Source organism: Aquila chrysaetos, chromosome Z, assembly GCF_900496995.4.
Source record: "Aquila chrysaetos chrysaetos chromosome Z, bAquChr1.4, whole genome shotgun sequence".
Lineage (NCBI taxonomy): Eukaryota > Metazoa > Chordata > Aves > Accipitriformes > Accipitridae > Aquila > Aquila chrysaetos.
In genome coordinates this window covers 68,410,596-68,482,684 of record NC_044030.1, presented here as the reverse complement: position 1 = coordinate 68,482,684, position 72,089 = coordinate 68,410,596, and the positions used below count along the sequence as shown (strand labels likewise).

The following is a 72,089-nucleotide window of genomic DNA, read 5'->3' as shown; positions in this document are numbered from 1 at the left end:
TTAACCAAAACAACTATGCAGAAAGTTTGGATAATGTTATTACACAAGCAAATTCAAACAGCAAACATTTCTGTGGCAGGAAGCTGGAGCTAAACAAATGTGCGTGATAGATGAGGAACCTTTTGTTTTTTAGCATTCTGGATGGTAAGTGTCTGGAGGAAATTGTCAGGAATGGTGATCTAATCAAATGAAATTACGTGCCCTGTCAGTTCCCTGACTCAGTTTCCTCACAGTAAGACAGGAATACTCATTGTCTACTTTCACATCCTACAGGATCTACTAGATCTTCCTAGTCCCTGAGCATGATGGCAGCAGGCAGCCCTTATGGCAAGATTTGGCTGTAAGGGTCAGCCAGCATTGATTTCTTTGTAGGACAGGGCCACAACATTTGCAAAGCATTCAGCCAACACCCTGACCCTACAAAATTTCTCATGTGGGTAAGAGCCACAGAATTAGAGGTACAAGATGACAAGAGACCATACCAGAGGAGAGGGATATCCTGGAAGAGTTCTCAAGCAGAAACCACAAGCAGGGTCCACAGCCTCTCAGGTGCCTGGGCTGCGTCCTGGGACAGAGCCAGCCTGTGCTGCACTGTGTTTCACTGCGCAGAGTCTGCCACTTGAACAAGCACTGCTGGCCTCACCGCATCCCCAGCCTCACCGCATCCCCAGCCTCACTGCATCCCCAGCCTCACCACATCCCCGGGCTTGCTTCCTCTGATTGCTGAGGAGGACAGCAGCAGAGCCTCCTAGCCGGACATTCAACTGAGCCCTGGGTGGGAATCCCACCTGAACTGCTTGAGAGCTGCCAATGGCTTAGGAGGCAGCTGTAGGCCTTCCTTGTTCCAGCAGAAGGGCTTCCTATATTCGCGGCTCAGTAGCAGAAATAAAAATAAATGTTTATCTCAGACATTAAAAAGAGCAGATCCTGGGTTCATTGGGTCATAAATAGAGCAAAACCCAGGAAGATGCACAGGTTAATGTGCAATGTGAACCAGATTTCCTTTCAGATTATATCTTCTTTGCATGGTCTCAGCTTTTAAGGTCATCTCCATCTGGGACACTGGATAATTCCATTAGAAGATTCACTTTGACTCAAGACCTTATTTGTCTTTTGGAAGTAGTAGCTTGTGAGCTGCAGTACAAGACAGCTTCTCTGCCCTCCACCTTGCTCACTGATAAGACTGACAAGAGAACATCTTCTGCAAGATCTAGAGTTGGTCTTTGTTCCCCTAGCAGTCTGGCTCCAGGAGTGTAAGCAAGAGTGAAGCAACTGAAACAGAAATAACACCAAGTAGGAAACAAGTCATTTCCACGCTATTGGAAATGCATGTGCAGAGAGCGACCATGTGTAGCATGAAATTATGTTGGTGAATAAATATTCCAGTTACCGTTCTTAGTCTGAGTTTGTTGCTGGCAGTGGTCCTGTGCTGAACAGTGGTGTTATTGAAGCTGAGCTTAGTATTCAAGCTCAGTCGAAAAATGACAGCAGTGCACATTTTCTGCCAATTTTAATATGAGCTCAGCAGTTGAGTGTGGCACTCTCTACACACATTACATTTTGGGGGTGGAGGGATTGTTTTGCAGAGCCGGTCAGGCAAGCAGCATTAGCCAGCAAGGCATCTTTATCATAGAATCATTGAATCATAGCATGGTTTGGATTGGAAGGGACCTTAAAGATCATCTAGTTCCAACCCCCCTGCCATGGGCAGGGACACCTTCCACTAGACCAGGTTGCTCAAAGCCCCATCCAACCTGGCCTTGGACACTTCCAGGGATGGGGCAGCCACAACTTCTCTGGGCAACCTGTTCCAGTGTCCCACCACCCTCACAGTAAAGAATTTCTTCCTAATATCTAAACCAAATCCACCCTCTTTCAGTTTAAAGCCACTACCCCTTGTCCTATCGCTACACGCCCTTGTAAAAAAGTCCCTCTCCAGACTTCTTGTAGGCTCCCATTAAGTACTGGAAGGCCACGACAAGGTCTCCCTGGAGCCCTCTCTTCTCCAGGCTGAACAACCCCAACTCTCTCAGCCTGTCCTCATAGGAGAGGTACTCCAGCTCCCTGATCATGTTCATGGCCCTTCTCACAGCAAACACATCTTCTCTTACAGGGACTCCCCAAGGGACAACCTACCTGAATTTATGGGTTTGGGAACTTCTGTGTCTGCATTGTCTTGCCACGTCCAGGACTACCTGCTATGAGGGTGGCAAAGAATTCAACATACATTTAGACAAAGATGGCAAAGAATTCAACATGCATTTAGACAAATATAGCGCGATCCAATAAATAATATCCTGAAGGGACTCCGATTACTGAAAATATAGAAGAGCTATATAGACTGGGACTGGAAAGAGCAAAATGAGAAGACATATTATAGACATTGATAAGCTTGTGAATACCATGAAGAGATTCAGGATTAGACTGTTTTCTTTTCCAATATCTGAACAAATTATTTTTAAGTTACAGATTCTCACATCACAGGAACTTATGTATGCAAAAAAATTACATATGTTTAAGAACAAATAAACAAAATCATAATAGAGAAAGCCACCATGGGCCGTTGAGTAAAAAAGCACTCCTTTGCTTCTGAAAATCTGTAGATTGATGGATAGTAGGAGCATATGAACAAATATTATGTATGCATCCTGTCTTGATTTATGTTTTGGGTACGTACCCAATATTGGCACTGGTGGACACAGGATGATGGGGTAGATGGACCTTTGCACCAGTATGGTGCTTGTTACATATCTATCTTCTCAAATTGCTACTGGAATTATCCCATTCTTCATAGGTATGTATGCACCTGGTGTGAAACAGGGCATCTTAATAAATTGGTGCTAACATGGAAGAAATGGCAGTATTTTTTATGCTACCAGTGTGTCCCTGTTTAACCCCAGCCAGCAACTAAGCACCATGCAGCCGCTCACTCACTCCCTCCCCCACCCAGTGGGATGGGGGAGAAAGTCGGGAAAAGAGGTAAAACTCGTGTGCTGAGGTAAGAACGGTTTAATAGAACAGAAAAGAAGAAACTAATGATGATAATGATAACACTAATAAAATGACAACAGTAATAATAAAAGGATTGGAATGTACAAATGATGCGCAGTGCAATTGCTCACCACCCGCCGATTGACACCCAGTTAGTCCCCGAGCGGCGATCCCCCACACCCACTCCCCCCACTTCCTATACTAGACGGGATGTCACACGGTATGGAATACCCTGATGGCCAGTCTGGGTCAGGTGCCCTGGCTCTGTCCTGTGCCAACTTCTTGTGCGCCTCCAGCTTTCTCGCTGGCTGGGCATGAGAAGCTGAAAAATCTTTGACTTTAGTCTAAACACACCTTAGCAACAACTGAAAACATCAGTGTTATCAACATTCTTCTCATACTGAACTCAAAACATAGCACTGTACCGGCTACTAGGAAGACAATTAACTCTGTCCCAGCTGAAACCAGGACAGAGTGGGAGCTACACACCCAAATGTCTTAAAACTGTCACCCAAGTGAGAATTTTTTAAAACATGCTACATCTTTGCCATGTACAACACATTTTTCTATAAATGAGTCTGTCTACTCAGAAGGAAACAGGTCTAGACTAAGAAAGGCCTTGTGGACCTTAGAAATAATGTGACTTCAGGGAAGTAGTTACATTCAAATGGCACATTCTGCTTTGTCAATCCTGTAATGCTTCAAAATTGATATGTCACTTTGTCTTGATAAAGGCTAAGTGCAGATAATGGATTAATTGACTTATTGGGCTGTAATGAAAATGGTCCCAGGAGAGCACAGATGCACAAAGATGCATGCAAGATTTGGGATTACCCAGCAATAACTGAAAATACTTTTACTTTTGACATGCAGATCATGATCTGACTTTTTAATGTTTACGGTTTGCATACAGTTTACAGTGGAGTTTTGAAGGGATAATCACTATTGGTTTGTTATTTTCTTGAATCCCAAGGAAGATACATAACTTCTCCCAGTATCATTCAGTGTATTAATATTCCAGCCTTCCTGGATTAGCATCTTAGCTTTACTGGTGGCAGGTATGTCACAGTAAGCACTCTTTTCCTCATTTTAAGTAATTCAGACATTGTATCCTGCAGATGAAATGAGAGCAGTCATTTAAAAGCATTTTCCAATGCTGTTTCCTGGTTTACTGTTTTTAATTTATGATCTGTGGACTATTTCTATGAAATTCACAAGCAGCAACAGAAAAGCAAGCAAACTGTCAGCATGCTTAAATTCCCTCTAAATGAACTGCATGTTCATGAACTGCACTGGAAAGGACCAGGGAAATCTGCAAATCAAAAAATCATATGGGATCAATTTGTGCCATCTCAGATAGAACTTTTTAAACACTTAATTTTCTCAAAAAACAGCCCCTGTTTTATAAAAGGGGCCAAGGAAGAGATTTACCAATTAATTCATACTACTGTAACTGCAGAGAAGCAGGAAAGGGTGCACTGTGCTTTTGTTAAATATTGCTCAATATAGGCAACTGCATACGGAAATTGATGCCTTCCCTATATTTTAGCTGTTAATGCATAAAACAGCACAAATGTTCATGACCTAACGTCTGGACGAGGAACTTCAGTGCTCTCTTACTTCTTTCTTTCAGTTTGTAACTTGTGGGGTTTTTTTGTTCATGCTACCTCAAAATATCATAACAAAGAGAAGAAGGAAGAAAAATGAATTTAGGCAGCTAGTAATATAAAAGATCTTTTTTTCACACCTTTTGACATACCAAAAGTATGCAGGGCCAAATTTTAAGCCTTGTTAAATGTGAAGGCAGGTTGAATAATAATTTTAATTAAAAAAAAGAATTATTTACATGCAGAGAAATTCCCACATTGGACAGATGAATTACTCATAATAAATAATTCATCCAGCTTCATTAAATAACTTTAAATCATTGAAACCTCTATGCCAGGCTGCCCAGATATCTCTTCTAAGATCCTGATCACTCTAAAATGATGTGATCGTCTGCAATACTAGTTCTGAATACTTAAAACATACTTTTAAAATTCTGTCCTTATTTAAGAACAGAATAGGCCAGTATGGAATCAGGAACTGCATGTATATAAACCAGGCTCTTTCTGCTGAGGTGAAATCATCTGAATTCTCCAAGAAGTGAATAACTGTCTTAGATTCTTCATTTTTAAATATGGGTCCTCATTTGTATCACCAGCACTGCTAGATCATAATACAGAAGTATTTGGTCATTCAGTTCAGTTGTGTGCAGCTGAAAGATCAACCTTTCTTTGTTTCTTCAGGGTGTCACCTTATGTATTCTCTTCTACCTGAGCAAAATTACCCTGGGAAAAGTATTTAATACTCTGTCTTGCATGTTAAGGGGCACTTTGCCTAGAGGATGAATTTAGTGTAGGCAGCCTCAGCAGCACTTGTGATGTGTGGCAACTGGTAGGATCAGGCCTTTTTTTTGGTCAGGAGACCAACTAACCCCAAGAATTACGACATTTCATTTAAAAATATATCAGAGCTAAGCCATTAGAATAGTAAACAGTTCCTGTTTGCTGGCAAAGAAGTCTTTTCAAACTTACTCAGCGTTTTGTGTCAGATGCTGAATGTCTGTGGTCATAATCTCAAATTCCTGTTTATTTTCAGTGAGTCAACTGTTTTTTCTTTTTTTTTGCAAAAAACCCAAGTAGTTTCACAGGACTCGGTTTCCCAAGACGTCATGCTTCTCACGAGCAACAGGGCATAAGTCACTTCTTGCCTTCCTCAATGCTGAGGTCATGAAAACCGCTCTGATCATTCATTTCTCTCCTGTTTCCTTCATGCTGAATGTCCTTTAGAGCATACCTGACTATTAATGGCTTACTTCACAAATGTAAAAAGTGCAAAAGCCATTCCCTTCTTGTGCAGAAGAATTCAGTGTTGAAGGAAATCAGGAAGCCAAACAGTACATGGGAACACAGGTATTTTTGAAAGGTTGGCTAGCATAACTCATTGAAGTAAGCTCTGTATGACTGTGAAGCCACTGGTATTATATATTCTATCATCCTCTATCAGTTTTAGCATTTTGTCTCTGTATTTTGCTGGTGTGAACAGTCTTTTCTCTTTTCTGACAATGAACAGAGTCCCAGCTTGATTTTATATGAGGAAATCTCTCTGGGGACTTTGCAGACTCACAGAACATGGGGCTATTGTTCACTGGGACATGACAATACCAGACCAGTGGAATATAGAGCTGCGAGCCACAGGGCCTGCTGTTCTGTGTTGTAATTTCCTCCAGTGGACTCTTCCAGTGCGCAGGGGAAAAATCTCTCTTTTCAAAGAAGCTTAAGTCTTAGGAGCTTATGTACTTACTTAAACATCAGGTCTAAGAACTCAAACGTTGCCAAAAAAGTTATGTGACATGGTCCTGTCTTATGCTATACCAGCTGTGTACTGAGGGTTAGCCTGGCACTGAAGTATGAGTCTTACAGATTGTGCGAGATAGACCAGTGCCAATGAATTAAATAATGCTGTGGGATGTGCCTAGACAGTGGCACTCCATGCTGTTAGGTCATTAGAATCGTCCTCAGCAAGGTTTTGATCCAAGACAACAAATAGTCTCCCAAAATTTCCTAGACAAGAGCATTTCCAGTTGTGTCCATCATGTTTGTGAAGGCAAGTGGGGTTAATAGGCTGTGGGCTCTCCCAAGAGGATTAGGCCTCTGTGCCGGAAAAAGATCTCTGTTATGCTTAATTTTCCAGCATAGATGTATTCACCAAGTTGAACTCTTATCTCAATGATTTCTGTAATTGTGATCTTCAGATTCTACATTTACAATAGCTGGTATCTACAAATGATGCTCTTGCTTTTAAATCTGCTCCAGAGGATGCACAGCACAGCAGGTTAGAACCCATTACTGTAATGCCTTGCTGTCTGCAAGTCTCTTGACTTAACACTGGGTTAAATCCAATTTTTCCATCTTCCTTCTGAGATTGACGCAAATGATGTGAGACCTTCTCTCTCCACCAGCACCTTCCAGTGGAACACCAGAACTGATAAGTGCACAGGCGGGACTTGGGAGCCCCAGCACACAGCTTTCTGGACAGCTAACATAGGAAAATGGAACTTCCCTTTGGAAAAAAATAAAAGCACTGACAAGTTCTTGTGCTTTTGGAATGAAATTTAAAACTCTTTTTTCCTGGATGGTAAGAGAGAACAAATACAGTCAACAGCAGCTCAATCCAAAGAAGCCAACAGGAGTTTTGTTGTTGATATTTTTATTAGCAGACTGCATATATGAAGTGAACCTCTGTTATAAAAATTGGTTGGATGGTTGCTTTTTTCAAGTTTTACTCTTCAGATACAATTGAGGCAAACACTCTTCTAACAATCTGTCTTATGTCAGAATACAGCAAACAGGTGCAAGTTTCAGAAAAAGTGAATAGCATGTAGGCAGTCATCTTTAGTCATTGCATCATTCATACCTAAATCAACAAAGTTCCTATACAATAAATAAATTTAAGGAAAAAAAAAAATAGAAAAGGACTACCTTAATCTTTTCTGCACTTTGAGAGTGCCTTGTTATTTCAGCACTTGGGCAATGATCTTTTCCTGATGTTTTTCCAAGCTCGATTTTTCCCGCTGTGTTTCCCTTCCATTCTTTAACCCTATATCAGACCATGGAAAAATAAAATTGAAAAGAAGAGGTGCCTGTGGAACAAAAGGGAAAACAAAACAACATGGGTGTGGAGAACGTAGGGAATCTGCAACAGCGGATCCAGCTGTAATTTAGTGCAGTTTGTAGCCTCATTTTTCCAGACTGCCCAGCGAGAGACCACATTGCCCAACTCGTCATGTTTCGATGAAAGAGAAACCCATGACTATTGCAGCCAGGAAATGTTGACATAAAGGAGTTACTAAGAAAACCTGAATGTTAGTCATTCTGCATGTTAGACACATTGCAGGCAAGGTCGCACAAGCTTTATTCACATTAATACCACTGCTTTTTTGTCTTGACAGGGTCTATGACAATCAGGCAAAATGGGTTTTTTTTTTGTCAGTGCACAAAATGAAACAGCATTTTCCACAAACACTTTGAAAAGAAACATGGTTGTATCCTGTGAATAGAGAATGGGTTTATTGCAAGGAAGGGGGCATTGCAGAGAATTGCCAGAAGGACAGATTCATACACATGTGGGTATCTTCCTCCTCCAGTTGCTATTATTATTATGCTTCTAATGCCCACAGTAATCCTGTATTCAAGAATTCTCTCTTAGCATTGAAAAATCTGCACAATGAACTGTCTATGAGACTCCATCAAGACTACACCACACTTTGAAAAAGTCATTACTGGAAGTAGGAGTAGCTGGATATATGGAAGATTGAACCAGCTAAATTCAATTAAGGGGAGTTACTATAGTAGGCGAGGGCTCTGCGGCATGAACCAAGGAGGAGAAAGGCAGAGTTAGCTGTATAATTTGAGCAGGATGAACAAGGCAAGGAGAGGGATGGAAAAAGGCATGAGCAGGTGTGGGACCCCATATGGTTGGGGTGGTATGGGTGGGTTCTTCCCCCTGCGGTGGGAAAGGAGGGGGTGGGTGCCACTGCAGACCACAGGACCATCTGCCTGCTGCACACCCGGGCAGTTTGCATGAGAGGCAGTGAGAATGCGAGTTCCAACAGCAGTAAAGCTGAGCCTGTGCACCTGCCTTTGCAACCCAGTCTGCTATAAGACCCTTGCAGGGACCTTTGCTTTCAGACCAGTTTCTATTCTCACTCTTATGTTCCCCTATTAGCAGAAATTCACTTTCCACCATCTCCCACTTTCCGAAGACTAGAATATGGCTGTATTCCATTGCTTTATTCAAAATAAAGAACTCCAAAATCCTTTTAAAAACATGAATATATAAATCTTTGTGTCAGTTCAGTGAAGATGAAGATTATTGCTCAGAGTCAAGACATTTGGGGCAAACAGAAGATAAGGCATAGGTGTTTATTTAGCCATTGGTTTTTGATACCTTCATCTTTAGGCCCTGAATATGTGTGCAAATGGTCCCCCCTCTAAAGCACTTCACCTGAAGACGTTGACTAAATCAGTGCCAGTTAGGATTAGAAGCCAGGATTTCTAAAATCTTGATCTCCATATTTAGCTACCTCTTATTATCTATTTCCTCCTTTTCAGAGCAAGTGATCACAGAGGAACCATATATCTACACATTTTCCAAATGATGTTAAAATCATGAAAATACTTGGGGTTGAACTGATATGTGAGGACTGTATGGACAAAATTTGAGTTGCTTCCCTTATCATTCCTGCACACTGCTAAGCTTGAATCCTTGAATCCTCTGCTCTCTTAGTTTATACTAGAATACAAAATGTCCCTTTTGTTTAAAAAGTGATTAGTACACCAACTTCAACTGAAGTAAGCATGAATGAAACAGAAGCTTATATTCTTCTGTGAAAGCAAGTGACCATCTGTAGTTTCTGGGTAATGAAAGGGGTAGGTTTCATGACAGAGATATTAGGCAGAACTAACCATGAGTATGTGTCATTCATCATTCACTGTGAATTTGAGAGAGGAAAGCTAGTCTTCCTTTAAAATTTGAAAGCTAGAGGTCACATTCAAAACATTTTCAAGTTATCAGTAAAATTAATGTTCTTACATCTGCTATAACCCCCTAAATATATAAATACTCTGCTTTGAATATGTACAGTTCTTGCCATTAGCAATGTAATCTGAGTATTTCAGGGTGTTGAAAAACACCCCATTTGGAGTTGCTTATCTTTCTAATTGAACTGCAGATAGTTTTCTGCTGGGATGGTATTATCATCTAATGACTCTAAAAAGTATAAAACTACTGAATTACTGAACCTAAGTTAAATTCCACTCAGAGAAAAGTAGAAAACCCACTGCAAGTCTGCTCTTGCTTAAAATAATTTCTTATTGTCAATTTGTGATTTAAAATAATTTTCTGAAACCTGATTTTATTTTGCTGACATATCATGCTTATTAAGATACTGCATATTTTTATCCTGGGAAAGGCTCATCTTTTTTATTTCTTAGGCTGCAACCTAACAGTGTTCTTCCCCTGTTATTTTCCCTATTGCAATAATTTGCATTGTTTTCACCCTAACAGTTTAGCTATCACAATTCAAAATAGCAGTGTTGAAAGATATGTGAGCTTTTTTAAAAGGAATCAGCTTGGGCTTTTTTGTATTTTACCTCATTTAATTTGACAAGTGCATTTATTTTGAGACTAGGAATCTCAGGACAGGCATACAGCACCAATCATGTGGATCTGAATATTAGAAATACAGCAATAAAGGAAACTTGACATTAGGGAATCTCACAACACTTTTGTCTGAAAAAAAAGAAAACAAACAACAACCAGAAACCCTCCACTGTTTAATGGTTTAAAAAATTAAGTCCATTCATTATGGAAAGGTTACTTAGACTGCATATGCCCCAGAGATTCTGGCTTCTTTACCAATTACTCTGATAATTTCCAATGATATGGACACCCATTCTCTGGATACACAGTTCAGACTATTTCTTTATTTAATTGAGGACACTAAACAGCAGCCAGATGGCTGCTTATTACAAGCCTTTTAGGAATTTGAGCCCAAAGTGAGAAACAGAGTATGCTTTTCTCCATTTTCCAAGAGCATGAGCTGCATACATACTGTGAAAACGCAGGACAAAACAGCTATAACATTTTCCTCCAGTGTCATAGACATTTCTTTGCTTTACTCTTTAAGGTAAGGAAATGTATTTTGAAAAGCAATATTAATTTCTTCTGTTTAGAAATGGGCAAGCACCTAAAGTGCCTCCACATCAGGCCATAGAACTGTGCTCTTGGAGCATGGCACTGTGAGGACCACCCTTGCTGGGCTTTGCGCAGGCAACCGGCTGCAGCCAGATGGTGACTTGGCTCTTCTAATAAAAGTATTACTTAACAAAAGCCTAAGGAAGTATAAGGCAACCCTTCCTGCTCTGCTTTTTCCTTCCAACTCTTCAACTCCCATCCCAAACCAAAGCCTCACTAGACTTTGAGAAAAACATCTGCATTTTGGGTGCACTGGGGCCAACATCTAAAATCTAAGGTATTTTCCATTACACTCCAAAATGCCTAGCAGAATACTTATATAATAGCCTAATTCAATGAAGTAAAGAGCATACTACAGCTCTTTTGTTATTTTAGGAGAACTTTAGGCACCAGCCTGCCTGTCAGGTGCGAGTAAGGCAAGAGCCTAATGATCATCCCACCACCTCAGAAGTCCACGTATTCATGCAGGCAGTGCCCGCCACTCCTGGAGCCAGAGACCGGAGATTGTTGGGATGGGAAGAAGTAGAGGCCAGGAAGGAAAGGCTCGATGTGCTGTTCCCAGAAGGATGCGCTTGGGCATCAAGATAGGCCAGCCCATTCATTTTCTTTTCCCTGAGAAAATGAGGTGGGTAGGATCTCTTTGTTTAGCTGCTGGCATTTCTTTTCTACCTCATTCTTTCACCAGGGCACTTCTGCTTAACAAGGCTTGACTCAATCCTTGAGTTCATAAATTTTCAGCTTTAAGCCTGTTTAGGCCTATTAATGTGTTTGGGTTGCAATACATATTTAAGAAAGACTTTCAGGCTTAGTTTGAAGACTTCCAAATAGACAAAAGCACGATGATGTTCCCAAGTATGTTTTTTGCAATAGTTAAGCTGGGCACTCAGAAATGTTTCCTGTTATTTCTAAATTTCTTCACAGTCAGCATCAAACTTCACTCTGCCTTTTTTGTTGCCTATGTTACCTGTTAACCTTCCATAGGCCATCATTAAGCCAGATCTTGGTCATTCTTTTGTAAAGGAAAATAATTGTGGCTTATTAGTCTTCTCATAAGATGGAAAGGTTTGATTTCCTCAAATATTCCCCCTCACTAAATCACTCTGGTTTAAGTTCCTTTCCTACTTCAACTACTTTTCTAAACGTGGACATCAGCACTGAGAAATCTGCTCCTTTTTGCTCCCATCCATGCAGTACCAAGATAATACTTCTTCCTTAAGCCAGTAGAGCCAAGGATTATCCTCTTTGATGTAAAGCACTGGACTGCAGATCAGAGTGAACTGGTTTTCTACAGTCATCGGTAGTCATCTGTAGTTCCTGTTCAGTGTCACTGCTTTCTAGGAGGAGGCAAACTCCACTTTGACTTACAGTCCTTTCCTTGAGATATAGTTGTTTGTGAACGTGGTTGGAGGTTTTTCAGAAGCCTGGTCTCCCTTTACAACTGAAGCACAGCAAAGAAAAAAGGGGGTCAAAGGAAAAAATAAAAAAAAAAACAACAAAAGAATGACTAAGAGGACCACAGGGAAGAGGAGAGGGAGGAGAAACTGTAGCAGGGTGGTAATAGCATCTTTGACAATCACAGAACATGTTTTAAAACCTAATTCCTCATTCTTCAGTTATCTACAAAACATCGTTTTACCTAATTGCTTCCTTGTAGCTGGTTTGCCCATTTCAGTCTTTCAATATATGCAACTCTGAAATTTCCTTGAACTCTGAATTGTTCTTCTTCCTTTCTAGCCTGGTTTTATAAGGGAACAACCCCTATGCAACTATGCCATCTGCCTGTCTGCCTCCCAACTCCAGTTTCAGTGCAACAGGCAACTTAAGCAAACTTTGAAAGAGGTGCAAAGTTCTCAAAGATGCTAAGTTCTTACAAGTTCATCAAAAATTGGCAGCGAAAAAGAGGAAAGAAGCCCAATTAAATATCTTATGGCGAGTGAAAGACAGACCCAACTTAGCATCTTCTCTATTTGAAGGGGCAGCAGCCATCTGGCCAGTGTACAGTCGCAGTTTGGCTGGTTTGTCAGGACACACATAGTTCTGAATCAGCCACAGGATGCACTGGAGCTTTTCTGTGTAAGATATGTGAGAAGGAGCTGAAGGTGAACCTGAGGTAGGGCAGGACGAGGGCCTAGAAAACACACATGCAAGGGAAGCTAGATTTCATTCATCTTGCTGCTCCGCATCTTCCAGTGATTCCTTTTAAAGAAATGACCACCTTGTTAATGAGGACAAGGAAAGGAGAACCACTGATAACTTTTAGGCTCAGTGCCAGATCATCAGAGGTTTTAGTTAGATATTTTACAAAAACAAGGAGTATCAGCACAGCTGAGACACTAGGAAATTCCATGAGATTCCACAAAATTCAATGAAGAGATGACAGCATTATACTAATACACCTTCTGTGCCACCTTGTCCCTTGACTAAACTGACTTGAATTCATAGTCATCACCTCACACCATCTTTACCTTATGTAAAAGATGACAATGCAGACTGCATGAAATATTTGAGCTGGTTAAATTTTATACCAGCTTCCTATTAAATATCGTTCTCATTTATTTATGATGAGGGGCCTTTCTCTGTGCTTAGCAATATTGTCCCTAACTTATTTGTAGCTTAGATATGTGCAGCTGTTTGTATCACTTTCAGATGAACACAGAACCAGGTTTTGAAATGCCCTGACCTGAGAAACCTGATGGCAAATCACAAGGGATTTTGAAGTTGAAATCTGCACCCTTATATTATTACTCCTACACTCTTAAAAGCAGCATTTAATAAAAGTAAGTTCTGCAGCAAGTTTGGGCAGTGTTCTTTGAAGACTGTCTCCTGCATTTTTATAAACAAGCCAAAATACCTTCTTGTAAAGTTGTTCCAGAACAGCATGGGTTATAAGAAAGAGTGTGATTTTGTGTTGTACACATCTGAGAAAGACACTCTACCGTGGTAGATTCACATCTGCTGCCAGTTGAGCTTTTTTATTGGATGTTAGAATAACAGTAGAAGCTGGAGCGTCAACAGGGAAACAACTTGTCAAGACAGGGCAGACGGAGATGAATATAACTCATCAAAACTTGAAAACTAAGTAAGCATTGTTGCAAAAGCAATGGGAAAATGTGTCTGTTGGGTAACTGCTATGTGACAGTAAAATGTCAGAAAATTTGCTTTGCCTGAGACTGCAGAGAAAGGCATGATATGATTTCTGTGGGACTGTTTATCTGAGAACTGAAAACAAAAAAAATAAAAAGTTGTAAAACAATAGGAAAAAAACCCCTTGTCATTAACATCTAAGGGCAGTTCTCTGGAGAAGAAAATTTATGCAATGCCTTTGTCCTAGAGGATTTGAGTGCTTAGACAACACCACGCTGGGAGTCAGTGCCTTTGTATAAAAAAAAAAATTAAAAATAAAAATTGCAAGCTAATGAGTGGGACACACAAACTCATCCACACAGTATGAAGGAGTGTTAGATATCTGAAAAAGTTTTCATGGTAGCTAGTGAAATGTGCCTGGAGCTGCCTGAGCCAACCAGAAGGAAGGAACAAGGTCTGAATCACGAAAGCGAGGTTGGTTCCCAGCTGCAGGACAGAGCCAGTCTCCACTCAGCATGGTCTCCCAGCACTCCTCGGTCAGTGACTCAGGTAACAGCTAAACCAGCTCAGCTGTTTTCCCCAGAAAGCCTGGAAGGTTTCCCTGTAGGGGAACATACTTTTCCCTTGCTCTATGCACACAGTAGTGGAAAGGGCAGAGCACTTGCCTGACTTACCGTAGTGTTGAGGCTAGTTCTCTGGAGAGCACCCTAAATGATGGTTTAGTCTCTGTCTCCTTGTTCATTCGGTATTTTCACAAAGAGTACCTATGGCTCACAGCTTTGGGGTCTCTCCTGGGAGTGGAGGAGGACACCTCTCTCAGTCACAGAGGAGGAAAGTTTAAACCTGGATTTCCCCAGTATTACATAAATGCCCCAATCACCATCCCTACCTGCCACCACCAACTCTCCCAGAGCGTGTGGGGTTTGCAAACACAGTGGCAAGGAAACATGTAGTTTAGTTTATTAACCCAGTCAAGGTGCCAACAGTGTTTGCTCCCATTACACCTCCTGTGAGAGATCCCTCTGAGCTAGGTTTGAAGGAGCAAATTGGCACAGGGAAGGCACTTCCAACCAGCCAGGCTACAGTTCCACTGTGCAACCATCTGTGTTTCCAACACTTGTGTTGTTTTCAAAGGATGTAGGATTACTGTGTGTCTCCCCCAAAAGCAAGAGAGGCCGTGCCATTTCCTGAGCCTGGGGAATCTTCAAAGGCAGATTGCAGAGACTTTGAGTCAGGCATCTCCTTCTCTCGGAGTCACATGTTTGTGTGGAAGCTATCAGTCGCTTGTGTCATCCATTCTAGCACGGGACAAAAAGTTGAGCTCAGTGGAGTACTTTATAAATATAAGTATCTTCTAATAGGAAAACAACAATTTCCATTCCTCTATGGAAACTGTAAACAAAAAAATAAAATACCTTTTTGAGATACTTGCTAGATACACCTTTGGTATTTATTTAGCATGTGCTGTGAGTGTAACCAGTTGGATGATTTCCCCATACGCATCCAAAACACATTTCCAGCTACAGCTGCTCTTCACTTGCTAGAGAAAGGCAGTCTTGGTCTCAGTGGACTCTGTACTGGCCACACAAACAACCAGCCTCATCATTTTTGCCATCTTTTATTTATAATATCAACAGCTAAGAAAGAAACAGATCCATGCCTCACATCATCAGAAAAGAGTGTGAAGAAGGTAGGGCAAAATATATTTTGCTATTTATTTTAAACTATTCTACAGAGTTACCCATATGTGGCAGGGTTGGGTTTTTTTTTCCCAAAGCAATAAAAGTTGGAGAAGTTGCCAACAGCAGCCATGCTATTGCTTGAAATACACTTACCAGCTCCAAGAGCTCTGGAGTTACAAAGACTTTCAACCATTTGAAGTAAAACAAAGTTTCTGTTCCAAAACCTGTGTACTGGAACAGCTTCTCATTGAACTTTCCCATAAACTAAAGAATTGGTGACTTGTGACCAGTGAGCACTAAACCATGTAACAGGTCCATAACAGAGACAAGTAAATCTCCTAGGCAGTCAGACTTGTTTGAAGAAAATGACATCCACAACTGACAACACCATAAACTGTCACTGAGGTAATAGGCAAAACTGGGTTCAGGTATGTAAATCCAGCCTATAAAGATTGTAGCTCTAACACCTGGGAGGTGATGCACTGTTTACAGCTAAACTTCTACAATTGCTCAGGGCAGAGGCTCTGATTTGTGTACATGCTTATATATTCTTGTTCTGGATTTATGTTTCTCAAAGAAGAAAGATTTTGGGGTTTGTTTGTTTGTTTTTAAAAAAGGAAGTTAAAACTCTAAAGCAGAACGTGGGTATGTCTAGGTTTCTTAGGAAAGTACTGCCCTCTGCTCACAGCTGCCAGCCTGAGAATTTCCCAGCAGGGTGGAAGTGGGGAAACCGTGAAACCAGAGGAGAGCTCCGCTACCCGACAGCCCCTGAGAGCAACTCCTTCTTCTCCAGCTGCACTCATAAGGATGAAAAAGAGGACCTCTCCCTGACAGCTGAAGCAGTGCAGAGCCTGGGCAGAGTGAAGGCTCTTGCCCTCTGCCTGTGAAACAGCCTGGTATGACACGAAATAGGCTGCCAAATGGCCAAGGTCTGCCAGGCACAGCGCGTGCTGTAGCTGAGCTGGGTGTTGGGGGAAGAAGGAGCTACTTCCCGACCTGTGCCATCACTGAGGGGCATCATGAATCCGCCAGTTTAGAAACTTTCAGGCTTTCTGGGGAATCAGTGAAATGGAAGTGGGTATAGTGTGTCTTTCAGTGTAATGTGTGGGTGCAGATTAGAGTAGGCCACAACACAGATCAGTGGTGACCAACCATTACCACCCCATTGGCTCTTGAGCAGTACACACAGAAGTACTGGCCTTCTGAGGGCAGATCCCATACTAGGAACCAAGGAGCGCCCAAGAGACATCTCAGAATCCCAGAAATTAGCAGAACAGGGAAGACTAAATGAACCCAAGTCCTACAACCAGGAGCAAGGTGATTTAGGGAAGGAAAATGGGCACCTTGTCTCGCTGATGGTTACACTGCAGCATTCCTAGCAGTGTATAGGACCTGGGACGGACAATACAGATTGACTAAGAGATGCTATGAAGTATGCAGTTGTTTGCTCTTCTAGCAGATTCATCCCACTTCTGCTTACTTCTACACCTGATCTAATCTTAGTCATAGAGCTGCTCTTCAACAGTATTCAACAGTATAGGACCTGGGACGGACAATACAGATTGACTAAGAGATGCTATGAAGTATGCAGTTGTTTGCTCTTCTAGCAGATTCATCCCACTTCTGCTTACTTCTACACCTGATCTAATCTTAGTCATAGAGCTGCTCTTCAACAGTATTCGGTGCAGCCATGTATAAGTGAGATCAGTCCTCAAACTACTTTCATTTCTTTTAAGAACTAAGCTCAGGTCCGTCTTTATCTGCATTAGTTATCTCAGTGCTCAAAATCAAGACTTCTGTTGCCTTAGTTATAAATACCTTTCAGTGTCTACAGATAACCAGATTTACCATTAATCATTAATTGTGATTACAATCAGTCAAAACCTCAGGCAAGTTCACCTTGTTTCTTTCTGCACTTTGACCAAGGCGTTAGGAACATTGCAGCTCTATTTTTAAGGCAATATTCATGCCACCAGGCTTTAACATCTGAGTTACACCCTAGGCAACTCGGCTCAGCCAGACTGGGCAATGGTTATATAAGGAAGGATTTTAGTGATCTGATCTGATGAATCCCCACAACTGGACTTCTTGACAGGCAGCCACCTTTGTAACTCAACTTTCAAAATGTTCATGCTATAGGAGATTTATTTACTCCTACTAGATCTCCTGCCAGCTGCAGAGGGAAGCAGAAGAAAAAGCAAACTGAGCTTCTAAGTTTTGCCACCTCCCACAAGCACAACTCTCCCCTCGAATGGGAAGAAAACTCATCATGTTGATTCTTGCTTTTCCCTTTCTTGGGGAGGTGAGCTCCCCAAGCAGCGTGGTGGATCATAGCCCGCTTCCCAGAGGCACAGCCCAGCACGTCACCCCTGCCTTTCAAACAAGGCCATAGGCCTGCTTCCAAATGACCTTCCCTGTTTAGAAACTCCATCTAACCCCAGAGAACTTGTCTCTCTCCCATCCTCCTACCTTCCCCTGCCTCTCTAACCAGCCTCTTCTTCAGCACCCCTTGATAGCAAAGCAGCTTCCCTGGTGGCTTTGCATGTCTCAAACCAACTTCCTACATGCCTCTCCTGTATGGATTCAATTTCATTTTGTATTGGGTTTGTGCGGCAAGATTTTGGTAGTGGGGGGGAGTTACAGGGGTGGCTTCTGTGAGAAGCTGCTAGAAGCTTCCCCCTATGCCCGACAGAGCCAATGCCAGCTGGCTCCAAGTCAGACCTGCTGCCGGCCAAGGCCAAGGCCATCAGTGATGGTGGTAGTGCCCCTGCGATAACATATTTAAGAAGGGAAAAAAGTTGCTGTGGACAGAAACAGCAGCCAGAGAGAGGAGTGAGAGCATGTGAAAGAAACAACCCTGCAGACACCAAGGTCAGTGAAGAAGGAGGGGGAGGAGGTGCTCCAGGCGCCGGAGCAGAGATTCCCCTGCAGCCCGTGGGGAAGACCACGGTGAGGCAGGCTGTCCCCCTGCAGCCCAGGGACGTCCACGGTGGAGCAGATATCCACCTGCAGCCCGTGGATGACCCCATGCTGGAGCAGGTGGATGCCCAAAGGAGGCTGTGACCCCGGGAGAAGCCCGCGCTGGAGCAGGTTTTCTGGCAGGACTTGTGACCCTGCGGGGACCCACGCTGGAGCAGTCTGTGCCTGAAGGACTGCAGCCCATGGAAAGGACCCGTGCTGGAGAAGTTTGAGGAGGACTGTCTCCTGTTTGAGGGACCCCACGGTGGAGCAGGGGAAGAGTGTGATGAGTCCTGCCCCTGAGGAGGATGAAGCAGCAGAGACAACATGTGATGAACTGACCGTAAACCCCATTCCCTCTGCCGCTGGGGGGGTTAGGTAGAGAATCTGGGAGTGAAGCTGTGCCCGGGAAGAAGGGAGGGGTGGAGGGCAGGTGTTTTGAGATTTGGTTTTATTTTTCATTACCCTACTCTAGTTAATTGGCAACAAATAAAGTTAATTTTCCCCAAGTTGAGTCTGTTTTGCCCGTGACGGTAATTGGTTGAGTGATCTCTCCCTGTCCTTATCTCAACCCATGAGCCTTTTGTTATATTTTCTCTCCCCTGTCCAGCTGAGGGGGGGAGGGGGTTATAGAACACCTTTGGTGGGCACCTGGCGCCAGCCAGGGTTAACCCCCCTCACATTTATATGTACTTGTATATGAAATACAAACTTTTGAGTCCTCCAATTATTTTTTTTTCTCTCAAGAATTTCCTCATCAATGTGCTTTCATGCACCATACATAAGTTGCTATGCAAGATGAAGTTGTACAGTGTATTAGCTGGAGCAAATCACAGTGATCAGTCACACACTATAAATTGCATGTATTTATTCTTATCTATTGCCTTTGTTCTTGCAGGAAGTTTTGATGCTCGGTACCATCCAACAAATTTATGAGACCTGATGCCTCTCTCACTGTGATGCCATGCAAAGGTTTTGCAGGTAAAACCTCAGTCTGTGAACAACTTCGTATCTAAGTAGTGCTTAACAGCATGTATAAAGCATTACGACAAAAATAACCAAGCAGCAAGACTGGAAATGAGGAAATGATCACGTAAAGCAAGCATTTCACCATACAGGGTCTCCCTACGAACAGATGTGAAACTACAAATTTCACCAGTTGCAATGAAAGAACATTTTGTTCTGAGACTGCATTTGGGATATGCAAGCTCTGGCAGGAATTATTAGCTTGAAACAAGTGAAGATAAGTTAATAGTTTCCATTAAATATGCCAGGACAATTATTTTCAGCCCATTTTAAAATATTCAGAGAATGTACTTCAACATACATCACAAGGACTGACTTGAAAAAAATGGTGCAAGCAGGACTGAGGCCTGTAGCTCAGGGCACGTAAGTAGATTCACTGCTGAGTTTGGCCTTGCAGGTGGTAACAAGCTACTAAAGCGAAAGTTGTAGCTGGCCCTTACTAATACTTTAATAAAAACATAAAAGGTTTATGACCATTTCTGTCCTATCTTCTTCCCAAACCAACATTTTCTGAGTTGTAGGAGGGCTGGGGGAGTGGGACACGAGCCCAAGCCCAAGCACCACTACTGCTGACACAGATTTCTGCGCTCAGGTCACCGAGTCACAGCACGGGGGAAGCTGCTCCCCTGGGAACCAGCATTTCTGACGTTTCAAGAAAAAAGTTCCTTTTCTCAAGTTACAGGAACAACTACAAACCAGCTAGGTTCTGATTAATGAAAAATCAAAATCAGGTCAAATAATGCATTTGGTGGGAGGCTGGGGCGAGTGTGTATTTTTGATTAAGATGAAAATCAAAGACAGAACAGCATTAATGTATTAACATTTAAGAATTTGGTATTTCAAAATCTTCTGAGCGTGTCCAGTTAAATAATACAAAAACTTACTGAAACAAACCCAGAGCAGTCCTGTTTGAGCAAGTTCAAATCAATGCCTTTATTCTGACGTTACATTTGTACAAGTGCTGAACACGGCCAGGTAGATGCATGATGAGACGTCTTCTCTTTTTCCAGCCACATGCATTAAGTTAGAAGCACAACCCTGGGCACTGCACAACAGTGATCTCAGCACATGTGCAATTTAAAAAATAAATATCAGAAAACTTGGAAGAATGCTGTTAGTGGCAATGGGATCCTGTTGTGTTTCTGCACCAACTGCAGTACTTTACAGGTCTTCAAAGAAAGCACAAAAACATAAGTGTGTGAATTATAAACAAAACAGTTTATTGGTTTTATATATGTTTTCAAGGTACTTTCATGCTGCAGTTTAGAACTCCATTTCGTAAGAAAGTGAACCTTCATAAACCCCATCTTCACTAAATAAAACACACAACTTCAAGGTTAAATGAAACAACCAAAAAATTCAAACCAGATCCTGACCATAAACTATGTACACTCCTGGAATCATAAAAAGAATCCAGAAGTACAAAACGTTTTTCTTGGGAATTTTCTAGATTGACTGTTATTTAGGAAACCCATGATGAGATTCATCCCAGTGAGTTTTTACCATCTCAAAGCTTGACTTCTAGCCAAGCCAGTGACCTCAGCTCATCCAGAGTTGACTCCTCTCACCTATATTAAATATCTATGTAAGAACAAGATGAACTGTCCTCTGCCAAAGACTGTTCTGTTGTCCACAGGGAAAGCTTACATTAATGCAATGAGATTTTTTTTTTTTTTTTTTTTTTAACTAGGGATTCAGGGTAGGATATTAAAGCAAATCCATATGTAGTTATCAGTTACAGTAGTACCTCTGCATTTTGTATGAAACCCAGTAATCATTGATACAATATACTTATATCCATATAAAGTTCTCGTCAAAACATTCCATAATATGGCAGGTATTTTGGCACAGTTGTCTCACCATAGCACCAACTGAACAAGAAAACTGAATGCTGGCACACTTCACTGATTAATTAGGAATTTAGGCTGGTTTTATTTAAAAAAAAACAACAAACAAAAAAACAAACCTCAATGCTTTAAAAATTGAGCCCAATGCTCAAAATACAATTCCATAATGCCTGATCCATTTGAAATTAACATCCGCCGTCAGCCAAAAGCATTCTGGAAACAGAGAAAAAGACTTCAGCCCATTATGCTGAAGACAAAAAAAGCCAGCACAAATCCTACCACCTTTTCTGTATTTTTCGTGTATCATTTCTTGCTCAGAGCATGCAAATGCGAAACTCAAGAATGCCCATTCAATTCTGGAATTCTAATTGCATTGCTGCTTTTTTGACTCAGTTGCTATTATATTGTGGTCTCATTTTTTACCTTTGCCAGCACTACAGCAGCCCTGTGTTCTACCTCCACTGCACACTGAGCACAACTTTAGGCACACCTGTCTTTACAATACATTTAGCAAAATCTCATTAAGCACCCACTTCACTTTCGTATTTCTGTTCAGCCTGTCACAGGTCCACAGTGTGGATTCTGTCACCAGACTCCAGGAGCTTTCAGCACTGCACTATTTTGGTACCAAATTCGAGGTGTATCACTTGGTCTCCTGGTGGGTACTGGAGTATGACACCTCTTTTGCTGTTGACAGGAAGGTCTCAGTGGTAGAGAAATGTGAGATGGGCTTCTTTAAGCATCAGGGAAGTGCTGGGATTATAACTCTTTACTCCTCCTTGGACTGAGGCCTTGGAGGAGGTGTAAAGCGATCAGGTTCCTGCTATCAGCTAGAAGGCATCACAGGCAGGCTGTAGCTGACAGCTGGGATCTGGAGGAAGCTGTTGTCTGCTTGGCATTAGTAGAAGAGGTCTCAGGAAATGGCAAAAGGAAGTGATACAGCTGCACCTCCACAAAGGATGCTGGGTTGTCCCTGTGATGGCTGGCAGCACCACCCCTCTGGCTGAGAGCTTCTAAGAACAGTCCCAAAGATTTTCTTTGGAAAAGCAGAAAAGGTCTACAATGCAGGTTTGTAGCGGTCCACCTGGGACACCTGAACACCCCAGCCTTTTACACTGATGGCACTGCTTGAATTCAAACCTGCTCACACTGGCATCAGGTAAAAATGGTAATGACAGAGAAATAAAACCTGTGCATCAGGTTTCAAATACATTTTAGTTTGAGCATATAAAGGGTTCATATCTTTAGTCTCTAGTGCTCCACTAACCTGACTAGCTGAAGATGTGGCTTGCGTATTTTCCACTGACATGGATTACTCTCCTTGAAGTAGGCTCTGAAAAATGCATTGCTTCAAAATGCACCACAATCATGGCTGACCATGGCAGAGGTGGTAAAGATGAGAAAGACTGCCCCCACTGCTCCCATGTTTAATTCCCAGAACACAGCAGTAAGCAGAGACTTAGTCTGGCCCTCCTCAAGGGTGAAAATTTCTCATAATTGAAATACATAAATGACAGAAACACAGCTAAAAATCAACAACAAAAAAACCCGATCCAAAACAGTGTGAAATGAATAGCACCAAGGATGTGGAGGCCCACACATCTGTTCTATAAAAGCGAAAACTGCAGTACCTAGACTCAAAAATGATATTCTAGTGTTAACTGAGTGCAGTGCTGAGACTTCATCCTGATACTGAGCACAGTGGCTTTACAGAGAAGCTCACTGGAAACTGTAACAATACAGAAGTACAAAAATAGATGAGAAGTTCAGTGGTTAGTAAGAGACTGGTTATGATCACAGCACCATTCCCCTGAATCAGTTTGTTCTCTAAAGTCAACAAGAATTTTGCTGTTGTCCCCAGCAGAAGAAAGATTGCACCTTAACTGGAGACTGCACGTCACTATTGAGCTTGGATTTCCAAAAATACAAAAATACTCCCAAAAAAGACAGGGAAATTATTGCACATTTTACTACCAGAGCAAACTTAGAGTAGGTAGCACTTGTCATAGTGTTTAAGGCACATGTGTTCGGTGTTCTGGGAGATGAAGTGTAAATTGTCAAACTTCAGAAGGGGATATGTACTTCCTTGCAGGATTGTTTCTGTCAGTAGCTCCACAACACACGACATTATGCAGCAGAGGACTTAATTCTATTGCCATCTGCTTGAACGCGCAGACTCTAGAGAGAGTTGTGTTTGCATCACTGAAGGCAGAATTTAGCCCTTTGTCAGGAGCAGGAAATTTTGATATGCTTGCACTTCCAGACATAACCTAAGCCTACAGGTAATTCAGCAGACAGGCTGAATGGCAGATACACAGTTTTTGCCATGTGGATTAGAGGTCATGGATGCATTTTACCAGTCTGCAGACATTAAAGGCTAGAGTTCAGTATCAAATGATGAAAAAGAAAAACAAAAGAACAAACAACATCTCGCAGTAAAGTATTTTACCAGAATCCTTATATACTGTCACTGCTGTATTATTGTTGCCAAGTTGAATTCTAGATTTCCAGTTCAGCTACTCGGATGAACACCTGCCAAAATAATCACAGCTTGCTTTGTTTAGTACTGGCCTCTGAACAGCCTTTGGGTCAAAATGACATTATGGAGATTAGCACCTTGGCAACTACTTACAGAAAAAGTTGAAAGTCTTTCAAATAGAAAGAATACCTTTATATCAAACCTGATTCTTCAAAAAAAGTAATTATATTAAAAATATATAATCCATGACAGAACATTCTATTTTACCCCTGTCACGAGAAATAAAAATATTGCATACACAGGGTGCACTCAAAATCTATGGGGCCAAATTCTGCACTGAATTAAGTGGAAATTTTGCTAAAGTACAAACCGGAAATCTTATTTTATGGCCATTGTAATCAGTAAGATTTTATTATTATTATTATTTCACAGGTATTTGGATTTCATCTAACAAACAGTGCATCATTTGACCTGTAATAAATATAAATAAAGAACAAATTACATATCAACAACATATACTCTCTTTTCCGTACTATCTCAATTAGCATGACCAAAACTGGCCATAACTACACCCAGTATTGATTGTGCTTCAAAGTTGGGTTTGTCTTTCGACAATACTGGATCATTTCAGGATCGAGGTTTAACCAGCTGTTTTGCAGAGACTGTTCTACCGTTGGAGAAACCACTGCGGGGAGCAGCTGTTCATGTCTTACTGCCATGAATGCTGAGGCTGTACTCCTCTCAACCCCCTTCAGGAGAGGAGTCACTGTAACACTGGGTACAGTCAAGCTCCGTTCCAGACACCAATCCGGACTACTGAGGACTGCATCTGTCTGACTTTTGACAAGTGGTTTTGTCTTCTCTTTCTTCTGACACATTAGCAAAACACACACAGAAATAACAGCAATGATAAGTAGCACAGACACTAGGACCAGGGGGATAATGATGTACCAAGGGTTTCTGCTTTCACCTCCCTGTTCTCTGGGACTCCTGGCATTAACCTGAGTTGTGGTCTTAGTCCCTGCAGATCCACTTGTTCCCATCGCCAGATTTAGCAACAGACCTTCCTCACATAGATTTCCCCAGTGATTCTGCCCTGGCCACAGGGTTGGTTCAGTCTTCTGTGGTGCTACTGTAGGCTCTTCATTCTGAGAGGAGGCTGGTGCCTCGTCCTTTGAGGTAGTGTGAATTTTTAAGGTGGTCATGCTGGTTATGGAAGGCACTTCAGTTGTAAAACCCTGCACAAGTGGAGGACTGTATGGCACAATGGAATACTGAAAATAGCCAACAGCAGGCTGCACAGCATCTGCCCTGAGTATAAATGTGAATGAGTCATTTAACAGATCAATGCCTGTCATATTGGTATCTATGTCTAGAAGCACAACACCACTATCAATGTCAGCCTGCGTGAATGTCTGAATATCTTCGAACACTGCATCGTTCACGAACCTTTTCTTCACAATCCTTCCATGAGACGGGGGTACTATCACTTCAAATCTAGGATTGCTATTTGTCAAATTAGCTAGCTCAGAAGCATCCAGGTCACTGTTTCTGAACTTATAAGCTGCTTGATTTGAAATCTGCATGTCAGGTACAACTTGTACTAAAGGCTTCACTGTGATGTTCAGCACTTGTCCTGTTAGATTGCCTTCTGCAGTGAAGAGCGTAAACTCCAGTACTTCTTTGGATGCAGTGAGATTTGTCAGGTGGTAAGACAGCCTTCCTGAGTACAAATCTGCTTGCTCAAATTTAGTAACCTGCTCATTTCCAATCATCAGATGCCCATATTTGAGCGGCTGAGTTATTTCATACAAAATATTAGTGCTTTTTCCATTTGTGACAGCTGAAAGCTGCACATTAGTAATAGTGACAGATGTCTGGCCCTGTGGAAGTGCAACATTGGTAAGGTTGACCAGGACAAGAGCGATTGGTATGACTTCAAGACTGAATAGTTTGTATAAAGGGCGATGTTTACCATCAGTCACACTGAAATAAAACACCCCAGAAGATGAACTTCCATCCTGTACAAACCAAACTTTACCACTGTCAACATCAGCTTGTGTGAAATCCTTTATAGAGACACTGAGATTGCTTTTCATTGCTAAATAACCATTATTGGGGTTGCTAACAATGGTGTATTTGAGCTCGGCTGGGGGATTATCTAGGTCTTCAACTTTCAGATTCTCTGATCCCAGCACTGACACATCTCCCTGCAGGACTTTCAAGTGCAGCCTTTTAGTCTTCAATTCTGGAGCTTGGTCATTCACTGGAACAACAGTGATATTAAACATCTCCTCTAAAACTTCGCTATGGGGCTTTGTTGCAGACTTGCTCTTTAGGTTTAACCAAACAGCAAAAGTGAAATTGTCGTTAAGCGATTCAGAATTATCATGTATGTACACAATTCCAAATTTGTTCAGTATGTATTGGGAGAAGTTAGGCTTTTCTTTGGTAACATTTCTTTCTCCAACAACAATCATGCCATGTTGGGGTAAAGATACAACTTGATACCAGACTTCATACATGGAGCGCTGTACCTCAGGTAGCTTAACCAATAGATTCGAAGCATCTAAATTTGTTTTGTTGATTAATACTCTACCTCCTTCCTGGACTATGGCACCTAGCAAAACGGAAAAGACAATCTTAATAATTGACTATTTTATAGCTGCAATGTATCAGAAATTAGATATCAAACACTGATGACGCTCAGAAAAGTTTCTCCTTCATGGTATCCTTGATTTCCATATGTCAGGCTAAAAATATATTACCACTATTTTTAAAATACAGTCACATGTAAGAGGCAAGATTTTCTACTGATGCATACATTAAGATTAAAGAAATATCAGTTATCTCACAGCTTCTGTGTGTTTCCACCTACCATTACAGCAAAATGGAGAATACCCCCTACAGCAGTAGGAAGGAATAAACATAGGTAGTTAATCTCATTTTTAAAGATGCAGTGATGCAGTTTTCCAAACTACTATCTACACTACACACAGAAAAGCATTCTGGTCATTTGTTATTGAAGAGAAAGTAGCCTTTGTTTTTTCACATTTGTTCACTGGAACCCTGAGAGATCCAAAACAATTTAGAGCCCAAACAGTACAGCATCTTTACCTGTATTTGCCAGAAGGTGACTGTTCCGATCATGCCTGGTAATTTCATAAGAAATGACAATATGGAACACCTGTAGGTCCAGAGCTGATGGTGGAGAGGAGACAGTAAAGGTAAAGAAATCTTCTGCACTCCAGCCAACTGACTCGTCATGTAAGTGCTCATACATGACCACACCTTCATCCACCTGTTCCGTGTAAAGAAAAGCCATAGGTATAAGAGGAGAATAACTTTAAACACAGAAGTTTAAGGAAAGAAAAAAAAAAATTTAAGATCATTGTTCAAGAGAGGCCTTTGTACCTTAGTCCACGCACAGTGTATATGGAATCATAGAACTGTTTAGGTTGGAAAAGACCTGTAAGAGAATTCAGTCCAACCATTAACCTAGCACTGCCAAGTCCACCACTAAACCATGTCCTTAAGTGCCACATCTATGCATCTTTTAAATACCTCCAGGGATGGTGACTCCACCACTTCTCTGGGCAGCCTGTTCCAATGCCTGACAACCCTTCCAGTGACGAAATTTTTCCTAATATCCAATCTAAACCTCCCCTGGCGCAACTTGAGGCCATTTCCTCTCATCCTATCACTAGTTACTTGATAGAAGAGACCAGCACCCACCTCACTACAACCTCCTTTCAGGTAGTTGTAGAGAGCGATAAGGTCTCCCCTCAGCCTCCTTTTCTCCAGGCTAAACAACCCCAGTTCCCTCAGCCACTCCTCATAAGACTTGTGCTCCAGGCCCTTCACCAGCTTTGTTGCCCTTCTCTGGACACGCTCCACCACCTCCATGTCTTTCCTTGTAGTGAGGGGCCCAAAACTGAACACAGTACTCGAGGTGCGGCCTCACCAGTGCCGAGTACAGGGGAACAATCACCTCCCTGCTCCTGCTGGCCACACTATTTCTGATACAGGCCAGGATGCCGTTGGCCTTCTTGGCCACCTGGGCACACTGCTGGCTCATATTCAGCTGGCCGTCAGCCAGTACTCCCAGGTCCTTTTCCACCAAGCAGCTTTCCAGCCACTCTTCCCCAAGCCTGTAGTGCTGCATGGGGTTGCTGTGACTGAAGTGCAGCACTTCGCCTTGTTGAACCTCATACGATTGGCCTCGGCCCATCGATGCAGCCTGTATGTAACTTACATTGAGATTATCTTGCATTTCTACGTTTCTTAAGATGGACTCTGTTGCCAGACAAGCTTACTTGAAGGTAGGTGAAACGTTACTGGGCATGAATGCTTCATAAAGGCCTTATGTGAAGAACAGAGATATAAAACATTGAGAAACTTATCTCAAACTAGCAATGGTAACGGTGAACAGGAGCTCAGCTGGACTGTATATTTAGTGAATTGGAGTATCATACGTCTAGGGTTTTTTCTTTATAAGGATACTACCGGGGCTGGACTCATTGTCCTGAAAAAGCATATGAAAGACTGAAGGCTTGAAAGGGACTTTGATGCAGGTATTTCATGGTGAATAGCAAGAGATACTTGGTAAGAGACTACAGAAAGCAGTAGGAGGTGCAATTACCATCAAAATACACTCTCGTTTATAACCAAAGAGCTGATGGTATTACTTAGTGGAAAATTTCTACATCACAACAAGAAGGGGATTCCTAAGAGACAGGAAGGAACCTGTCCTGTCCTGTACCTGCCTTCACTGAACTTGCAGATCATCATACTCAAGAGAATCCTATCAGTTCCACCGTGAGGATTTAAGCCTCAAAGAACTGCAAAATACTGCAGTAAATCTTCAGAGAAACACATATTTATACAAGATACAACCATTTACCTCTTTAGGCCCCAAAGCAAAAGGCAGTATTTTCAGACGAGGATTCTCATCAGCTGGAACTACACCTGAACTTTAAGATCAATACCATAAAACACTGAAACTGCAATAGGATTCCTAATAACCACAAGACTAGAACACTTACTAAATCTCATCCAGTCGATTCAGTGTCTTGTCTGCTTGATAATTCATTCACTGACCCAAAGAGAACACAGCTATACCTATTAAATCGTTGGCAGCTTCCCAGGCAACTACTGACCTGTCTTGCATGTGTTAGTTTATAATTGCCAGAGATATCCCTGTCTGAGATGGTGCTGGTTCTAACTTTACTACTTGTAACATACTCTACACAGCTTGCAAACACCTTGAAGGAACTCATTAGCACATATTCCTATCACATATGCTTGAAAGGTGTGAAAAAAGAAAACAAAAAAAGCCCTGCTGCTATCACAGATGAAGCACTTAGCAGTATAGAATCTCAGCTGTGACTACAGAGAGAGCTAATCCTGAAATTACTGCAATAGCCCCCACTGAGATCACTAGAGAAACAGGGCTTTCAGCGCCAGTTTTCTCAGCAGCCTCAAAACCATCCCATCTTACTGTCTAAAAAATTCAGACTGATGTGATAAAATACTATATGCACATCTCCAAGATTATGCCTTCCCTATACTGATTTAATTCTTAATGGCTATCATAGGACAAAACAAATAAAATTTATATTAAAAGGATATGTTGGTTCAGGATAACTTTCCAAAACATGTCTCTAGGACTTCAAGTTGGAGAAAGCAAATTTTTATACCAAGAACAGGCACAATATGCATCCTTTAAATTCAGCAGTGTTTAGTATCAATAGGGTTATTTTTTTTCAACTGCAAGCCCATGCTAATATCTGGGCTAAGAAGAGAATGGAATTAGTGAAGATTTCTGTGTTTATCTCTGTAATGACTTTAAATATCATGAAGAAATGACTTTAAATATAATGAAGAAACTGTGGCTTGCTGCAAGATGAAAATACGTCTAAGATACTATAGAAAGTACTGACAGAGAAAAAAACCCAAACATCATGTCAAAAACTACTGTGTTATTCAAGTGCATTTAACACAAAATTAATTTTCTTATATTAGCTGAACAACAACTGTCCATGAAAAAACTTCTTGGAATGCAATAGTGATTTAAATTCTTTTTTTTTTTCTTTTCTTTGGCAGCAAAGCAATAAACCACAGGGCATAGGAAGAGTTCAGCACCATAGCAAAAGTGCTAACTAAGCTAGCTTAGTGCTAAATAAGCTAGCTGCATAGTACTTTTCAGAAGTGAAATTTCAAGCTCCACAATACAGAAGGAAGTCAATGAAAACCCAGAGAACTAAATTAACACAAAATATTTTCAATTCAAATCAAATTTACAGGCTTCCTATTACCAAACAGAAATTGAATGTTTTATTCTCCATTACACGAAGAATATACAATATTTTGTAATATCAATGTCATTTTCTCACTGATATTTAACTTCATGTGGCTACAACATGCTAGACAGTGAAAGTTTATTTAGGATCTCTTTTCTCTCCCTTATACCTCATTCTCTACCAGAATAAATAGCAAGCTGGTTAGGATACCTTAATTCTACCTGCAGTAAGTCACTTAGCTCTATTTGTTTGAAGTGAAGATGGCCAATACAAATACCTCCAACAGAGAAGAAAAGCATACACATTATTACACCTCAAATCCTTACACAATTTAGAAAGTTCAAAGGAAAGTTAGCTATACATTAGTAAGAACTAAAGCTCTAGAGAATAAGTGGAATGTTCTGACATGGCACTGTCTGATAAACATATCTAAAGATCATATCCATAGGCAAAAACAGTAAAACTTCAAAACTTTAGCTGCAAGATTTTCTGTCTGACATGCTTAACTGTTTCATCTAATGCTCATAAAAATCACACATTTCAGGAACAGAATCATAGAATCACAGAATCATAGAATGGTTTGGGTTGGAAAGGACCTTAAAGATCATCTAGTTCCAACCCCTCTGCCATGGGCAGGGACACCTTCCACTAGACCAGGTTGCTCAAAGCCCCATCTAACCTGGCCTTGGACACTTCCAGGGATGGGACATCCACAGCCTTTCTGAGCAACCTGTTCCGGTGTCTCATCACCCTCTCACAGTGAAGAATTTCTTCCTTACATCTAATCTAAATCTACCCTCTTTCATTTTAAAGCCATTACCCCTTGTCCTATCACTACATGTCCTTGTAAAATGAAGGGAACAGTGTCATTGTACAGTTCATCTCCCTCATAACGTAAGACAAAACTCAGCAACTATTGCAACAAGACCAGTAACATAATGGAATTAGAACATAGTTTTAAGAGAAACATACCGTGTTCATTTTGATTTATAAAGTTCAAGTGGAGATTCATTCCACCAGAGTCCTTGGTCAGGTTGTTTCAAAGTTTGATGATAACTAATAAAAATACCAACCTTTTTTCCAGGTCCTACTGGTCAAGTTTCAATTTCTGGCCACTAGATTTTCTCATTCCTTCATATACTAAATCAAACAGCCACTTTTAAAATCTGTAAACGTACATTAAGACCAAATTATCTCTTAATTTTGCCTCCAGCAAAGTCAGAAGATTGAGCTCCTTTTATCTCCCCCACTTAGATTTTCTGAGAATAACTTAACTGCACGCAGAGCACACAGTTATATTCAGATTCTGCACACAGACATTTCTTTTCAGTTGCAAAAGAATGTTTTCCATCAAGTTACATGAGCTGCCACACTTTACTCATTCAAGTATGAGACCCTGTATCACAGTTAAGATTCTTTAAACACTTAATATCACAGCCAATCAAGTCAACAGAAGTCCTCTTGGGAACACCCATGAGGACTGTGTACAGCTGAAATGAATCTGATACTTGGACTTTTCACAGAGCAAAAGGCTACTCCTTCTGCCAAAAACTAAAGGCTTCCAACCTTGGACTGCTGGTTAATGGCGCCAGAACAGATCTTCTTGAAAAATACTGCTACAAGCAAAACAGTGGAAATTGCCAAGACCCTGCTAGTATCCAAGCAGAGGGGAACAAAGGCTCCTCTTGCCTTCATTACTAGATGCCAAATACTTAATGACATAGCAAATCTGGGTGATTGCACTGATGGGTCACATACGCCTGGTTACTTAACAGATATAAATGGATCAGACAAAGAACAAGCAACTGAGATGCCCTTTGAAGTAACAATCTACCTATGAACTACTTATTATAAAGTAAATGCTTACCATAGACTGTGTAAAACTGAGGATTTCCTGAGTGGTATTATCAGAATTTATTCTTATCAGCCTTCCAAGTTTTGGGGAAGTTATAATCATAAAAGTTATAGTTCTGTTCCCTGCATTGGTCACGTCATTGGTTACAGCTTTCAGATCATGTCGTGAAATAGGTTTTCTGGAACCTAAAAAATGTCAATTACAAGGAACACAGATTTGCAACAGCAATTTTTCCAAAAGGGTAAGTTTTGTATGCACAAGTCACCCTCTCATCTAGGTATTCTACTTAGCATTTTAATATCATTTTATACAATCAGCAGGTTTGCCCTTTTTCTAGTTACCTTCTAGTAACTCTTCCACAGCTTTTTCAATCAAAAAGCCCATCAGTAAGATGTACCTTTGTTTTACAAATGAAAACTGCAGTTCTCTTCAGCATATGTAATTGCTGAACACTAGCTTCTGTAAAAACAACCCAAAGTAAGGAATAGAGCTGAATTCAAACTCCAGCTGAAGTCACCATTGCCCACAGAAGGCAGGGTGATTTGGCAGGGAGATGCCTTAACACAGCAAACTTTCTAGTGAAAACACAAACCAAAATCGATTATTACCAGAAGCTTGAACCACAATTTATGGATATGAAAGATGATTTTCATTAAATGAAAATAAAAAATAAATAGTGAATTAAACAAATTAGGAAGAACATCACATAACAGAAATAACGGCCTGAACTGAAATAATGTATTATTAAGATGGATGGAGACTGACAGGTAACAAAATCCTTTTAATACATAGCACCACACTAACCAGTACCTTCTGGCTTAAATATTATAAAGATTATAAAGAACTTCCTGGCATTTAGTCAAACCAAGACAATTTTTGCCATAGCTGTGACAAAACCAAACCTAGTAATTTCCTAAAAGAAAAAAGAAGTTTTATTTGGCTTCTTTTTGATGCACTGTTTCATGGTACACACTCAGCAAACTAAATCTCATGTTTCATGATACTTTTGGAGGAGCAATAGATTCCCATAATCCTATTCTCCCTGCCCCACTTCTGCTTCCATTTTTACATTTTCTCTTCTTTTCTTGAGCAACAAGCTTTCATAGGTATCAATACATAATTTCAGATACTAGCAGTATATATCCTTGAAGTCCAAATTATCAATCCATCTTCAATAAAGCATAATGTTTATACAGGAATAACACAAAATAACATGTTCCTGCTATAATATTCAGAAGAAAAAATAAGGTAAGCAAACTGAAAAATGGGGATGTTTTGCAAGCCATTAGTAATGTGAAGATTCTGCCTGTTTACATGTAGTTGTGCCCTGGTTCAAACCACATCTACTTTGAAATAGAGTTGTTACAATGAAACGAGAACTTCTGGCTCTGCCTGTTTTCCCCTTTTTACCCTTCCATGCCTCTCTGTGTCCATACTGCTTTGAAAAGCGAAGCAATCCCTCAGGTCTAGAAAAATTCTCCCACACTGTATCTAATTCAAGGACTCTCCCTCCTCTTACTCTCTCTTCTTTTCCCTTTTTTGCGTGACAAGCAGAGAGGGAAGCACAACCTTGTGTTGTATGTAGAGCAGATGTGGTCAGGAATGTGCAACCGAGAGCAACAGTAAATCAGACCATGTGTATCTGCAAATACAGTTATTTCACAATAACCTCCTACTTATGCAAATCAGGCCTCATTGCCTTAACAGAGTAAGACAGAGTAATTCTCAAACATAGTCACACCGTAGTGACGGAAGTTACTGCTCCAATTTTTCATAACTGTATCAGGTTATCACACCACCACCATCACAGTGCACGGACATGGGGACAGAGGATGTGTGCCACAAAGCCCCCGTTTGTTCCTAATAGACCTGATCTCAATCACTGCACAGCACAGGCTGAAATACAGTGTAGGGCCCCAGACAATAAAGTCTCTCACACTTTCCTGTAAAATGGGATCCTCCCCCAGACATAACCTTCTCCTTCACCCACTTCTGTCCTGAGACTTGAGAACCTTTTACAGCACCCACAGTAGTTCTGCTCTGGTCTCACATCTCAACAGGGAGAGGAAGATTATTTGCCAGCCAAACAACTGGGTGAAGGAAAGGGAACTGAGAATACTGTCTACTTGTTCCCAAACACGGGAGCAGAGAGGTCACAAAACCAACCCCACCCAAACGCAGGGGAAAGGAACAGAGGGGAGGAAGACACACAAGAAGGATGGGTGACTGTCCTGGTTTCAGCTGGGACAGAGTTAATTGTCTTCCTAGTAGCTGGTACGGTGCTATGTTTTTGAGTTAGGTAGGAGAAGAATGTTGATAACACTGATGTTTTCAGTTGTTGCTAAGTAATGTTTAGTCTAAAGTCAAGGATTTTTCAGCTTCTGATGCCCAGCCAACAAGAAGGCTGGAGGGGCACAAGAAGTTGGGAAGGGACACAGCCAGGGCAGCTGACCCAAACCGGCCAATGGGGTATTCCATACCGTGTGGTGTCATGCCCAGTATATAAACTGGGGGTGTTGGCAGGGAGGGGCAGATCACTGCTCAGGAACTAACTGGGCATCGGTCGGCAAGTGGCGAGCAATTGCACTGTGCATTATTTGTATATTCCAATCCTTTTATTATTACTGTTGTCATTTTATTAGTGTTGTCATTATCATTATTAGTTTCTTGTTTTCTGTTCTATTAAACGATTCTTATCTCAACCTACAAGTTTTACTTCTTTTCCTGATTTTCTCCCCCATCCCACTGGGTGGTGGTGGGGGAGTGAGTGAGCAGCTGCATGGTGCTTAGTTGCTGGCTGGGGTAAAACCACAACAGTGACGAAGAGTAGGGCCAAGCTAATGCGTATGAGTAAAATGCAACAGCATAAGGCCATCATCGGTACCTAATAATCTTGGTATCCATTTTTACTGCCTACATTTAAGATTTGAAAAGGGCTTTGGCATGAGCATTCTGCCTATCACTGCTAAGCAGTTACAAATCATCTCATCTACAGACTGCTTAGACAGCTCTGCTTCCAAATACCTACAAGTCAGGCTGCATCTCCTTCTCAAAGAGCAACTCAGCTCCTTCATTCTTTGAGCAATTGCTTCCCTGAAGAGGGCAAATTCTCACATTGTAGATATCTAGCATACGTAAGAAAAAACTCATGTATCTAGCAATCAATTTATTGAGCACACTGAATAAAACAAGCTTCTGATGAAGAAAAAAAAAAATCCATAAAGTGTATAAACAAATCTGGTATATCTAACACAAAAGAAGACAGCAGTACATACTCTTATGAAATTGCAGAACAATATTCTCTTGAGAGAATAGATTACACCCAGTCATGAAGACATGGCAAATTCCTCACGATATATTCAATTTTTACTTCCCCAAAGAGAAGATTCTTCAAGTTGTCTCAAAACTCACTTTTTCTGCAGTGCTACGAACTATAGCAGGACACTGGCTATTGTTTTTAAATCTGTTAACCATTTGGCACCATCATTGTTGTAATAGTAATTTCATGATGAGCAAGTACAGCTGAAACCCATACAGCTCCAGAATGTCTTTTAAAAGTATCATAAAGAGAACAGGTGAAAAAGCTAGTAATACTTTTTAACACCAAAAAGGAATTTTGCTAAGCCAAAGTAAGTGAGAATTCAGGAAAAAACGGTAGGCTTAGATGAATACAGCTTGCAGTGCTGAAAGAAATAGTGTATTTTGCAAACTGGAGAACTGATTGACAGTCTAGAGACTTTGCCTCCTATGGATGTATCATGCATACTTTTCTTACAATTATCTTTGGCTTAAGATAGAATTCCTATAAATCCCTGTGCCTGAGGCAACCTTACACACCAAAATCGCAGATTAGTAAGCTTTGTAAGTGGATTTATGTGAATCCCATTTATACCGTCTGAATTAGAAGATCATGCTGCTACAATCTCATTTTTTGTTGCCTGTGTTTGAGGGGGTTTTGTTGCAAGCCTTTTTTTTTAGACAGCTTATATTCAGGAAGTTTAAGAACCTAACATGCTCCTCTTCTGTATCAAATTAATAAATCAAGGTACAGATAAATACCTGTAGAGCTTTACCAATTCTCAATCTCTCTCTCTGGCTGTACAGATCATGTTCACAGCAAAAAGAAGGTAGCAAAAGCAAAAGTGTGACACAAGACATTGCTGAGAGAAGACTAATATTCATTTCTCCTTTAGTCCTCCAATTAATGTTAGATTACTAACCCAATGAGGGATTACTCTTCTCAATGCAAAGCAGTAAATGGCTTTGGCAAGACTCTCTTAACACATCAACTCCTGCAGGAGTAGGATTTCATTAAAAAAAATACTCAGTTGCTGATCCAACTAGTTCCAAATGCACAAATACGAATCAAAGTTTTTAGTCCTCCTGATTCATCAGTGAGTCTGTGCTGCTCTCCATAACTCAGCTTAAACAATAAGAAAGCGAACTAGCAATCTGACGAGCTTACGTGTGCTATTCAGAATTCCACAGACACAAGCTTCACTCTGCTTTTACCAGGCAAAATCACAACTAGCTAAGACACCTCTAAATATGTGAATATAATATAGACCTTTTAAACAAATCTGAATGGGGAATGTTCAGAACTTAGGCAGACACCGTTATTGTCACACTGTGCTTATATATTTCACTGGCAATTTCCATGACTCCAAGCACATGCGCATATCAAAAAGTTAAAGACTGTAAAACAATAAAGCAATATGTAGTTTGAGAAAACATAACTGTTCTTTTAAAAATCAGACAGATAGATGTTCCCAGGTACAGTTTTCTATAGTTCAGCCAGCTAGCTATCTAACAAATAACTGTATATTATGCAATGTTTTCAAGTGGACGAAATCATGGTAATCTTTAAAAACGGACCTGGAAAGACTCCGAGTCCTTTGTTCACTTCAAGGCTAATGACTAGCATCCGAGCTGTGATGCTAAAAATCTGCCGAGGTGCAAAGTTCAAACCATCTGTTACCTGAAAGCTGAAGCCTCCAGACATTGCTCCTGTAGAAAACAAAAATATTAATTTATTCTTGTATTATTCTGTTTGTCATCCAAAACATACAAACATACACTGGACACCTTCTGCTCTTAGCTACAGTGAAATATATCCAAAGTCATCCTGAAGCAATTTTTGATCAGTACCTTTGTATCTTAATTAGAATTAAATAAATTAATAATGCAGAGAACACCTTCTGAAGGAAGAACTACTGGCTGTTGTTTACACTGAAGGCCAGACGTCCCTTAGATGTAAATCAGCAGAGTGCCCCTTCCTTCCTTTCTTCACTGACCCCAGTGGAGCTGAAACCAAGTTAAACTTGGGGAGACAATGACTCCCAGATTTCCTGCTCCTTTTGTATCTTAGGAGGGACCAAAGCCCTTAAACAGTCACATTTTAGCAAAGAAGGAATTTGGGGAGAGAAACAACTAGAATGTTCTTTCATTTTGATTTACATTTAAAGGATGGAATCAACTCTCAGGTTGTTTCCTTTGCCTCTTCACTCTGCTTCAGCTTTCCTGAAGAGCGTATGTTGTCACAGCTTAAACTATTTCAGAGGTTATGTGTACTCATAATAACACACATTTTTTTCTTTAATCTTAGGACCTGTATGTACTTTGGCACAAGCTATAGCAAAATACCTCCTGGAGTCTGAGTGGATTCCTATAAAAATACATCTCTCGGAACTGACTTACTGCTTTAAGTAGAGGCTCCCCAGATTGTTTAATTAGGCAGAAAGAGAAAATGAAAAATTGAAACATTAACTGTTGCAAACCATTACCATTGCTCTTCTACTTGCTGTGCCCATTTTAGCCATGAGATACTGCTAGATGAATATATACCCTGAAAGTGAGAGAGTGCCATGTACTTTCACATAAAGATCAGCACTCCTTGCCTAACTATAAATTAACATATCAGAAGAATCAAATATGGGTTCTGAGATTATAGTTAACAACTCCCCTAGGCAATGCTCTTATATCCAGCCAGGCACTGAAGCACCTCTGGGACATTATATTGTTTTTATTTTAAAAGTTTTTATTCTCTGATGTTTTCTCTTGATAAAAATGCACAAGTAGGTGTACATTTAAAAAGGCATTGAGGAGTCTCCTCTTTGCCTCAGGTTGGAAAAAAAAGGCTTACTTAGCCTCACCTCCTTTTTTGGCTAGTGCAGGTCAACTGCTCGATTGACACAGACATTTTGTCATTGGCAGAGTCAGGAACAGAACTAAATCCTGAAGTGCTGCTTGGGTGGAGCATGTATTATTTTATCGCAATTAATTTTTAAAGGCATATCTGATCAGGGGTGATAAAAAGGACACCAGGAGGATTATAAAAATTGCACTGAAAAGACACTGAGACTTCAGAACCAACAAGACTTCAATTCAGTACTGCCCTAAGGAAAACATTGGCAGGGTTTAAGGGCAGACCCCATACTGTGAAAACAGGATGGGAGCACCCTGGAGTGAAGCAAGGGTGGAAAAGGGAAGGAATTCTCGCACTGAAAGAGGAGTACAGAAAAGAAAAGATATGTTCTGCTTCTGCATTTTCACTGGTGACAGAACAATCAGGCATTATAGAGGAAACAAACACAAAATTTAAGGGAAAAACATGAGAACAAAGAGTGAGATTTGCAACTCGCAGCACAGAATAAGCAGCATAATGCAACTCACAAGACTGAGCAAAGATGAAGGGAAAATTTTATGAGGTCTAATGTTAGAGGCATAAAAGCGAAGTATGGTAATACTTCCTTTGGCAGTACAAAAGACCCTGAGGATGGGGAGTCACTGCCATGTACAGATGTAAAAGATCTGTGGTGCCATGAGGAACAGCCAGGGGATGGAAGAGCTGGCTCAGCCAAGAAGATGCTGCTTTTCCCCTTGAAAAGGGCAAGAGTGAGCAGGAAGAGTATACGCCAGGCTGTAGAAAACATGAAGTGGGGGTACTTCCCAGGAGGAGCCAAAGAAGCTAGCACACACTAGAAGACTGAAGACGAGGGACAGGGCAGCTGAAGAGAAAAGGGGTAAAAAGCTGAATGACAGTAACCAGATAAGGAAAGGCCCCAGGACAAGGCTGGAGCAAGAAGGTGAGAGTAACAAGTACATTTCTAGCAACAGCCCAAAATGAAGGAGGAAAGAAAATCACAGAGTGAGAAAGGAAAAGAAACAAAATGTCCAAAGTACTTTCTGAAACACTGGAGGCCGTGAGGCTTAGCAGATGGCAGAGTCAGAGCAGCTGCAAGAGCTGACACATGACCTGGGCAATTTTACATTTCAAATTCACTGTACAACCCACACTCCCACTGACTGGAGAATGAAATTTGCTGTTCTTTTTACTTTTATTAATCAAGATTCACTTCCGAAGACTACAGATGTGCATTTGCCCTTTCTGGAACACAGAGTGGATTCATTTCCTCACGCTGAGACTACCACCGTCCTGCCACCATAGGGGTTTTCACAAGTCAAAGCCTCCCTTGGAAAAATTTCAACAGCTTGGCTCACTTTTGCCACGCTCTTGACCTTTCATTTCCTGTGCAAATTATTTGAGCGGGATACTTACAGCTCACCAGCAGCTGCTTCTAAAGCAATTTCAGCAATACATATGCACCCTACAAGACAGTGCATCGGAAGTCAGAGTACATTAACCTGCACCAAGCCTCATGAAGACACAGCAAAGATCTAGAATGACTGCTGCAGCCAAGGGAGCTCTAGAAATAATTCCAGCCTGCCTCGGGGCTGGCAAGGGAGTGCTGCACCTCTCCCATCTCCTTCCCCAAAACTGGTTTATTCCTTCTTTAGCATTTCCTTTCTTCTTTTAGCTGAGGTAACACAAAAATACAGCTAGAGCAGCAGAACAGCAGCTATTGCCCTGTAAAAGCCCCACCTCTTCCTCTGCCTGGAACCCCGCTGGGATGTTCATTCCTGCAGCTTCCCAGCACTGCCACTCAAGGATCTGTGAAGCTGCCCTGACTTCTTTTTTAACTGCCCACACATTCTGTCCGTAGCAGCAGCACAAATAACCCAATCTCTAGCTCTGGCCACTGGCAGAAAAAAGAGACAATGGTTACAGCTGAATTCCTTCACAGCCTGAAAGGGAGGTTGACATCACGCAGATGAACCATAACTTCATTGCCCAAAGCTGCTCAGGAACACAAATACACTGTGGCAGGTATCTGAGAGACTGTTGGTCCATGAATAGCTCTACACTGTAGCAAGACAGAAAGACTTCAGGACATTCTCAATGACAACGGTCAAAAAAATAGATTTCTTTCCTCTGAAAGCTGCATGGCAATGTTCCCCTACTGCAGACCTGTATTCAGAAAGAAGTACTCGTCAGACCCTCTCCTGTTTAGTTTGTGACATGATGTATCACATAACTGGTGCTCTGAGATTTTTGTGACATTACAAGATCTTCAAAGGATTACAAACACAAATATACTGAATAGGAGCAGTATTTTGGTAACAAAAGTGGTATTTTTGAAACCACATACCATCATGTACAAATACCAGCTGTCCTTCAATTATATGAGCCTGGGTAAAACTAAGGATGCTCTTGTTTGGAGAAGACTTCAGAGCCAAGTGCCCATTGCTAGGTGGAGTAATGGAATATATCAGTTCTGATGGTGAGGAGTCCTTGTCTTCCGCACAGAGGTCATCAATAGTTATTTCTGTGACTGAACCCACCCAGACCTAGAAAAGCAAAAATAAAAAAATTATAGTATTAAAGAAAATGCATACAAAAAAAAAAACCTCAGGGGAAAAAAGCAAACTAAAAAAAAAAAAAAGAAGGAAGAAAGATTTGTGCTGTGCAACACTAGCAGCTATGAGAAGTTTCCTTACTATACATCCAAATCTCTAATGGACTGGAACAGTTCATGCTGGCAAATGGTTTTCAAAAAACAAGACCACAAAATAATACAAGCAAACACACCCTACACCAGTTTGAGTTTTAGAGAGCTGCAGCATGAGTGCTCTATTTGTCAGGCACTATCCAAACTCTTACAAACATAACAAAATTGTATTATGATAACTGAGTCAAGGAGCTCCTTTCCAACAAATACACATGAATATTAGTGTCATGTACTTCACAGCAGGCAAGGCATTCAATATGCTCTACTTTCACCAGCAAAAAAGAAAAAAGAAAACAGCCCAGGGACAGCACACTCTCTAATAGAAATGGAACACTTCTTGTAGCTGGATCATTTCCTTCTAACAACATGCACTAAAGGCCCTTTTTTAGTGCACCAAACAACCCACAGAGGTGCTCAGTCCAGTGGGAGATGAAGGACTCAACACCTCCAACAGCTGCTTAGCACTTTGCAAGGTCATGCTTCTGGACAAAATAGCTAACTAGTTTTTAGAAAGATTGTATAAAACCCATTACTTAACACTAGTAAATCTAAATGTGTCTTTTTTTTTTTTTTTTAGCTTAAGATATGCACAAACTACAAGATCCTTCTTTCAAGAAGAAAGGACTGCTGCGTGAGCTTCATCCATATCTTACTGGATAATTTGTTTGGAAAGGATGAGCAACAGCCCATTTTACTCTTCATCTTTATTGTATCTACTTGGAATTACAGACAAAAGTACTAAGACTAACAAACAACAATACATATTTATCTCAACATAAAATGGAAATTCCCAAATATTCAATACGATGACACCAATTCTTCCCATGCAGAATTTATATCATAGCATACAATCTTAAGAGCCTGAGCCTTTAAAAACCTCCGCTTGAGCTTCAAAACACATACTGCATCATCCCTTCCTGCCTTCCTAGGATCTTAGTACACTTAACAAGTATCTGGTAGTAACATCACACCAAATGGTTGAAGAGAGAACACAATCCTTGAAAAAGGGCATTTTACCTCTGCTAAAACCAAAAATCAGCAATCACAGATTTTTCCCTAAGTATTAATTTTACTTTTTAATAAAAACAATGGAAGAAAACCTTTTCAAGCCACTGGGATTTTTGCCACAACACTTCAATAGAGGAAAGATTTCAGACTACATTGTGTCACAAAATATGTGCCATGGAAAAAGAGATACTAAAATGAAATTATATCATAGAATCATAGAATGGTTTGGGTTGGAAGGGACCTTAAAGATAGATCATCTAGTTCCAACCCCCCTGCCATGGGCAGGGACACCTTCCACTAGACCAGGTTGCTCAAAGCCCCATCCAACCTGGCCTTGGACACTTCCAGGGATGGGGCAGCCACAACTTCTCTGGGCAACCTGTTCCAGTGTCCCACCACCCTCACAGTAAAGAATTTCTTCCTAATATCTAATCTAAATCCACCCTCTTTCAGTTTAAAACCATTACCCCTCGTCCTACCACTACACTCCCTGATAAAAAGTCCCTTCCCATCTTTCCTGTAGGCCCCCTTTAAGCACTGGAAGGACGCTATATAGTCTCCCCAGAGCCTGCTTTTCTGAGGCTGAACAACCCCAACTCTCTCAGCCTGTCTTCACAGCAGAGGTGCTCCAGCCCTCTGATCATTTTTGTGGCCCTCCTCCGGACTCCCTCTAACAGGTCCACATCCTCCTTATGTTGGGGGGCCCAGAACTGAATGCAGTACTGCAGGTAGGGTCTCATGAGAAAGGAGTAAAGGGGGACAATCATCTCCCTTGACCTGCTGATTACACTTCTTTTGATGTAGCCCAGAATACAGTTGGCTTTCTGGGCTGTGAGCACACATTGCTGGCTCATACTCAGTTTTTCATCCACTAGTATCCCCAAGTCCTTCTCCGCAGGGCTGCTCTCAATCCACTCATTGCCCAGCCTCTATTTGTGCTTGGGATTGCCCCGACCCATGTGCAGGACCTTGCACTTGGCGCTGTTGAACTTCAAGAGGTTCACATGGGCCCACCTCTCAAGCCTGTCAAGGTCCCTCTGGATGGCATCCCTTCCCTCCAGCGTGTCGACCACACCACACAGCTTGGTGTCATCAGCAACTTGCTGAGGTGCACTCAATCCTACCGTCCATGTCAACGACACAGATGTTGAACAGCACCGGTCCCAAAACCGACCCCTGAGGAACACCACTCGTCACTGCTCTCCGCTCAGATATCGAGCTGTTGACCACAACTCTTTGAGTGCGACCATCCAGCCAATTCCTTATCCACAGAGTGGTCCATCCGTCAAATCCATGTCTCTCCAATTTAGAGACAAGGGATGTCATGTGGGACACTGTCAAATGCTTTGCACAAGTCCAGGTAGATGACGTCCGTTGCTCTTCCCTTATCCACTAACACAGCAACCCCATCGCAGAAGACCACCAAATTTGTCAGGCACAATTTGCCCTGAGTGAAGCCATGTTGGCTGTCACCAATCACCTTCTTATTTTCTATGTGCCCTAGCATAGTTTCCAGGAGGATCTACTCCATGATCTTGCAGGGCAGAGAGGTGAGACTGACTGGCCTGTAGTTCCCCAGGTCTTCCTTTTTTCCCTTTTTAAAAATGGGGGTTATGTTTCCTCTTTTCCAGTCAGTGGGAACTTCACCGGACCACCACAACTTCTCAAATATGATGGATAATGGCTTAGCCACTTCCTCCGCCAGTTCCCTCAGGACCTGCAGATGCATCTCACCAAGTCCCATGGAATTGTGCACCTTCAGGTTCCTTAGATGGTCTTGAACCCGACCTTCTCCTATGGTGGGTGGTTCTTCATTCTCCCAGTCCCCACCTTTGCCTTCTGCATCTTGGGCGGTGTGGCTGGAGCGCTTGCTGGTGAAGACTGAGGCAAAAAAGTCATTGAGTACCTCAGCCTTCTCCATGTCGCAGGTAACCAGGTCTCCCGTTTCCTTCCAGAGAGGGACCACATTTTCCCTAGTCTTCCTTTTATCACCAACGCACCTATAGAAACTTTTCTTGTTGACCTTGATGTCCCTGGCCAAATTTAATTCTATCGGGGATTTGCTTTCCTAACCTGATCCCTGGCTACTCAAACAATTTTTCTGTATTCCTCTAAGGCTATCTGTCCTTGCTTCCACCCTCTGCAGGCTTCCTTTTTGTGTTTGAGTTTGTCCAGGAACTCCGTGTTCATCCATGCAGGCCTCCTGGCATTTTTGCCTGACTTCCTCTTTGTTGGGATGCATCACTCCTGAGCTTGGAGGAGGTGACCCTTGAATATTAACCAGTTTTCTTGGGCCCCTCTTCCCTCCAGGACTTCATCCCATGGTTCTCTACCAAGCAGATCCCTGAAGAGGCCGAAGTGTGCTCTCCTGAAGTCCAGGGAAGTGAGCTTGCTGTGTGCCCTCCTCACTGCCCTAAGGATCTTGAACTCCACCGTTTCATGGTCACTGCAGCCAAGGCTGCCCTTGAGCTTGACATTACCCACCAGCCCCTCCTTGCTGGTGAGAACAAGGTCCAGCATAGCACCTCTCCTCATTGGCTCCTCTATCATGTGGAGAAGGAATTTGTCATCAATGCATTCCAGGAACCTCCTGGATTGCTTATGCCCTGCCAAGTATTGTCCCTCCAACAGATATCAGGGTGGCTGAACTCTCCCATGAGGACCAGGGCTTGTGACCGTGAGGCTGCTCCCACCTCTCTGTAGAGGGCTCATCAGCTGGGTCTTGCTGGTCAGGTAGCCTGTAGCAGACCCCCACTATATATATGTGTTTTCTAAATAGATAAAAAGGTTTGAAACAGAAGTTGTGTTAACATTTTATAATAGAAAGTATCTTGTAACCACGAAATAGCTACTTTTTCCCTTGAAATATGTATTTCACTGTAATGTAATTACTACTATTGAAGTTTGATAAAAGACGCCACCTATGAAAACATAAGATGACAAGTAATAGCAAAGGCTGACTTATTGAGTGGCACCAAATAAGCACATCAGTGTCACTGGTTTTGTACTGAGACCCTTTAACTCATCTCAGTAGCACTTGAGTCAGGTTATCCTACGAAGAAAATAAAAGGTCACACACAGAATATGCAAAAACATAAGAAAGGACTATGCAAACATATTACAAATGACTCATTAAATGCCCTAGAGTTTTGAAATTTTTTTACTAAAGGAAAAAATGAGCTTTTTTTCTATAAAGCTAGTGTTTACTTCTACTGTTCCAGCACACTAACACACAATGCTTTTTAAAGTACTGTACATGACCTGCAACGTGATCCTTGAGGAATGAAAGGAGATCCAAGAGCTGAAAAAGGCTGTAGGGAAGCAGACACTTACAATTCTGCAAATACTGTACAAGTGTCTTATTTTCCACATCTGGGATCAAGTCCTCCTTGAAGAGCACCATGAAAACTGTATCTGAGCTTCCAGGATGTTGCATTACACTAATTTTGCATGTGCCTAACACATTCCACAGGCATGGTCCAAAAAAAAGGTTCATGACACTGCCCAATAGGAAGTAATTCATTCTGCTTTACTTACAGCATTCAGCTTGTCAGTATGTCCTTGCATGCTACATATCCTACTAGACACTATATTCACGGCCATTTTAATACTCTGGTGAGTGAGTGATTTAAAGAAAACAAAACGAACAAACGAACAAACAAAAAAATCAATGGGTTTTTTTTTAAATCTAATTCTAGGAAAATACAGCCCTCTTGTGGCAACAGGAGGATACAGTCATTTCACAGCATCACTACCCATAAATATATTTAAACACATACATAAATGCAGCAAATAATGCCAGGATAGTGATTTTCTTAAAAATATCCTATTTCCCTTCCCCATTCCCACCCCAGAAAAAAAAATTACCATAGAACCTGTGGAAATTTTAGGATATTACACCTAAAACGCTGTATAGTTTCTAAATAAACACATCCCTCATGCACTTACTGTTCTAATGGAAAGACTTTAAATTAAATGCAAGGATTACTAGCGTACATTACAGAAGCTCTCAGGACAGTAAAACTTTCTGCATCTCATATGTTACAATTAATGTAAATACTTCAGCACGTCATAAATTCTCAGCCAAAAAAAAACCCAACCCCCTAAAAATTTCACTTACTTTCATTTCCTAGAGAAAAATCAGAAACAACTCCCAAAATGTTTGGTTGTTTGTCCTCCTGAAATCCCCCCATGGTGTTCATAACCCTGATGGTGTTCATAACCTTCATAACAACAGACAAGTTTGTTTGAAGAAGGGATGTTATGGATGCCTCAGAAGTGAGGGAGCTAGAGTTGAAGGACTCATTCAGCATGTGCACACATGCCCAACAGTTTCCTGCATTTGGCCAGAAGCCCCATGACAAAGGCCAAAATTAAGTTTCATATAGTCACGCCAACCTCACTGGCCACATAATGCAGCTCTTTCCAGAGGCTATTTCTCAACAGCAGATGCCATATGCTAATCTATTTTTTAATTGTTCAGCAGTTCTTTCTCACTCTTTGCATTGAGATCTGCAAAATTTCTGAGGTGCTAAACTTCAGTCAACTCAAATGGTCCTACTGGACTTCAGTTTTCACAGTACTGGTCCTTCATTTTATACTTTTGTATATTTTGTACATTTCCAACCTTTCAAAAGATATAAAAGAGCTACTGCTTTTTTAAAAGCAACACACAGTTTATTACTCAACATTTGCCACTAGCAATGTCCTTGAAGAGCACAGACTGCTTGGCTAGAATGTGGAGCCAGCAAGTTATCACCCTACACAGCAATGCCCAGCTCATCTTGATATTTAGCAAGACTAAGAAAAACCCATTTTCTCCCACCTACTTTGGATGTGCAAGTTTGCTTTGAAGAGGATCATCTCAGTGTAATCCTCCCAGCATGTAACTCGACTACCAGATTTGTTTTAGTCTGCACATGAACCCAACACACGTGTGCATATTAGTACCCACTCATGACAAAAATAAAAGTTATTTCTCAGCAATAGCTTATGCATGACCAGCAAAACCACAGGCACAAAGGCAGCATCCTGGTTCTGGGTATGCAAACTGCTTCCCCAGCAGAGAGGACCAACTTTGGCTAGGTTAAGCTGTGTTATTATTGTTCTTGGGAAGCCTAGACTTACAGATATTTTTAGAAAAATCCATATGCTGCACTGCACTGCACTGCACAGCCTCAGTTCTGTTAACAGACTGCAGTTCAATGCCAGCAATGCACCAGAAAGGAGACAGAAAAATTTCTGACTGGACATATATCCCTTTTGTCTGTGACTAGACAAACATTACTGGGTGTTGTGCTGATGTCTGTACAGTACCATTGTAATTAATTTAACCAGGGAAGGTTTTACTCTGTGAAGCGAGTCTGCCCTTCTGCCAGCAGTCTCTGCACAGGGCATGGTGTCTTGTGTTGTGGGCATCTGCAGATTATCACGGACTACCTGCTGTCACTGTGAAGCTGCACAATACTACCCCTATCGCTGTTTAAAAATTATGTCTTTTCTCACGTGAAAAGGCTAAATACACAACACAAGGTTATGATAATGTTTACAGTAAACCATTCTCCCTCTGCAACGCACAACTAAATATGTAAAATTAAATGCATGTTTTAGGTGCCACCAATTCATAAACTGCATCATGCAGCACTAGGGATGATGTAGCCTCAAAATAACCTGCTTAGCTTCTCTCAAACCTATTCCTAAATATCTTCTCTGTCTTGATGCCTCTCAGTTGGTTTACTGTGACCACAGGTTCATTAGCTGACCCATATCCATTTCGTTCTGCTTTTCAGAGTCACCCAATTTGTTTTCACTCATCAGATCTCAGATTGGAAGCCTTTACATGTGGGGACTTTTTGGTTTACATGGGCACAGTATCCATAATGAATTGGTTCTGATTACTGAGTGCTCTTATTATAACACAAACAAATAACAATCCCATAAATAAATAATTCTGAAAAAGCACGGAAACTGAAGTGACAGTAGTGACTTTTTTCGAAGATCATAAGATTAAAAAGCCAGCTATGGTTATTAAGAGCAAAAGGTAGCATCAGTCAACAATTTTTAAATTTTCTTCAGGAATGGGGGGGGGGTGGGGGGTGTGCAGAGTTAGAATCAAGTTACCACGTCCTTTTTTTAGCCCATGGTATCATACAGTAGTAACTTCAGTGTCTGCACTAATATTTTTATGACTGCTAACACCCTAGGTTTTCACAGATTGCATTGTATTATTCTTATCAGGAACTTTTAAAGAAGGGAATATTCCTGGTTTGTATCATAAATACCCAACACGTTGTCAATTCTCTAATTAAGTGCCAGTGAGAATGCTGCTCTTTTCTCTCGTCCCATCCCAGTGGGAATCCAGAGAGGAGCAGGCAGGAGACTGCACATCAGCAGGTCTGACCCTTCGGTACACTTAGTGGCAAGAGGCACAGGGTCTGAAGGCTGTGCAAAGACAACAGTGAGATGTTTGCACCCTCATCATCACTACTCTTGGTACTTTTCCAACCTACACTGTTCATTAACAGTCTTGAAGATGCCCTAGCAAACAACACTAAAACACAACAACGATCCAAGTGCAAGCCAGCCCATGCCACAAGCCCTTTGTCAGTCCAAGAGACTTCATGTATTTTTAAGATCAAAAGAAAGCTCAGTCAGCCCTCTAGATAAACTTTACAATAGCAGAAAATGTTCCTCATGATGACTAGCATCTCCCTAAATACACATTATCACCCATGTACTACCTCCCTTCAGTAACGCTAATTTATTTAAATCCCATGACCACCATTTATTATATTGACTATCCCACCAGATACAAACCTAATACTCTGTTAATGAAGGTGCATTAAATGGTATCAGGTTAGAAATAATTTTAACATTTCAAAATGTTGACAAACATACCCGAAGAATTCTGTTAACTTTTATAACAGGAGCTTCATCATTTACTGCAGTAACTGTTACAAATACAGTTTGGGGCAAACTTTGTTTCCACAATTCCGTGTTATTTACTATCACAGTAAAGTTGTCCATCAGTTCCTCGCTGTCATCGTGAACGTAGTAGATTAATTCTTGTTCCAGCTGAAAAATATAACAACCTGAAAAATTAAAATGGCTAAAAGAAAATGAATGCCATATTAAAAAACCACAAATATTCAAGTGTAGTCAAGCCCCTCTGTATTTATTGCCTCAACTGTTTATGACTTCGAAGACTTTACTTATGCTCCCATCTGATCTGTACCTCTATCTTTGTTCTGTCCACAACAGCAAATTTTACAGCTCATCTGTTCATTCCTCTAGCCAGAATATCTTAATTTGCCAGTCTTGGCATTCTCCCTTCCCCCTGAAAGGAAAATGGAAAATCCAGTCCCATTATATTTACCACAATTTTTCCTGGAATCTATAAACTGTACATAGTATTAGTAGATGGTGACTTATGACACAGTTTTGCTTCTTAGAGCTAAAAGACTGAAAATTAGCTTATCATGCACATACTGGCTCTCTGTGAGCAGAGACATGACCTAAAAAAATAATTTTTTTCCACTTTCCTCCTTGATCAATCTACACACCATTTCCTCTGGTCTTTTCAAAATGTACCAGCAGTCTTGTCTGTCTTAGGTTTCCAGAGCCTAACTCTGCCTAAGTGTGAGTGGCCCATCACTCTAGTGTGATTATAGCACATTAGTCTGTGTGATCAGTGAAATATAAGGAAGTGATGTGGTTCACCACAACAACAAGGCACCCTCCCTCCCCACCCCAAATGACCAGCTAGCAACTGCAGAAAGATCTTCAGTACAAGGCCAGAATAAAGCTCAAACGCATGCATCGCACCACCTCCCACCAAATCATCCCATAGCTTTTAGCAATACAAAGAATTAATCATGACTGCAGCAAAGCAGATCTAAGTGCATTACCTGTTTTCTGGTAAATGTGGTTAACTTCATTCCAGGAACACGAGAGTCTTCAACAAACCCATGTTTTGGCTGCTCAGTTAAAATAAATTCACAGCTGAGTCCTGCAAAGTGTCTACCAGAAATTTTTAGATAGTCTTCCTTTAGGGCTTTTGAGCCCCCTTCAATTACTGTGAAGTTCTGTACTTCCAGTGGAATCATCCTGGGGATGATGTCTACAGAGATGTCTATTCCACTCACTGTTCGGACACCATTGGTCACATCCAGAGAAAAATGGTCATCTAGTTGGTCAGAAACTGTCTGCACATACTGAACTTTGCCCTCGTCAACATCTTGCTGTGTGAAGCTCAAAACTGGCCTTTGGTCAGCACCGAGATAACTTTCTTCTGATGAAAACTTCCGAATGTATCCATGTAATGGAAGGTGTCTTACTGTGAACACTATCTCAGATGGAGAACTGTTTTCATGAACAACCTTAAATTTAAAAACAGACCCCAAAATTATTTAGACAGAAATGGGAGAAATTCTATAATTCTCTTCTGAATTTTTCACTTTTAACCCTGGGATTGTCTTCCTAATTAATTGGCATTCCATATTTGGGTTACACAGTTCCTAATACAATACAATACTTTAAGTAGACATTAAATGAACACATCATGGGAGTGTTTTGTAAATTTTGAAAAGGAACACACTGTGGAATTAACTAACAGCCTAAGAACCGTAGACCCCTGCCTGAAACAAGGATTTCAACAGCACAGCCATGTGCTGCCAGAGTACCCTCACAGTGGTTACGGAAAGGGTACACACAATGGGGAGGAAAGTATTAAGCAAAGAGAAATGACCTCAGATTTGTGACTTGGTGGTTTTAAAATTTTGGATGTAATCCTCAGTGTTAACTGGGCTAGCTCCAAACTTAATGAAACAAAACCCTTTCTTCCTTGGCACTTCACACCAGCTCAACTAAGAATGATACATGAAGTACCAACAATTGTCACAACTAAAAAAAACATACAAATGCAGCATCTCCAAATCTTAACTTTTTCAAGCACCAGTATGCAATGGAGTCAAAGAATATGGGCAGCCTTTTTCTTTAACATAACCAGTTTTCCTTTCTAGAAATGGAAGCTTGCTAGTGTCAGTCTCTCCAGAATTAAGCATCCAGAACACATTCATGTTAGTGAGAACTAAAAGAAGTTAAAGAAGAGAGAGACTAACCACACTGCAATGGCTGAGAAAGCAGTGAAGAAAACTTGCTACAAGATTGCAGAAAAGGACAGCACAGTTAACTTACCTGCAGTTTTCTTTTACTGATTTTAACTGGTTTTCCTTCTTCAACCAAGAGATTGTTTTTGTTCACAATCCTTGGTGGCCACTGATGACCTTCCAAATATATGCGAACATGCACTCCAGCATCCAGATGGACTTCTCTAGCACGGACTGTAAAGTTAAATGTGTCAATAAGGTTGTCGCTGTCATCATGCCTGTAGGTCACGTACCCCTTTATCAGATCAAACTGAGTAAAGGAATCCATCAATAGATTATTTACATATATTCTTCCATATTTTGGGAAAGAGAATATCTCATATGTAAGCTCATGATCATTTCTTATGTCTTGGTTTGTAATAGCACTTAGGTTAGCTGTTGCAACAGTTTCCTCTTTCCCTTTTTGAACCAACAAGCCTGTATTATTTGCCAACCTCACGTAAGGATCAGTGGCACTAACTTCTAGAAGCAAAGAGGTATAGTGCTTGCCATCCGTCACAAAGAGCACAAAACGCCCAAAATCTGCACCGCGGTGTTTAAACAGAACTTGCTTTTGCTCCAGGTCCACTTGTTTGAATTGGTAGAGTCTGTGCAAAGTATCATTTGTTAGCACCAAGTCCCCATTGGAAATGCCACGTCTAGTATATAGCAACTGTCCATCATCAAAATCAGAATCAGGATCATGATAGCAAAGATCTGCCAAAGTTAATAATCGCTGCCCATTTCTCACTATGTTAAACATCTTATCAATTACACGTACTGGTTTCTCATCATTCTTCAGCTGGACAGAAATGTTGAATCTAATTTCTACTGACAAAGGTTCTACTTCTGGATCAAAGTTTGCCAACTTTCCTGACTCTTCACTGGAAGCTCTGACAACAAATTCATCAAACACTGTCTCAGAATCATCATGCACATACATAAGGCGCTTATCAGTTATATCTTTGTTAGTGAAAGTGGTGAGATTATCATTACTCTTGAATGAGCCTGAAAAATTAATGAGTTTTAATTTCCCATGCTTAGGAAACTGTGCAACTTTATATTGGAAAGTTTTATTATCCAGTGTTTGGACAAACAATTTCGTGCTTGTTATTAACTCTCCTTCACCTTCAGTAACAGTAAGGCCATTGTTAGTCAAAATAATGTTTCTGAAATCTGATTTGATGTAGACTTCAAAGTCATATAAATTTGATTCCACATACTTTGTAGAAATGAGGAATCTAAATGAATCACGGTTGTCTTCATGGTATCTGCTGATTACTTCATATGCCACTTTTTGATCAGTAATATCTTTCTGGCTAAACACTGAATCTTTTTTCAAAGGCTGGTCATTAAGCAGTATCTGTCCATTCTTTGGTAGGGACAGCAATTTAAAATGAAGGTCATCTTCAGGTATTTCTAGATCCACAATCACAGCAAAAAGATTATCTGAATTCAAGTACTTCCTTTTTGTTTTCTCGATTTCTAGAGGAGCATGTTTCAGTAAACTGTACCTTAACCATTTCACTTTGATTGGAAACACATGCTCTTCACTGATTCTGTTTCCTATGCTAACTTTGAATTTAAATTGGTCAGTAACATTTTCCAGCTGAATTTCTTTGAAAGTGCTACAGTATCTCACACGGCTACGCTGAACAGAGCGTTGAGAAAAAGAGTTGACTTGCTTCCACTCCCCCCTTGAATGCTGCCTTTGTACTTCCCCAAACAGGGGTGCCTCTGTGATCTCATACCGTATCTCCAGCTCCTGGAGGTTAGCATTTGTTTCAACTGCCAGATGCCTAGGTGTGATCAGAGCTGTAACACCTTGGTGTAGTTTTATTCCTGAGTTATTGACAACTCTGTAATCCAAAGGAACTGCCATAACACGTAATACAACAGTGTTGCTCACCTTCTCACCATCACTTGCCCTCAGAACAATCCTTGAGTTCTTGACACCTGTGTGGACAAAGAAAACAGTGCCTTCTCTTAAGTCCTCATTAGAAAAAGTAGTAATAGCTTTTCCAGGATGTTTTGAATTTTCTAAAAATCCTGCATCTGCATTCAGATTTCCAAGTACTGAAAGACTGAGACCCACAGGATCTGTATCCTTATCTAGAACTTTTATCAGATCATTAGTCAAACGTTTCTTTGAGTTCTCTAAGAGAAGAAGCAAGTTTCCCTCGGGAAGTGTGATCTCAGGCGCATCATTTACTGGAGTGACAGTAATGTGAAACACATGCTGCTTATTTCCTTGCAAATATGGAGGTACAATCTTCTCACTGCTGGTAGAAATGGAGAAATTAAAATAATCGTAAGTGTCCTCAGAGCCATCATGGACATAAAGAATCTTCCCTTGCCACATATCCTGCATAGTAAATGTATTTACCTCCTGCACTGGTTCAACATCTAGTTTCAAGTCTCCATGAGAGGGTGGTTCCTTTATTTCAAAAAGAATTTGTGATTGATGAATCCCTAATTTCTGAAAGTCTATGTTGACTTTAATATGTTTAGATTCAAGTGAAGCTTGTCCACCCTCTGGCACAATCAAGTTACTTAGAACTAAGAGGTGGCTTTTGTCTTCCTTGCCCAGAGAGACAGAGTTTTCAGGGGAAATGGCAAATGTTGGGGCTGCTTTCACAGTAGGGCTCTTTAAAGCCATCTCTAAAGAAAGATTTGTATTAAAAGCAGTCTTCGTTTCACATCCAGCTGATATGTCCTTTGTCACCAGAACATTCTTCAGTGATTTCTTTTCTGAATTGGCTTTCAGGTCTCTTAAGCAACCTTTGAAGGATCCTCCTCTAGCATACTTCCCAGACACCGAGATTAGCTCTAACTTAATCACTTCTGACCGTGTGCTGTCATCTATACCACCTACAAAGAGAGACCCCTTCAAAAGCGGCAGCTTACTGTGGAGAGGCAATGATTTTTTCACAGTTTCTTCATCCAATGTCAGCTGCAAATATTCTGCAGTAAATTTCAGTTTGATGTAGTGCCAATGACTATCATTGACTGACCTACAAGAGGAAAGCTGTGTTCTACTTTTATGGTTTCCAACATAGGCTTTAATTAATCCATCTTCCATTTCCATTGCAATGAAATCTCCCGCTTGCCCAGGATGGTAAAGCAGCAAGCCACGTGCAGCTGAGGTTTGCAATTTATACTCCAAGATTCCCTCATCATCAACATTCCATGATGGGAAAGAAACATAGGATCTGGAACTGAAGAAACTAATGGGTTCATCTTCATCTGCAAAGAATTCATCACTGCATCCCACCAAAACTTCATGGACATTTTTAAAGCCAGGAGAAGGTCTCAGAGGCATCAGAATGTCTAGCTGATTGAACAACACATCATCAATACATCCTCGGAAACTAGGTAGTGCTCCAACAAGGTAGGGAACATCAAGTTTACTAGTACCACCTATGTAGAATCCATAATCAATATTTAATTCATAGAGAATTCCAGGCATTTTTGCACTAGTTCTATCATGTTTATCAATTACCAATGTGACATCATCATGTTCATGACGTAGTTCAACCAGGTGCCAAGCTAAATCATTCAGCTGAGATCTTTGCTGAGAATGCAGTACTCGTTCCCCCATGCCAAAGTTAATTCTCAACTGCAAGAGACAGAATTTTAACTATCAAAATCCAAAGTGGTATTTTTCATAATCATATATTAAGATATATTTAATACATTAATTTTCATAACTTTTCATATTAAGCACATCATTTACAAAATATAATTGAAAAAATAAAATCCCACTAGATTTTTGTGTAGGTTTACTTGCCATCACAAATATGACTTGAATAATTGCAGAAGAGGGAATAGACTCCTCTGCAGTTCTGCTAGGACCAACAACTCCTGAGAACCCAAGTGACAATGATCTTTCAAGAACTTACCTTGCAGAAAAACTATTACTTGGATCCAAACATTTTCTATGATGCTAACATCAACAAATCTGGAATTTTGCCTTTACTGAACCCCATACTTGGAACACAATGACCTTGATTTTAAGATCTAGAGATCAAAAAGGCTTTTAGAGGCCGATTTTAATAACTATCATTGTAAGAAATAAAGACCATCTTTTGAAATTATCAATTGTATTATGTGATTTTTCCATTTTTTAAAAAATAAACTTTCAGAATTGTTATAGATAACAGCTTAAAGGAAAACACTAAACAATACAGGCTACACATATCTTTTTAGCTATAATTATAAACCATACCTGTAAATTTCCTGAGCGTAGTTCCATTAAACAATAATCCTTCTTCCCAGCTGCAAGAAAAAGCAGTCCATGTGGCTTGCTTGTTCGAAAGCGCAACTGTAAGGATGTCTGAGAGGATGCTTCTGCCATGTTCAACTCCACAAAGCTATCACCATAAAATGATACTGAAAGAAAGGAAAACAAGCAGGAGATTTAGTCACACAAAAAAACCCCTTTTCCTTATCTACAGCTAAATATATATAAAAAACTTATATTAACTCTCTATATACTTATTTAGGTATGAAGGAAAATAGATCTCAGATATCAAATTCACCAGTCCAAGCAACTGGGTAAGAGCCCAGTGGCCACACCAGTATGGACAAGCAGTCAATATAGCCCAGTATTCTACTTCCGACAGTGACAACAGGGAATCCTAAGAACAGTGCAATCATATTTAATACTTTCCTTCAAATACTCTTCCAATTATTTTTTTGTTTCAGGTGTTTTCCTGAGCTTGTCACAGTTGGTCTATTTTGTAACTGTCAAAGGATTTCTCTCTGAGGTACTCCTTTATTTTCTCTTTGGAAACATCTTCATCTTCAACATGCTCTTGTATCTCTGTCAGAGACATCTTTTGTCATCTTTGATGAGAAGACCCACAGGTCTCCTGCCACCTTTGTGGTTCTTTCATATGTTCTCATCCATCTCTTTTCCAGGCTGAAGTGCCCTCTTGTTTCCTGTATGCAGTCTCCAACCACCTCTGCTGCCCTGCTGGCCAGTCACTCAGTTCTGTACAGGCCACCTTCACCCTCTTCTCTCCTCTTTTCTGCCTTGAAGAACAGTAACACCAGCAAACTTTCTCATTTGACTACTCACTGGCTTTACCATCCCCATTATTACTGCACTGAATAGCACAGGTCCCAAGACCAAATCCTCAAGAACTCTGCTGGTTAACTTTCCTCCTACGCAAAAAAAAAAAAAAAAAAACCAAACAAAAAAACCCCAATCATTTACCCGTCCTCCTATCTTTTAATCCATTACTTAATATACAAAGCCCTGCATTCCTATCCAATGGCTGCTCAAAAGCCTTGGACGTCAAACTCTACCAAAAGCCTTTTGGGAATCTAAATCTTAGTCATCTTCCCCACCCCCATTAAGAAAACTCCAAGAGGTTTGTAAAGCAGAACTTATCTTCAAAGAAATCCTACTGACTCTTCCCAAGTTGATCCTACTTACTTCTGCATCTTCTATCCTTTGTTACACTATCTATAAATTTGAATGGTATGGATGTCAGGCTTACAGTCCCCTGGTCATTCCTGTTTTAAACTTTGGCATAACATTTGCCACCCACCAGGCTTCAGGTACCCAGGGATTTTAAAGCATGAGATCAGACACTACCCTTAGGAAGTGAGCAATTTCATCACTGAGTTTTTTTAGGTCAACCCCTCTCCTTCCCACCCAAAAAAATGAATTTCAGTTTGGGACTCCTCCCAATTAGCAGTAAACACCATTTTGTTTAGCTTCTCTGTAGTAGCCATGCCCTTTCTGAGTGCTTCTTTTATACTGATAACTTAATCAACTGGCTGCACAGACCCTCTGCAGGGTTTCTGTCCTTGATGTATTTAAGAAGGATTTAGTAAAAGCTTTGATTCCTTCAGCTAGCTGATCCTTGACCTTTGGGTTTTTTTCAGGCCTGTCTATTTTCACATTACATCTGCCAGGGTTTATGATGCTTCAGCTGTGTTTGGACACAGCTCTTTAAGGATGCCACCAGTTAAATATTTATTTTGCAGCTTTTAGCTTCATTCTGAGACAACTTTCTCATTTTAACACAGTTCTTTTCAAAATTAAGTGTAACTGCAGAGGACTTTTGAGGTTTGTTCCTAGCTCTACATTAGCTGTCCCTCTGCTGAATCTAACACACTCTGATGACGCTTACAAAGTGTAACTTTAACTCAGACTCTGAACTGAGTCTGCACATTTCAGAGTACCAAATCAAAGGTCTCGTTAACCAGCCGTTTCATGAAACAATCATTACTAATATCTAAAAACTTGCTGTAATATACATAAAAATTCTAGGTGGCTTTCCCAAGAAGAAGATTTCAACAAACCCCACAGCCAAAAGCTATGTAACAGTGTGTTATATTAAGTACCCAGAGAAACACAGGAAAGATTTTCAGATTACTGAAGTACACATATTTCTTGCAAAGGACGAGTCACCACTGTGCATAGAAAAATTGGTTCCAAGTTGAACAAAAAGGAATTCTTCCCCACCAGTTTACTTCTAGCATAAAAGAAGCTTTCACCAGAGAGCTCTAATATATGTTCCAGGTAAACTTATCCATTGCTTATTAAGTGCAATTTAGAATAACTAGAAATGAAGTTGCAGAGTCAATATTTTGTAGTGTGCCACTGGGAAACAGTTTGGTGTTTATACTATACATGAATTTCCTGGAAAAGAAAAAAGAAACATAAGTTAAAGCTTTTGCCTTCCATTAAACACTTCATAGTCAGAATCCATCACTGAAGGTGGGGCAGGAAGCTCAGCATCAGCCTAGGCACTGATCCAGCACTAAATGAGATCTTGGGCCAAGACCACCTACACTGCCTTGGTGTGATTTCTGCTTCAGTACACACCAAACTAAAAAGCATGTTACCATAATATAGGAATCAAGCTCCTCTAGAGCCAACACTTCTAGAATGATTTCTGGCTGAAACTGCGTTATGAGTGACCTCAAAATGAATCTGGTACCACAGCTTTTGAAAAGGGGACATTTTGTCATGGACCATCTGATGTTAACCATACCATTATGGAAAGTAAGTGACATTCAACCAACAATACCAGCATTGAAGCTCCCTTGCTACTGGAACAGGCAAATTCAACACATCATATAGGGAACAATTCCTCTGGAGTACCTGGGCAGACAACCTATTCTCTAACAGCTCTATGCCTCAAAGTGAAAAGATGGGTAGAAGCACCTGAGAATAACAGCCAGATCTACGTCAGCTATAATGTCCCTTCATGGACAGGGACACATATACACAAAGGCTCAAAAAAATAGAGGCATAATCACATGGAATGCCAATTTAAAGATCTGTTCAACCTGAGTTACTGGCTCATTTGTGGTCCTCATCTCTTCCTTCTCCCTGAGAGCCAACCCTCAAGTCTGACTAGAAGTACCACACTGGGGTTACAAATCCTTCCTAATATTTCCATCATAACAGGTAACATTTATATGGGAAGTGTAAGTTTTGAGAATGTTGTTTCAAGTAATTTTACTGAAGATTCCAGCTCTGTCCACAGGTTTCTTAGAAGTAACCATGAGAAACCAGGCGAGGCACAGCAAAAGCCTTCATAATCACAGAGCAAAAGGTTCTTCACTAGTCATCTAGTGGTGGCATTAGGCTGGCATTTTATCCTTTTGTGCAGCTTTCATTCTCCAGTGTTAAAAATATAATCAAATTCAACAAACAGATACACCTTAAATAATTTTTCTCTTGGTTTCTGTGCTCAAAGTGCAAAGCAATAAAAGCCTTGTCTCTTCCCCATTGCCAAAACTAACTCCCTAGAAATATATGTACAAGAAACCAAACTGGGACTTACTACACAGTTATCATGAGCTACGCACATCCATCCAACAACAAATCCTAGACTAAAGAGCTAATTGAAGGAAGGGATTTTTTTCTTTTTTCCCATTTTTTGCTGTCAGTATTTCTCATTTCAGACTAGATTATGAATCTTCTCAGCAATGCATAGGCATCATAAGGAAGAACAGTGATCTTGGAATCACAATCCCATGCTCACTTCTTAACTGGAAGTAATTTAATGCAGACTTCATGTCTGCTCAACTCCTTTTGGTCTCCACTGTGGACAGCCAAAGCTCCACATACCTCAAACCTTTCCTTCTTCGGATCCCTTTTACACCTTCTTCCCAAAGACAGTCATACGGAAAGGCTTTCCCTACTGTGCCTGAACAGTAACCCAGAAAGACTTCTATACTCACGTAATCCATAAAGGTTTTTACATTCACAGCAGATGAAAAAGAGGGACATTTTAGCAGATCCCTCCCCTGCCTTTAATAACCACCCTCTTCCATGAAAAAAAATTGAAACACATAATTTGATCTTCAATAGGAAAGAAAAATTACGTAGTTCCCATGTAAGAGAGTATTTGGACAATGTTTTTGTCTTAAAAATGTTCAGGAGGTATCAGTGCCAGGGCCCTTTAAAGATAATGCTTTGGCCAGAAGCCTATAGCGTAAGGAAAAACAATGTAGGTAACACTTAAAAGTATATTCAGACATCCTAAATCCTTCTGATGTAGACAAAAACATTTGTTTACCTTTAATACCCAATATATTGATCTTCTGTTTTCAACACTACAATAAATGTCATAATTAGGCCACAAAATTACTGCTGCTCAGACAAACTGTTCCCAAACCATTTCAAGCCTGCTAATTTGATTGAAAACAACTATATATGACTTGTTGGGGGGGGGGAGGGGGGAGGGGCAAGGAGCGGGGCAGTGGGGGCAGTCATGCAATCTATTACACTACTTAGTCACTAAAGATAAAATCATAAAAGTAAAGGATTAAATCTAACATAGCCCATGTATTTTCAGTCAGGATCCTCTCCAAACTCCAGAACTGCCATACCAGGAGGTTTGGTTGGCTTGTTTGCTGTCAGCTGCAAAGACAAGAATCACTTCTGTGCCACAGTAACTCCTCAGCTGAGACCACAGTTCTTGCAGTGGCCTCACTAATAATCTGTACCAGTAAGCTCTACAGGCTGGCTGTATAAAAAGGAATTAAAAAGAAGAAGGGGGAGGGGGGAATCAAATTCGCTAGTTTTGAACCTGCTGTCTCACCATCTACTGTCGTCCTGTGGTGCACTGGTATCTAGGAGCCCCAAACACAGACAAGGTCCTTATCCACTAGATGTCTGATGCACACGCCTCCCAAGATACTCCAACTGTACAACGTCCCTTCAAGAAAATAAAGGTACTTATCTTCCTATGTGAAAAATGCAAAGTTAAAGTAAAGGTTAATTCATCCATCCTAACAGCATACTCAAAGTGCAGCAAGCACATACAACATCAGTTGTGACTGGTGAGGTACTGGCTTCATCACCTGTAGTATATCTAGAGGCAAGACCTGTTCTAATTATTCAAATAAATAGTCTTCCCATTGTCCAGCTGAGATTTGCACCTTGAAGATTTGTCCCCTGCAGCTCATTCACAAAAGTGTAACAGGAACAGAAATCAAGTGGCACAGACTGGTAGCTCAGATAAATAATAATCTTCCAGGCAACAGTGGTTTTCTATCTGTCTGTTGACAAATTTGGGTATGTTTTTGACTCTCTGCTATTTTGGATGTGCAAGTAGAAGCTCTGGCTAAGAGTGCAGCCTGTTTCTCCCTGCATTTGGTGAAAAAGGCATGATCTCTCCTTTTGCAGAGCAGACCTTTTCACACATGAGACTACTAGGCACATTCTGTGAGAGCTCACTTCAGGGCTGCAAAGAAATCAAAGCGGTATAACTTTGTCCCCCCTCTCTGCCTTTGTCCCTCCATTCTCAAAACAGAGCCATTGTTTTTCATACTGATAAGTTTCTTTTGTACTACCAAGTCTTTTAGGGTGCCCCAGTGAGACATGGCAGGGTTGCGCAATCTAGAGATGACGGCAGGGTTCCACATCGTAAGAATACTTTCAGGCTATATAGAAGTACAGCTTGAAGCCTCATTAAGGGTTCTCATGCACTAAATGCTAAGCAAACAATGAGAGACACCTTCAGTCTCAAATAGCTTCTGCTGTAACTAAGACAAAATATGCAGGTCCCAAAGGATGAAGATGCAGGTCCCAACTTTGTTTCCCTACACCACAGGAAAAACAGCATGCAACCTGCAACATAAATATAATAGGAAGACTCTCCCTTGGGATAGGATTTGAGTGATTGAAACAAGTGTTCAGAGCCTATTAATACCAAATATAAATAAGCTGTTGTGATAGTAATAACTTTTAAAAGCCTCATTTACTCTGATTGTACAGCACAAGTAGAGACAGATTAAAAAGTGAGAGAACATTAGTGAAAGAGTACCAAATTCCAGGTACCCAATGTAACAAGCTTCCAACAGCCCTCTGCCAGAAAAAAGGCAGAATGAGAGATTAAAGAATACATTTGGAGTTATTGCATGGGCTCACATTCTACACTATAAACATGTTTAGGGCTGCCCCACAGAACCAAACCAGTTCTCTACCTCCTTCCAGCTAACAGAGCTTCACACCCAGGTCCACGACTTCAATTACTGCACCACCAGAAAAGCTGTCAGTCCTCTCCAAAGTGAATTCCGTAGTGTACAAATACTGACACTACAGAAGTTTGTAGCTTTATCATGTTTCAGTCTTGTGCTGAGGAACTTAGCTGGAACCATTTATCAGAACACCTGAGCCAAAGTGATTCTTTCACACACTGCACTATTCCAAAATTTTGTGATTTGTACATTTATTTCCCTATCTAGTTGTATTTCCTTCTTTCACCTTGAATCTGCCAGTAATGTGTTTGAAACCATTGTAACTATAGAACAAACCTAACTTCAGAGTATATAAAAATATTTTGGAGAAACAGATATTGGGTTCTAGCACTCACATACAATTACTTTAAAAGTGATTAATTTATACTAAAGTTTCTCCAAGTGGTATGAAAAAGCTGCTATGAAGATATGATAAAAGAAGAATTCATTTTATGAAGCTGTCCTAACTCAAAAATAATTCTTCCAGGCAAAATATTTTACATGGCTAACATTTTGTTGGAACTTTGGAAAGGTCTGCCTAGAATTTACAGCACATCAGTGACAAAAATGACTGTCTTTTAAAATATAATGCAAATAGTAAAAGAAATTGCTGTAGGTTTCATGGAGTTGTCAGGAGCTGCATATTCTAGAAATAACGATTATCAGTTCTGGTGACTCAAAGCTTACGTAAACTAGCAGTCAGAAAAATAACATTTGACAGCAATTACTTTCTTGAAGTAATTTCATATTTGCTTTTTTGCTCCTGAACAGCAGTGAAGAATCAAATTTGTAGCTGTTTTTTCCCAAGTTTCTGATTGCAACCTGACCTCATTTGATCACAGATTTGATCAAATTCAACTGGTGAGACTGAAAAGCACTACCAGTACCACAGAATACCTCAGGTAATACGGGTTTGCTTACAAATCTTAGACTCTCCAAAACACAGTGCTGATACGTCACAAAACACAAGTTTGGTTAATGAAGCTTTGGTACAAGGACAAAGAGCAGAAATAATGCAGCAGAATGACAGAAAGAAAACAAAGAACCCAAATAGGACACTTCATAATGAAAAAATACTACTTCCATCTTTGTCCTCTTATCTAAGCTTGTAGCAGATGACATCAACAGCACACAAGGGGCAAGGGAAAAATGGAAGTGGAAAAGGGAGCTGCCAGATTCACTGGGAATGCCCTTGAAGGCTAATGTAACTATTATTCAAAAGTGAATTCTCAGGGTTGATTCACACTTTCTCAGTGTAGGATTTACAGTGAGATTTTGTGTGTAAATCAAACACTATTAGAGTCTGTAAGCCTCTTACGCTCACCTAAAATGTACACAGTGAGGAACATCCTTGTGTTGCATCTATAAATGCTTTACATACCAGACGAGATGATGTTTAAAGGTCCCTTCCAATGCAAAACATTCTATGATTCTGTGATTTCCAGATAAAAGATGGGCCTGTAGTTAAAGCACTGAACATCAAATGAACAGAGCTGACATTAATTTCTGGTTCTATCACAGAAACACACTGAAGAATTGTGAAAACCATTTAACACCTTATTTCAGTTCACTGCCTGTAAGAAGCTGTTAGTGCTTTTTTTCCTTCCAGCCTTTGACTGGATTTCCATTTCACTCTAAGATTTTTGGGAGCAGGAACTCTCTATCTCTGGGTATGGCTATAGCTATAGCAGCAGCTGGAGTAAAATAGGAGAGCTGGAATTTAACATGCTCACCTGGTAGCGATGCAAGTCCACATGGCCCGGGTGAGCTGAGCTTGAAGGCAGCTCAGCCGGAGCATCCTGCACTGCTGCACCTAGGTTAGCACAAGCAGCAGCAGGCTGCGCTGCTGATGCCCCTACCTTGCAGTTTGCAGTTTGGAAATGTACCCTCTGGCTCTGGCTTTGCCTTGCACAGCCTGCAACACCGGGGATGAAGGACACTACTGCAACAGTGAGGCATAAAGTAGTTCGTCAGCTTCACATTTTCAAAGCAGTACTGGTTGGCCTAACGTTACTGCCAGCAAAATCAATGACAAAACCCTTCATCATGACATTTAAGAAAACACTACTATTACTACAGAAATTTCAGTGGCAATCAGATCTCCCTGACAGCCTTGATAGCTCTGAGACATCTCTACCAAGCAATAAAAAAATTCCCCCCTACCCTGCATGCAGGCTTTTTGTTCACAAAACCAGTAAGAACATCACTTAGAGCTCCACACATTGAAATTCTCTTGTGGAAAGACAAGAGAGGTATATTTAATTTTTAATATCTGAAATTAATCCTGTAAGAAAAACTACCAATTCAGCCTTCATTAATCTCTGAAGAACTGAAAACTATTTTTTAAAGTTACAATTAAATATTAGCTCGTTTCTAACTAGTCTTCCCATGTAGTGAAAACAGCCACCATACAATCACAGAAACCAACAACACACTCGACATTTCTAAAGAAAGGGAGTTACAGCAATTGGTTCATGTCACATGGGATTGCACAGTACGAAAAAGCACACTTCTGCAACTGCCTGCTGGTCCATTATTTTAAAGAGGTATTTAAATAATAAACTTTATTGCCAGTCTTGGATGCTCTAATTACAATTTACTTGAAAATGTGTCACAGAAGAAGAAAAAGAAATTCCCAGCTGAAGTTTTTGGCTGTCCCAATGGTGGTCTTGGTGACCACGCAAGACCTGCACTTAACGCGCATCACCGACAGCTGCAGACCCTCGGCATGTTGAAAAGCCAGATGTAAGACAGCTGAATTTTGATGCCAAAAAACAGATACCCGCAGTTGCTGGCCAATACTTAACGTCGGGACTGCTAGTTCACATGCACACTAAAGCTGGGGAAGGAATCACAGGGCATATTCTCGCATGTGCCTTAGCGCTTTCCTTGTGACATACTGCAGTTATGATTGAAAAAAAAAGGGGGAGGGGGAGAGGGGTGGTAATCCATGTTGCTTGGGTTTTGTTTGTTTTTATTAGCAAGTCTAGCTCTGTCAAGTCCCAGTATCTCCGCTGTGGGGCGGGAAACAGCCATCGACACAGGCTCAAACCCGAGCTGAGAGGCTCGGCCTTCACCTCCGAGGAAGGGGACGCCTACGCCTTCACAACACGCCTGCTGCCCCCAGCACCTGCGAGGCCGCTGTCGGAAAAGCACCGGCGCCCCGAGCTGCCCGCCAGCCACCCCGCTCCGCCGCGCAGCCCGGCTCCCGCCCCACGCCGAGGGGCTGCGGCTGCGGCTGCTGCCGGGCCTCGCCCGCCGGGGCTGCCGGCCCGGAGACCGGGCCCACGGCGCCGCACGCCCCGCCGCCCTCCGCCGGGCCGGGGCAGCGGGGCACCCTCCGGGCGGGCCGCTCCCTTTCGCCGAATCCACCGGCGAAAAGCCCGCTTCAGCTCTCAGGCGAGCCCCACCTTAGCCCGGCAGCCGGAGGACCGAGCCCGCGGCGCATCTCCCCACCGCGCCGGGGGCCTGCCGGTCAGCCGGCGCCGGGCCGCCCCCCTTCCCCGCCTCGCCCGGCGCAGGTGCCTTCCGGCCGCCGGCGCCTCCCGCCATGGCGGCGCCCCGCGGCCAGCCCTACCTGCGACAGCCGGCCGGCTGGCGGCCAGCAGCGCCAGCAGCACCCGCAGGGCGGCGGGCGCGCTGGCCCCCCGCCCGCCCGCCATGCCGCTGCGGCGGCGGGGCCGGAGCCGCGGCCCGGCCGGGCACCACCCACCGCCGGCGGAGGCGCCGGGGCGGGGAGCGGCGGGAGAGTGTCACCGCCGCGGCCCGGCGCTCCGCGACGGCCTCCTCCCTCCTCACAGCGCAGCGGCTCCCACGTCCCGCCCCCCGCTCCAGAAGAAACGCTGGCCTGGGACGGGAGACGGGCCCGCGCGCCTCCCCGCGGCCCTGGGCCGCCCCTCTGGGGCGGCGGCTGCCTGGCCCCCGGCGGCTGCCTGACCCCCGGCGGGCAGCGCAAGGCCCGGAGGAGCCCCGCGGGCTGCCAGGCCTCCTACACAGCGGTCACGCCAGCCCTAAGTTACACCGTGCGGCGAGGCCAGGCCGCCCGGGGTTTTGTTGCTCCGAGGACGGAGGCTGCAGAGCGTCCCTGGGCCGCTTGCCCCCAGGGACAGGCTTGGCTCTTCTCACGGCTGTAGTTTTGTCTTTGCGTCAGACGGGAACTGCCCGGATGCCCTTGGTAGCTGTTGCCCGTCGCTCGCCGGCGGTACGCCCTCTCGGGGTCTCGGCCGGAGGAGGCTGCTCTGAGGTGTCCGCAGAGTCTTCCCCGCTCCTCGCTGGAGCGGCCCCGTCCCTCCACAGTATTTGCATACGGTGCGTAAAGAAGGGCATCATACCTCTTTATGGGAGAAACGTGTAACAGGTAGACAAAGCATTTGGAACATAAAGTGAGGTGATTATAACCAGTATTCAAATTAGGCAAAGTTCTGCATTTCACACCTCGTTGTTGGTATCCTGTGCTTGAAAGCACAAGGTTTCAGTTTAGAAAATGTTTTAAAGAACACACTTGAACCGCTGTTGTATAAGCCACTTATCATACTTAATTCAAATATGCAGACGTGCCTTCAGTTACATACTTCATCCGTGCCAGGAACAGCCTTGCAGTCATAAAATTTGCTCTGATGTTATCAGCTGGCGGGGTGCATTGCAATGTGTCTCAACAGGTCGGTTGTTTTTTTAACTTGTTACTCCCTTACACATAGGACTGGAATTTGTGACCTGAAATCTGACACTAAGCGAGCAGAGTAAGTAACTAAGATAATATTCCAAAACTGAAGAAAGAAGAAAAATGGTGATGGCATGAATCTCTTTTCTGGGTCAGCCGTCTGGTTATTCTCTTCCTTTGAGGTTTGCAGTCATCATTTAGTCTAGATTTTCCTTAGCAATTTCTGGCAGGCTTTGCTGTCTTTGCATTTTTAGAATAATGTACATGGTGGGAGAGGGGTGCCCGGGGGGAATTACGGGGGGGGTGATCTTCACCCATATATCACTTAACAGCTTTATCAAAGATCTCAAAGGCAGAGGCCTAATAAACTTCATTCTCTTCAGACTGTCACTCAAAGAAGATTTGTGAAAAACCTGGAGAAGGAATTGTAAAAGAGCGTCAGTCTAAGATGTGAACAAGAAGGGCATAAAAAGGATTTAATGTGGAGTAACAATCGATAATATGACTGGGACTGGAAAAGCAGACCTCCAGGTGTGCAGCAGTGAAACTGTGCTGTGGCGGAGAAGCCTGGGGAAATTTTTGCCTTTGCACCATTCATGTGTTGCACAGGTCTGACTTAACATTTCCCCAGATAGGAGTACTTGGCTTCACTAACCCTGTGCAGAGAAGTTTGCCGTGAGAGTCCTTGGATATACTCCAAAAGGGACAGCATCACTTGCACTGTAGGCCTTGGGAAGTAATACTCAAAACCACATTAGGAAAAAAATAGTGCAGCAAGATGCTTGGATGAGAGGCAGGAGGTATCATCTTTGACTTTTATTACTCAAGGATTTCTTATGTCTTGAAAGCATGACAGGACTTGTTTCCTAAACAAAAAATCCTGGTCATGTGGGCAGACAGGCAGAAATCCAGTATGTAAAATGTTCTGGTTTGTGTTCTTTCTTCCTCCTGTGTAGGACAGTTCCTGTATGCCAGCTCCATATCCGGTAGTCAGCCTCAGTGCTGAGTACTTCTGTGCAAATGTGAAAAATCATTCAGCTAGTTGACAGATTCTTCCCTATTAATGATGGAGATCTGCTTGTTTGCATCTGACAGCCTGTCAGTCTAGTAATTAAAGCAGAATGCATGATGTTACTGACCACTATAATATACTACACATCAGTTTCTTTTTATTGGTTTTGGTTGGAGAAAGGTTTCACTGAGAAGAAAGGAGTCTCGTGTGGTACCAGAAACCACTTTAGAGATTAGTTTCTATTCAGTTTTCAACCAACAATACTCTGCAAATTGCTGCTTCAGCCAAGGCTTCCTTAGGGTTCCCATAGGCTTTCAACCAATTTAAAAAAACCCAAAACTCTCCACATATTTTGAAACAACTTCTAACAGATTGCTTTGGTTTTGGTTAAATTGCGCTGAAATCACTGTTGTGGATAAGTAATAAACACTCAGAAGACATGCCTGGATAATTCTGACAGGAAAGATTGAATGCTGGCTGCAAGCAGTCAGGGGAGGTCCTGTGCTAATAACGTAAAGATCTCCAGCTAAATAGAAGAAATGAATAGTCTTTAGATAAAGCAGTGGTAACCCAACATTTATTGCATTAAAATTATATTTTAATTTGACATTTTAATTTTAATTTAACACTGTGTCAGATGACAAATATGCAACTTGGATTTCCTGAGTGGAGGGGCAGCATAGTGAATCAAAGCTTCTTAACATCTCGGATACAAATAAGTTACAGAGGTGTGCTCTGTAGTCTTCACCGAAAGCAAACACAAACCTGCAGTGGTCCATACAGATCCCCGAAGAGTCTAGCTGTAATGACACTAGAGGGAGTCCTGAGGCTGCAAGAAAATCCTTTTCCTGTAACAATTTCTTAAGCAAATAGTGCCTTATAAATGAAAGTGTTGTTGAAATAGAGCTTCTGGGGAAAATGAAGGAGCCATTCAATTCAGATGGGATCAAACAGTATTCAAGTTCTATATTCCAAGTTTTCCAATGATTCATTAAGCAAGCCAAGTGAATTTAAAAAGCGGCATTGTTAATAAGGACTTTATTTTTTCAATAAAGAGGATGTTTAAAGTGAGCATTCAAAATGGAGTAAAAGAATCTCTTACATTTTTGTTCTGATAATTTAAATTACAAGGGCCCTGTTCTACAAAATCTGTGTTCTTCTTGTGGTCCTTCAATGAAGACTTAACAGGTAGACCATGTGGTCCTGAGTTTTCAAGTTAGGCAATGGAGTTTTTACTGAAGTCAATGGCAGCTGTCAATGCTCAGCACCTTGAAGTTCAGCCTACACATTTGCAATAAAAATAGGTTTCCCAAAAGTGCATAGGTGCCTCCCACAAGTTACTGTGGGATGCTGGTCCATGCATGTTCCTAAATTAACAATTTTGAAAATTGTAGCTATCTGAAAGAGAAATTCACATGCAGCCAGGACTGCCAGTCCTCAGTAGCTCAGAGTGATAGCTTATCCTGTGCTACTGGAATTAGGAATACTGTTTGTGCTGTGGGAGATCATAACAAGCAAGTCTAAAGCAAGGCAAGGTTGTCTGCTCTGAATGAAGAAGAAGGATGGCATTGGCATTCACTAGGGATCCAAATGCTTCCTTTCATCCCCTTGGTGGCACATGCCTCAAACCAGGGCCTCTATACCTGCTTCAGGTATTCACTATACAAACCCTGTCCCTTCCAAGATATCACAGAATGAGTGCTCTGCTCTTGTTCCTCTCCTGATGTTAGGTGAGCTCTGTCAGAGAGCTCTGAGATTGCATTCAGGAACAGCTCATCCAGGAAACTAAAATCTTCCTCTTTTTCAGCCAGAGTGGCAGAGCCGGAGGGACTCAGCACAGGTGGCTGCAGCTGCTACTAGAAGGAAGAGGTTTGACTGTTGGAGGACCCAGAGAAGAAATTGGTGGAATGACATTGGTGGGTAGTGGTGCCCTTTACACTGCACAGCAATAGAGTGCCTTTGAGAAGAAGCTGCTAAGTGGTAGTCCTTACTGAGCTGCTCGTGTGGCCAGCCCAATGGATATCCTCAGTGTAGTCATGTTACCAGGGCAAGAGGAAAATCACAGCCATGTAGGCAGGCCAGATACTGCATTTTCTAGCTGGAGCTGTCCATGGGGTGAAGGCTTAGGCACACTCCTCCTCTGTTTTTTCCTTGTGGGTGGTAGGGCCCATTACATCAGTTTGTGGCTGTGCATATCTACGGGCTGTGCAGTGGAGGACCTGCTGTCCTCACCTGCTGTCCTCATGTTCATGCCTGAATTGTCATGGCTGCTCAATTACATTAATAAAGGCTGCTCTTTCTGCAAAAGCAATACAGTTTTAAAAAAGACATGCCATGAAGAAGCATGAGTATACATTATGGTGCTGCTGTGTTGTAGGCTCTGCCTTATTCCCTATAGGATATGTGCTAGCAAACATAGGATGCTCTCCATGTGGTCTCTCCTAGTCCCAGATCAAACTCCTGTTATTTCTTAGCAACACAGTTCCTTAATTTACGGAATATAATAATGAGTATATTAGCTTGCATATTAAGTGTTATTGAAATCAAACTTTGATTTTTAAAACAAATGTGCAAAGTGCACCAAACAATGCAGTAGCCTTAGCTTGTATTATTTTTGCTTGTTTGTTCAGTTTTGGTATGTGAAGATGTGTTTCTTTATCCTGGGTATTTACTGATACACATATGTACAAGAGTCTGAACTGTCACACTGGCCTTAAAAGAAATATTTATTTGCCCAAAGTTCAGTGTTTAGTGTTGCAGTTTAGTGTCCTCTCTTCTGCAAATCTGTATGCAAGTCTCAGGTCATTTCTTTCAAATGAACCTATTTAAAACTTCCAACTCCAGAAGCTTCCTCAGAGATAATCTATCGGAATTGGGAGTCTTGAACCAGATCTTCACCACTATCTGCGAAGGCAAAACAACTGTCAGTCAGCCTAAAGTCCAGCAAAGAAAAAACAGAAACACAACTACAGCAAAACTATGCAAGTTATCTTAGCACAGGGAGGAGACTAGAATTCAGCTTTTGTACAGGTCAAAGGAGGCAGAGGAACTCAAAGGGATGATGCTAAAGAAAATGCTTTCATGCCCCTGGCTTCAGTGTGCTGGAAGAGAAGAGCAGCTCCCTGGAGAGGGCTTCACTTCCAGGGCAGTGACACGTGGTCTCCCTCAAGACATTTGCAGAATTTAAGTTCTTAGGTTTTAGTGAAAAATATCGTCTCAGTCCATTCCATGGCTGATTTAGAGACTGTATAGCAATCAGATATTGCAGCAGCACATTTACAAGGAATATATGTCAGAATGTTTAATAGAAGTAGTGAAACAGAAAAAAAACTTTCATACAGTTTTGAGTTTGGGGGGTTTTTTATGCACTTTGCTTCCCTGATTTATGCAGTTTTTCTAATCCTTTTTGGCTTCAGCAGGTTTTTTATGCCACTCCTGCTGATCAGTAACTTTGTGGTTGTTGTTTGTAACTCAGTCCCTTTTGGTTAGACCCTTATTTTCTGGGAAAATCATTTATATTCATCCACACTGATCTGTTGTTCTCATTTGCCTGTGCAAGTGGTTCAGATTCTTCCAATAATGGTAATATATCTTTCTTTTACCAAGTGAATCCTGGATTAGTGAGAACTGTCCTCAGCATCATTGTTATTATTCTGGTTGAGCATCTGGTGCTTTTTCATGTGCTGCCTTTAACATCGCTAGAAGTGAGTGATGTCTTTACAGCCCTCCTGCTCTGATACTCACGTGGCTGTCATTCCTGCTGCCTTTATTAAAAGGTGCATTTGTAAATGCATTTTGTACGGCTTCCCTTTAGAGATTACTTATCAAACTGCAGCTGTACTAAGTTCACACCACTGCTATCCAGAAAGCTGCCTCTTCCTGTAATTCAATACCCTCTGCTGATAGTTGCTTTTGCATCTGGATTGGATTCCTGTCTTGCATCAATCTTACACAGGTGCGGCTGCGCTTGCTAAATTGTCTCTGGCTCATGCTAGCTATTTTCACAGCCTTCACAATTTTGACTGTTTTGCTTTTACTAAAGCACTTGTATTAGAAGTAATGGGAGCCTCTCTTTTTTTTCTTGACCATGGGTACAGAATAATGTTGGCTGCGGGTGCACAATAATGTAGGATGGAAGGGACCACCTGAATCATTAAATTCCCCCTCCTGGCTACTGCAGACATTACCTCATATAATAATCACTGTTATTCATTTATTGAACTCTGTCTTAAAAACACTCAGATGGCTTGGTCTCATCCCTGTCCTGTACATGACTGCCCCTTTGCAAAACTGCTCGTGAATGTGATTATTCTTACGGTTTGGAAATTTCTGATTTTCAGCTGAAGTTCTTTATGGGCAGCTGATATCTCATTTGTGCCAACATTGCTTTTTAATCTAAACAGTTACCAAACCGTTGGTGCTGAGCTTTTTCCTCAACATATTTGTAGATGGCCCTCTTCTTCCCCTCAGCCCTGGCTGAACAAGCCTAGCTTGTCTATGTAGCATCCTCTCACAAATTAGATGCTTAATACCCTCGCTGTTCTTTTCAGCCTTCTCTTGCACCCCTTCTGGTTTGAAGCCATCTTTCAGAAACACAAGTGACCAGAATAATATACAGCCATCAAGACGTGGTAGTAGAAAGGCCTTGTCTCATGCCTTCCCCTTTTCACTTCAGAAGGTTTATCTCTGCCTTAGTCCATGGACCAGATTTTCAAATCCAGGGGAGACCCATTTATCTCAAACCTGTCAAAGGAGAGGACAACTCCAACATCTGGCACATGAGATGGCCATCTTCATGCTGCTCTCCAGAGGCCCCAGCTTTCTCTCTTTGTGCTGTCTGGTAGCAACCTCTCAATGATGGCTCAGACCGATAGTTGCTGGACTAGCTCCTACACT

The 72,089-nt window shown here is 41.5% G+C and overlaps 1 protein-coding gene across 1 annotated transcript; it reads right to left on the bottom strand.

Moving 5' to 3' along the window:
- Positions 1-20,454: 20,454 nt before the first annotated feature.
- Positions 20,455-65,249, bottom strand: LOC115336827 (chondroitin sulfate proteoglycan 4-like). Its single transcript, XM_030004433.1, has 10 exons — positions 65,099-65,249; positions 55,256-55,419; positions 51,077-54,646; positions 49,789-50,259; positions 48,779-48,955; positions 40,514-40,712; positions 36,900-37,031; positions 32,037-32,209; positions 26,985-27,168; positions 20,455-26,487 (listed from the first exon to the last, which is right to left on the bottom strand). The coding sequence occupies exons 1-10, from the start codon at positions 65,181-65,183 to the stop codon at positions 24,434-24,436; spliced, it is 7,209 nt and encodes a 2,402-aa protein (XP_029860293.1). The 5' UTR covers positions 65,184-65,249; the 3' UTR covers positions 20,455-24,433.
- Positions 65,250-72,089: the final 6,840 nt, after the last annotated feature.

Excerpts from the sequence above, each read along its gene's own strand:
- LOC115336827 (XM_030004433.1), bottom strand. The coding sequence starts at position 65,183 with ATGGCGGGCGGGCGGGGGGCCAGCGCGCCCGCCGCCCTGCGGGTGCTG. Across the intron at positions 50,260-51,076 it reads TCAGTAAAAGAAAACTGCAG|GTTGTTCATGAAAACAGTTC; the intron begins GTAAGTTAACTG and ends TTTAAATTTAAG. Across the intron at positions 32,210-36,899 it reads AGGACTCGGAGTCTTTCCAG|GTTCCAGAAAACCTATTTCA; the intron begins GTCCGTTTTTAA and ends GACATTTTTTAG.